At 40.9% G+C, this 72,089-nt stretch overlaps 1 protein-coding gene and 1 non-coding gene across 2 annotated transcripts; one reads left to right on the top strand and one right to left on the bottom strand.

Moving 5' to 3' along the window:
• Positions 1–44,407: 44,407 nt before the first annotated feature.
• LOC128560594 (small nucleolar RNA SNORA70) lies at positions 44,408–44,541 on the bottom strand. Its single transcript, XR_008373076.1, has one exon. It is a non-coding gene; the product is annotated as a small nucleolar RNA SNORA70 (small nucleolar RNA).
• A 13,025-nt stretch (positions 44,542–57,566) lies between these two features.
• IL6 (interleukin 6) lies at positions 57,567–62,073 on the top strand. The gene is made up of 5 exons (XM_053553722.1): positions 57,567–57,619; positions 57,768–57,958; positions 59,011–59,124; positions 60,257–60,403; positions 61,611–62,073. The coding sequence occupies exons 1-5, from the start codon at positions 57,601–57,603 to the stop codon at positions 61,782–61,784; spliced, it is 645 nt and encodes a 214-aa protein (XP_053409697.1). The 5' UTR covers positions 57,567–57,600; the 3' UTR covers positions 61,785–62,073.
• Positions 62,074–72,089: the final 10,016 nt, after the last annotated feature.

Genomic DNA, 72,089 nt, shown 5'->3' with positions numbered 1-72,089 from the left:
TATTTTGAAAATACACAGTTGATGGTCTATTGAATAAAACATCTGAGTTAAACAGAACAAGTGACAACTGTCCAGAACTTTCTTTTTTTTTTTTTTTTTGAGACAGAGCCTCAAGCTGTCGCCCTGGGTAGAGTGCCATGGCATCACAGCTCACAGCAACCTCCAACTCCTGGGCTCAAGCGATTCTCCTGCCTCAGCCTCCCAAGTAGCTGGGACTACAGGCGCCCGCCACAACGCCCGGCTTTTTTTTTTTTTTTTTTTTTGGTTGCAGCCATCATTGTTGTTTGGTGGGCCTGGGCTGGATTTGAACCTGCCAGCTCAGGTGTATGTGGCTGTTGCCTTAGCCACTTGAGCCACAGGCGCCAAGCGGAGAACTTTCAATAGTGCTGTGAGAAAAGTTTGCCTTTTCAGTAAAACTCAGCAGTCATTAAATCATCTGCTGAGGGAAGAGCCACCTCCCACAATACCCTCTGGATAGAGTTGCTGGCACCCCCTCTGCTAGCACTGACCGATGGTGGAAGCTCAATGACTCTGAGGGGTTCCCTTTCTCTTCCAGATGTTTCTTCTGAGATCTGCACTCTGGGTAGTTTTACTTCTCTGGAAATAATTTGTCCTCTTCAAATCCAAAACACGAAAGCACTCCAGATTCCTATAGTTCACCCTCAGTTCAAAGAAATCTCAGGGACCCAATATACCAGGGACTTTAAGATAAGTCACTTAATCTCTCTTCCCTGCAGCTTCCTTACCAGGAGCATAACACTTTAAATTCTGAGAGTCACATGAGTTTGGCACAAGTGTAGTCATAGTTTCCACTGTTTTCTGTCTTTCTGTCTTTTCTGCTTAGCTCCATGAAGCAACCTCCTAGACCCTGGCTGAAATCCAGTACCTCACTCTCAGCTCCTTAGGTTTTGGAGAAGGTGCATCCTGACTTGGTTTGCGTTCTCAGGTGCAAAAGCTTGCTCTCTTCCCAGCTTTGGCCTACCTGTCTATAGGTATTGTTTAGTAAATTCTTTCTTAGTAAAGAGACAAAACCTAAATCGCAGGGATGAATGGATTAGCTTGTTCATTCATTCAACAAACATTTCCTGAGTGTGTGATATACCGCAGCTTGTGATTCAATAAGAAGTGTGATGTGGAGAAGGGGGGCCCTGGAGTGGCTTCCCTGATGAAATGAAGCTTGGCTGAGTTCTGAAGGAAAAGGAGGAGGTAACTTGACAGAAGGGGAGCAGTCAAGAGAGCTGGCCCCCGGCTCTGAGTTGGGGAAAAAGAAAAAAATGAATGGATGAATGAATGATAGATCAATAAACGGGCAGATGGCCTCATCCTTGGTTACTGGTGCTCCCTCTCTCACTGGATTTCTTTCTCAACTAGACTCATCTCCTTGCCAGACACATGATCACATTGCATCAGTCTATGAAGTGTCCACGTGTCCTAGACAGCCATGACACCCACCACTGCAGGTACAAAAAGAATTTTGCAGTATTTATAGCAGCATTTCCTCAGTTCCTACTGCAAGGAAAGCACTTTCTATCAAATGAAGGGCTGAGAAAACTCAGATTTTTATTACTTCAGAGGAGCCATTCCTTTCAGCTTTTCACTAATTCACCCCCACTTTTTCTAATTAATAGCCTCCATTTCAGCTCTCTGCACTGTCAACATAATGAACCACTTTCTCAAAAGGGCTGTAACAATTCAGTTTGGTGGTTTTGTTTAGGGTTTGGGGGTTTTTTGGCAACAAAAGACAGTAAGTACAGTATAGGATTTAACCATGTCTTTCTTTCAGGGTAAAAATCCTCAAGGGAGATAAGTTTACTAAGTAGAAAGAAAAAAAGTTTTGCCATTCCTCAGAAGGGGGACGGGAGGGGGTAAAAAAAAACCCTGTAAAAGTCACTACTGACTAATTCCATCTATTTTGGAAGGCCCTGGGGGGTTTTAGGGTTTTCCTTGTTATTAAATATTGACATTCCTCTGAAAAAAAGTATGTGCAGCCTTTGTTCCCTGAGGTGCTCACCTGCCACAGGGCCTGCAAGGTGAGCAGAAATTCCCAGGCCCAGAGAACAAAGTTTCCAGGGGCAGCTCCACCTGCTCTGAGTAACAGGTCACAGGCAACATTTAAATTCTCTATCAAGTATGCCCCTTATCTGATAGCTGCCCCCAGGCCACTCTGGACTTGAGACCATGCCTTTTTAGCACCTGACTCTTCTGTGGTTACTATTATCTCCCTTTATACCTGACTTAGGACAGTAGATGTCACAGATCAGATGCCTAGCCTCATTTCTAGGAGTTTTCCGTGAACCCTATCACATCAGTGTGCCTGTCAAAATTTAGAAAGCATTTTATTGCTTTAAAAAAAATGGCCATGTGTGGTAGCGCACACCTATAATCCTAGCACTCTGAGAGGCCTACGTGGGTGGATCCCCTGAGCTAAGGAATTCAAGACCAGCCTGAGCAAGAGTGAGAGTCCAATCTTTACTGAAAATATAAAACCCAGCTGGGGAGAGGGGGCACCTATAGTCCCAGCTACTCAGGAGGCTAAGGCAAGAGGATTGCTTGAGCCCAGGAGTTTGAGGCTGCTGTGAGTGATGATGGTATAGCACTCTACCCAGGGTAACAGAGTGAGACTCTGTCTCAAAACAGAAAAAATAGAATAAAAATAAAAACAAATGTTTACAATGGTGTTTCATTATAGGTACGAGTCTCTACTTTTATGTATGCTTGAAATGGTAAATGATTATAAAAAGAAAGCTATATAAGCACAGCTTTTTTACAAGCCATAGGATTCCTGCTGCTCCCCTCCTCACTCTTCAGCCCCACCGAAGACTCCACAATTAGGGACCTCTGAAAGTTGAGCTTCCAGCTGTGCTAAATCTTCCCTGAATCCCAACTGTTTTCAGCTCAGTTGCTTAAAAGCTCAATTTTCTATAACTCACATCCCACCAATACTTTTAGAAAGTAACTCTGTTCTCATCAGGATAGAAATTAAAGGTTCATATCTTCTGAGAAGGAAAGTATACATTAACAGGCATTCTGATGTTATTCTTACCCTTTCTTTAAAAGTAAAGGTTCTAAGGACATTTAAAAAATTGCAATAGCAGGCTCCGTGCCTATAGCTCAGCAACTAGGGAGCCAGCCACATACACTGAAGGTGACGGGTTCGAGCCCAGGCCGGGCCTGCCAAACAACGACAACTACAACCAAAAAATAGCCAGGCATTGTGGCGGGCGCCTGTAGTCCCAACTACTTGGGAGGCTGAGGCAAGAGAATCACTTAAGCACAAGAGTTAGAGGTTGCTGTGAGCTGTGACGCCACAGCACTCTACCAAGGGTGACATAGCGAGACTCTCAAAAAAAAAAAAAATTGCAATAGCAGCTGGCGTGGTGGCTCACACTTGTAATCTTAGCACTTTGGAGGGCTGAGGTGGGTGGATTGCTTGAGCTCATGAGTAGTCTGAGCAAGAGTGAGACCCTGTCCCTACTAAAAATGAAAAAAAACTGAGACAAGAAGATTGCTTGAGTCCAAGAGTTTGAGGTTGCTGTGAGCTATGATGCCATGGCATTCTACCAAGGGTGACAAAATAAGACTCTCAAAAATAAAAACATTGCAATAGTATTATTGGGAATAAATTAGAAAACATAATTAGCAAATGATGATTTCATAGTTGAATTTTGCAACACAAAAATTGAGGATTTTACATCTGCCTTAAGTTTAAATCACAACACAGATTAATTGAACACTGAAAATGAATTCTATAAATGTCATTGCCACAAATTTTAAAAATCTATTGAACATTTATAACTCACAGCAGGCTTATGGGTAATTATTTAGGTGAAGTACAGTAGCTCGTTAGGAACTATTACAAAAACTCCATATTCCATGTATTCTACTTCTGGGTCAGGAGGAGTATTCAACTCCCAAGGAAAAGCTGTTCTCTCAGCAAAAGTTTTGTCAGGAAAAATTGACTTTCCCTTCCCTTCTGCCCTATAGGTGGAGACTGGCAGACGCGTGGTGAAGACAGGACACAGAGCTGAGGTGTCCACGCCAGCAGCTCGGCTCTGATGTCAAACCAGCTTCCTGGGCTCTGGAAGAGAACAGGAAGCAAATTCTTTATTCTCCACTACAGCATCAAGGGATTTTAAAAAGAAAACTGTAGAACCTGCTTGAAAGTGTGGGTTGTTTTGAAGTAACAGGGTGACAGCCAGTCTGAATTTGTGAAAAACCCCTTATTCTTTAATGTGATTTATAGAAGAGTTTTAAGAAGTAGTTTACACTGAAAGTTCAAATACAGATTGGAAATTACTTGTTCTTTTAGCTTTTTGTTTGTTTTTAAGTGTTTGATAAAATTCTATTCCCACTTAAACATAATAGCAATGACTTTGGCCTAGTTTGAAATGCCACATTTATCATTGGCCACTTGATCTTAATTGAGTGAAGACCTCTTATTAGAATGGGAATTGCATGCAAGCCTTCAAGAAGGACATACTATACCACCTGGGCATCTCAAGAAACCCTGCCCCAGCAGAAGGGGACACCTAGCCATCTGCAAAAGCAAGTGGATAGCAAAGCACAGGTCAAAGGCACCAGTATAACTCACCAGGCATGCACAGCCATGCCGGGGCCCAAGTCAAGGATGAGCTCGTGCCGTGTTAGTTCACATACACATCAGTTCAGGTCCAGCACATCCACTGGCCTTTCTTCCTTCCCATGCAGAGTGTGTGTGTTCACTCCTATGTCAATCTTCTTCCTCTTGTCCACAGATATCCTATAGAAGTTGGTATATTGTCTCACAATCCTGAATCCTGAAGAAGCTTAGCCCAGCTTTGTAACAGCCAAAACAAAAATACAGTACTTTCACTTTATATTAAATGATGGAATAAAAATTCCAGTATGTTTTTCCTATTAAACAAGATGAAAGGTAGTGAGTTCCACATAAGCAATTATACAAATTCAGGGAGAAGACTTGGCTTGGCCAGAGGTGGGACTACGAGTTTTCTTTGAACAGTAAAGATTTGTGTTTACTTTCCCTGAATCCATTTAAATAACATTACAATAAGAAAAATTTTTAAATGATAAGCAGACAAGAGAGGCTACCTATAGGACTGTAGCCACAAGAGTGGGCAGAGTTGGCTCAGCACCTGTAGCTCAAGCGATTAAGGCACCAGCCACATAAACCAGAGCTGGCGGATTCGAATCCAACCTGGGCCTGCCAAGGAACAATGACAACTGCAACCAAAAAATAACCGGGCGTAGTGGTGGGCACCTGTAGTCCCAGCTACTTGGGAGGCTGAGATAAGAGAATCGCTTAAGCCCAGGAGTTGGAGGTTGCTGTGAGCTGTGACACCACAGCACTCTACCCAGGGCGACAGCTTAAGGCTCTGTCTCAATAAAAAAAGAATGAAAAAAGAATGGGCATAGTGAAATACCAACAAAAACAGAGTTAGGGGAAAGAGGGGAACGCATAGGCGCGCACACCAATGTTGCCCATATTGCCCATATTGCCAGTCCCTGCCAGGGCCCAGCTTGGAAGGCAGATTGAAGTCCTCCAGGCAAAGAGATTGGACAACTTTCCCTGTGGAGACTGAACATCACTAGCGAAACTCCTGTCCCTGCACATACTGAAGTTTAAAATTCTTCTGATGGGAAAAACAGAAGCCTTCCTAGATCACCTTTCAAAGAACCCCACCAGCAAGTAAGCACCTCCTACATAAAACTTCCTAATCAGCATTTCAGTTCCTTCCGCTTTAAAAATAAGTGACCAGTGCTGGGTGAGGTGGTGCACATCTGTAATCCCAGCCACTAGAGAAGCTGAGGCAGGAGGATCACTTGAGCCCAGAGTTTGAGTCCAGTCTGGGCAACAGAGCAAGATCCTGTCTATGAAACATAAATAAATAAGTATGTAAAGAAATAGGGGAGTAAGATGTTTGATGAAAGCCACGCCTTTGAAAGAAACAGACCAAAAGAAACTAAAATAAAGAAGAAATTTAAAAGAAATAAACAAATAAAAAGCAGAAAAAATTTTGTAAGCTAATTTTCTTAGATAAAAGAAAACACATTCATGAAACAAGAGGCTATTGTGAGAGCTTTTGGGAATTCTAAATGTGACAGCAGGGATTAAAAGCTCAATAGAGGGTTAAATAATAAACTTGAAGAAATCACCCAGAAAGTGTAAGAAAAAGACAAAGAGATTGAAAAGAGAAAGAAAACTTTAAAAAAATAGAGAGAATTGATCCAAGAAGGCCAATATCCAAAAAGAGAGAATGAAGAAAACAGAATGAGAGCAAGCAACAGAGAGAAAAATGTAATCCTGTATATACAATTCAGCTCAAATACAGTTAAAACTGATGGACCTTAGCACATCATAGAATGTTGAGTTCTAAGCCAATGGTGGCAAAACCAGAAAACCAACAAGAGTTTTCAAAACACTCAAGAACTGGCAGGCCTACATAGTACCTAAGGAGGGCTGGGTGAAGGCTGTTTGAAAAGTAATCAGAGTCTTCAGTTCCCTGTCTGTGCCATACCACTGAGCATTTCCTCCTCCTTATTTATTTATTTATTTTTTTATTGTTGGGGATTCATTGAGAGTACAATAAACCAGGCGATTCATTGAGGGTACAATAAACCAGGCATTTCCTCCTCCTTAGAAAAAGCACTTTTTTTTTTGCATTTTTCGGCCCTGGGCTGGGTTTGAACCTGCCACCTCTGACATATGAGGCTGGTGCTCTACTCCTTTGAGCCACAGGCGCCACCCTAGAAGAGGCACTTTTATTCTTTGAAGAAACTCTTTCTGGACTGAAGGTCAATTGGCACAGTGGTTGCTTTGAGAATAGTAACACAAACGAGAGCTTTTCATGACCAACAAATGCTAAGGCCCTATCCCTGTTTCCCTAATTAGCCACCAAAAGACTGACAGCATACATGTAATCTTGGAAGGAAATAAGAAATGTTTGTTTCTTGGGAATATGACCAGCCTTAGGAAAAGAACTAGAAAAGACTGACTCAGAAGTTTTCCAAAACAAATAGTGCCTCCAACTTAGTGTACAGTGAAGCTCAAAGTCAACAAGCCCTGTGTGCAAGCTGAGTTCATCCAGCAAGCTTTTTTGTCCTCTAATCTTGAACTGACATCCCGGGGTTACAAAATATCTAAACAAAGAACCAAATAAAACAAATAAAGAACCAAATAAAATACAGAGATTAAAACTCAAAAGGTTTCATGAATGCCCTCAGGGAAGTAAGAGATAATTATCAAGAGACAATTACCTTTGAGACAAGTATAGGAAACTATGAAAAGGAACATTCAGGTTACAAAAAAAAGAGGTATTAGAAATCAATAAACATGTTGGTAATAATAAAAATTCAAAAGAAGGATCATAAAATAAAGTTGAAGTATTCTCCTAGGAATAAGAGTAAAATGACTGAGGAGAAAACAGGAAAGAAAAAAATGAAGAAATTAGAGAACCAGTCCAGGAGTTTCAATATCTGATTAACCAGTTTCAGAGAGAATGAACAGAAACCCAGGGTAAGAAATCATCAGCACGACAATTCAAGCTGCTTTCTCACTCCCCAGTCAACTATGGCAGGAAGTCGGTGGCCACCAAAAAGACCAGAAAGCTGCTGGAGTTGATCAACTCCAGGCACCAATTCATTATGAAAAGGGGAATACAAGCAGACTCTGAAGATGATCAGACAAGGCAAAACAAAATTGGTCATCCTCACCAACAACTACTCAGCTTGGGGGAAAACTGAAAGAAAGTGCTATGCCATGTTGGCCAAAATTGGTGTCCATCACTACAGTGGCAATAATATTGAATTGGGCACAATGTAAGTAAAATATTACTGAGTAGACACACAGGCTGTCATTGATCTTAGTGATTCTGGTATCATTAGCAGCATGCCAAGATAGACTGGTAAAAATAAATCTTGCATAATTTTTCTTCATTAAAGCTTGCCAGAGGTAGCTTTAACTACAAAGATATAATCCAACCTCAAACTCCTAGACTCAGGTGATCCTCCTGCCTCAGCTTTCCAAGTAGCTGGAACTTTAGGTATGCATTGGCTAACTTTAGGTATGACGTGGCTAACTGTTTTAGAAAAAAATTATTTGTAGAGACAGGGTCTTGATATGTTGCTCAGGCTGGTCTTGAACTCCTGGTCTCAAGCAATCTTCCCACCTTGGCCTCCCAAAACATTGGGATTATGGGTGTGAAGCACCACCTCTGGCTGGGAAGATCCTTTTTAACCTGACCACAGGAGGATATTCTCTGCCAAAACAACTCTTGTTTTGTAAACCAGAAAAGAAGAGGAATCTAACTTGGGAAAAAAAAATATAGGGAATTCCAAGTTGATTTCAGGTCTGAAGATGACAGCTCTGCAGCAGCCTCGAGGGTCCCCAGTCTGGAAAGGAAGAAAAGGAGAGAGAAGTGAGGAGCCTCTACTGAAGGGAAAAAAAGGGACTGAGGGACCACATAATGTTGTCTGTCTGTTAGAGGGTAGGTTTGAAGAATATTTAGCAAATGGCAGAGGCAAAAGTTGCAGGAAAAAAAGAAGAAATAACCACAGTCAACAATGCTCGACTGGAAATTGTATTTGCATAAACAAGTTATGTAAACACAGACATTTATTTAATCAAAAGCTGGATTATCTTGGGAGGATGTACACAGGATAAAGGGGAGGATGGCATAAGGTTTGGATGCTTGTCTATCATAATAGGTAAGTATGTCTAAAGGTAACAGTTCCAAACAGTATCATGTAGACATACGACTCAAAGTGCTGAGATGTACACACAATGAGAAAAGGCCACAAGAATCAAAGGTGGTTTCCTCTATGAAGGGGCAGTGTTTAAGAGTGTGAGGAGGGAGGCAGGGAATCACTGAGTTTTGTTATAAGCTTTTAATACTATTGAACTTTTTAAATGATGTGCATGTATACCATCGATAAATAATTGATTTTTCTTAAAGTATGTTATATTTTTTCAAAATGAAAAAATGAAACAAATGCAAAGGATTTTGGGTTTTACAATGAGTCAGCAAGACGAAGGATCAGCTCCTTCCGTTTGGGGGGTAGTTTTATTCTCCTCTTTCCCAGAATCTGGAACAGAGTGGGCACCCAAAAGATGTTTGTCATCTGATTGATTGCTTCATTGATTAATTGAAACAAGCTCTCAAAAATATTAATGGTTTTCTTGAGCTACCTTGGTGGAAAACTCTAGGAAAAAAAATTAGTGGCTAACATTCATTAAACACCTACTGTGTGTCATTCTCTTTAAGTGCTGGGCACATTTCATATTGCTTAATCCTCACAACAGTCAATGAAGGAAATACTGACATTGTCTTCATTTTATAAACAAAGAATCTGATGGACAGTGAGTTTATCTAACTCACCCCAAGTCCCACAGCTAGGAAGTGTCAAAGCTGGTTGCCTGTGGTGTCTCTGCTCTTAACCGATGAGCTTTAACACAAAGCAGGAGATGTCCTGGGGTCCCAGCAGAGATAGTCTGTTTTGGGCACGTGCATGTGTGCACACGCACACACACACATACACTCTTCAGAAGTGGGGTGTAATCATAGGAAGTTGAGCAGAATATCAGGAGACTAAAAATCATGCAAGTGGGCATGAGATATAGGAACGGTGTTTTGTTGATGACAGTCTGATCATGCTTACAGGGGAATGATAGCTAAGAAAGATGGATTGGACTTGTTTTTCATGTCCTAAGGAGTAAAACCAGGACCAACAGCATAGGTTATTTGAAGCTGTATTTTAATTTAAGGAAGGACTTTTTCAGAGTTCCCTGAGAAATCAACTACTTTGGAAATAGTCCCATTACTGAAAATCATAAGCTCACCAAGCTCCAGGATTAGAATAAACTCTAAAGGAATTCCATCCCATCACCCCTGGAATATTTGAATCAGCTTGACAGGACCCTCCTACAGGGCCTTCTCAAACATTCCAGGGACAGCACACCAGAGGTGTGTATTTTTTGTTTGTTTGTTTTAGTCAGAATCACACATGCACACAGTTGAAGGAGTTCGAATAGCTCTATAAAGATTCGTCAAGAAAAACAAAAGTCGTTCTCCAGAGGCATCTACTTTTAATTTTTTTAGTAATTCTTTTAGAGATGTTTACATCTATATTTCAAAATACATGTATTATGCTCATGTTGGTATTTCAGTATTAAGCATTTTCCATTAACTACACACAATGTTGGGTGAAGATTGTGTTCTTTCTTTCCCCACCTGCAGTGAGTGTACATACACACCCTCCCCATCTCCTTACTATTCCAATACAGTTTATGTAGTAATTTTGGTTAGATCAGTATTTGTGTTCACATTATTATACTCCATAAATACTATTTAAGGCTGATCCATGATGTAAACCATGATTATTTTTCCCATTCCCATACAATTCTGTGTTTCCCCTGAAATGAATAAATAAAAAATCTTATGTTTTGCTTTTGCTTGGCTTTCTATGTACTTATCATTAGTTCAAACCCCTGAGTTCTGCCAAAGGTCTGAATTTCCTCTCGAGACATTCAGACCTGTCAAATATTCTAGCCTTTGCACCTCTTTGAAACAAGTGTCTCTCAGCGCTTCCTGCCTTATTCTAATGTGTGCAGAATTATCATCTGGGAACTTCCCTTTACCATCACCTAGAGATTTCCTTCACCTTTCTTCCATTTTCTGTATCTCCAGTCCTCTTTTCGATTTGCTCCATTGTTTTAGTGGTACTACAGAGTAGCTTCTTGAGAAAGATTGTGTGGGTGGTAAACTTTTCAAATCATTTTAAGTCTAAATTTTTCTTTATTCTCCCTCACACTTGATTCAAAACTTTGTTCTAGCATCTAAAGTTGCTGTTGGGAAGGTGACAGCCATTCTGATAGCTGGTTCTTTGTATGTGACCTGTTTTGTCTTCCTTAAAGCTTCTCTTAAAGGTTCTGAAATTTCATAAGGCTTGTCTTGGGTCTACGTAGGTCTGTTTTCTTGCATTGTGGTAGGTGTTCAATAGGAAATTTCAGTCATGAAATTTATGTCTTCCAGTTCTGGGAAATAGGCTTGAATTACTTTGTTAATAATTTCTTCCCTTTGGTTTTCTCTATTTCCTCTTTCAAATTCAAATACTGTACTTCCTAGACTGAACCTCTAATTATTTTATTGTGCTTACTTTTTCTCTCCTGTTTTCTATCTCTTTTCTTTTTATTCTAATTTCTGAGATGTTTCTTCAATATTATCTTCCAATCCTTCTATTCAAATATTCATTTTTAAGTTTATTAATTTCTAAGTTTCTTTGTGTTTTATTAGTTGTATTTTCTAGTTTTTCATTTTGCAGTTACCATTTTATTTTAAAATGTTAAGAAATTTTTTTCTTAAAATTTTTTTTATGAAAACATAACTGTATACACTTGTGGGGTACAATGTAATGATTTGATATACAGTATGGAATACTTAAATCAAACTGATTAATATAACCATCACCTCACTTGCTTATTTTTTTGTGGTATAACATTTACAGTTTACTCTTAGTTGTTTACATTGTGTACATTAGTTGAAATCCCATCAAATGCCTTCCCTCCTCCCACCAAACACCTTCTCCCTTCCCGCCTCTCTCCCCTCTTCCCCCTTGTTAGGCTATAGTTGTGTTTCATCATTCATAAGAGACTGTAAGCATTTTTATATTGGTTTCATAATAATACTGATACATTGGATACTTTTTCCCCCATTCTTGAGTTGCACTGCAACAAAAGCAAACAGACAGCCTTCTGAATGGGAGAATATTTTTATGTTATGATTCTGACAAAGGTCTGATAACTAGAATCTATGTAGAACTCAAACTAATCAATAAGAAAAGAACAAACAACCCTATCTCTTTGTGGCAAGAGACTTGAACAGAAACTTCTCTGAAGATGACAGTTGAATGGTCAACAAACACATAAAAAAATGCTCATTGTCTTTAATCGTCAGAGAAATGCAAATCAAAACCACTTTGAGATATCAACTAACTCCAGTAAGGTTAGCCCACATCACAAAGTCCCAAAACTGCAGATGTTGGCCTGGATGCAGAGAGAAGGGAACACTTCTACACTGCTGGTGGGACTGCAACTGATACAGCCTTTTTGGAAAGGAATATGGGGAATTCTCAAGGAATTAAAAGTTGACTTTTCATTTGCTCCTGCAATTCCATTACTATATATCAACCTAGAAGAACAAAATCATTTTGCAACAAAGACATTTGCAAACTAGAATGTTTATTGCAACCCAATTCATAATTGCCAAGTTGTGGAAGCAGCCCAAATGCTCATCAACCCATGAAGGATTGATACTGTGGTACGAGTAAACCATGGAATATTTTTCAGCCATAAAAGAAGATGGAGACTTTACATCATTTATGTTTACCTAGATGGAGTTGAAAGGCATCCTTCTCAGTAAAAATTTTTTTCTTGAAGGGTTCTTCTCCTTACATAATCTTCCTCCCCCACCTCTCCACCCCCTTGGCTTTCTCCAGGTATTTATTTGACTGTTTTGATCTCAGTCTTTCCCTTGAGGCTGTTCACAGTGGTTGTCTGCTCTTTAATAAAGAGATTTAAGAACTGATTGGAAGCTCTGGTCTTTGAATGTGGCTTGTCCAATTTGGGTTACACTATGAAGTAATCCAGCTGGGCTGTTTGTTGGGAAACTTCCAACATTAGAAACATCAGGTGTTTATTCAGTTATCTCAGAGCACATGCTTATCTTCTTTTTGGAAGTCAGAGTCCTGGTCAGCAGAAGTCTGAGAGCCCAGGGGTGTTTTTAGATAATACCTCTGCCACTGCCCTCACATATGCTTGAATCCTTGTCCAAAGACTGTGTTTTATCATCTCCAGATGGAGAAAGCTCTAGACTTCTGCTAAGATTGCAGTAAGGGTGTAGCAATGATCTAGCATTGCTGAAATGTTGGAGGATGGGTTCAAGGCTCCAACTACTTCTCAATTTTTCTATCAGCCACCTAATTTTAGGCCTCCCCCTTCACTCTGTTTCCATAGGTAGCTGGTGCTGCCCTTTACAATGACTTTGGGGGATTTGAAATTAAGGTCAAAGAATGTTCAACTTTTCCTACTACATGCTTAATGCTCACCTTTTCCAATTACCAAAATTTACATTGCCCAGCTGCTTCCCACCTTCATAATTGGCTTTGCTAATTCTCCTGGGTTTGTGCCCTTTAAAAACAATCTTTACTTTAGTTTTAGTGGTTTGGGGAGGGAGAGCAAACTAAAGAGTTGTTTTCGATTTGCCATCTTTACCCCCAGGATCTCTTCCTTTCCATTTTTGGACAGTTATGGTGTGACCTCTTTGGAGAAAAAAATCCAGCCATTCTATCAAAATTTTCAATGCAAAGAACTTTTAGTCCAGCAAGTCTATTGTTCAAAATTATTCCACATATATATTCATAAAAGTGGGGAAAGAGATGTTCATTATAACACAAATACCTAATATACAAAAATATACAATAAATGAAATACATAAATACATGATAAAACAAACTGGAAATAGTCTAAATGTCTACGAGTAGAAATATGAATAACTAAGTTAGAGTAAGGCATCCTTTGATATCCATGGGAACATGATTCCAGGACCCCAGATCCTAGGATGATCATGTTCCTCATATAAATTACAAAATGATGTAGCATTTGAGTGTAACCTATGCACATGCTCCCCTATACTTTAAATCAGGCATCCTCAAACTTTTTAAACAGGGGGCCAATTCACGGTCCCTCAGACCGTTGGAGTTCCGGACTATAGTTTAAAAAAAAAAAACTATGAACAAATTCCTATGCACACTGCACATATCTTATTTTGAAGTAAAAAACAAAACGGGAACAAATACAATTCACACCACTTCATGTGGCCCGCGGGCCGCAGTTTGAGGACGCCTGCTTTAAATCATCTCTAGATTCTTACATTACCTATTACAATTAAATGCTATATAATAGGCTCAGTGCCTATAGCTCAGTGGTTAGGACGCCAGCCACATTCACTGGGGCTGGAGGGTTTGAACCTGGCCCAGGCCTGCTAAACAATAATAACAACTACACCAAAAAGATAGCCGGTGTTATGGCAGGTGCCTGTAGTCCCAGCTACTTGGGAGGCTGAGGCAAGAGAATCACTTAAGCCCAAGAGTTTGAGGTTGCTATGAGCTGTGACGCTACAGCACTCTACCAAGGGTGAAATAGTGAGACTCTGTCTAAATAAATAAATAAATGCTATGTAAATAGTTGTTATATTGTATTGTTTAAGGAATAATAAGAAAAAAGAGTCCATGCATGTTCAGCACAGACATAACCATCAATTTTTTCCTGAATATTTTATATCTATGGTTGGCTGAATTTAAGGATGCAGAACCCACAGATATAAAGGGGCTGACTGTATATGCATATAGTGTGAGACCTTCCAGCTATTTATTTTTATTTACTTTTGAAACAGAGTCTCACTTTCTTGCTCCTGGTAGAATAGTTCACAGCAACCTCAAACTCTTGGGCTCAAGTGATCCTCCTGCCTCAGCCTCCTGAATAGCTGGGACTACAGGCACCTGCCACAACATCCAACTAGTTTTTATATTTTTAGTAGAGATGGGATCTCACTCCTGTTCAGACTAGTCTTGAACTCCTGAGCTCAAGTGATCCACTAGCCTCACCTCCAGAGTGCTGGGATTACAGGTGTGAGCCATTATGCCCAGCCTCTTCCACCTATTTAAAAGAATGAGGCAGGTCTGTGTAGAGGCAGTCAAGCAGAGAGACTAAGATTACAATCTCTGAAGCCAGGGTTTGTATGCCAGCTTTGCCACTGATGGCCTCTGTCTCTGTTTGCTCATCTGTAAAACAGGGTTAAATCAGTTCCTTATGCTGTATGACAAATTACCACAAATTTAGAGGCTTAAAGCAATACATATTTATCATCTCAGTGTTTCTGTGAGTTGGGAGTATAGATATGATTTAGCTTGGCCCGCTGCTTAGGGTTCCACATGACTGTAATCAAGGTGTCTGCTGAGTTGTGTCCTCTTCTGGAAGAAGACTACTTTCAAGCTGGAGAAGAATCTGTTTTCAAGCTCATCCAAGTTGTTTGCAGAATTTATCTCCTTGTGTGTATAGGACTGAGGGACTTAGCATTTTCCTGGTTGTCAGCTCAAGGCCATCCTCAGTCCCTAGAGGTTGTCCTCAGCTTCTGGAAGGCACCTTCAGTTCCAAGCAACGTAAGTCTTTAAAGCGAGTGGGCTAGCCTGAGAGAGACTCGGGTAATGACTTGTATCATCATGAGAACTACATGCATCACCTTCACCCATTCCATTGGTTAGAAGAAAGTCACAGATCCTACCCACACTCAAGAGGAAGAGATCATACAAGGATGTGAACCAAGCTTGTTAATTTAATCAAGCCCCATTTATTTGTTTTTGTTGTTGCAGTTTTTGCCTTTGGGGTCTTAGTCATAAACTCTTTGCTTAGGTTGATGTCTAGAAGTAGCAAACTGAATTCAACAGCATATCAAAATGAAAATTCACCATAATCAGCAGGTTTCATCCCAGGGATATAAGGATGGTTCAACATACCAACATAATATCAAAAAATGTGATTCACTACATAAATAGAAGCAAAAATAAAGACCATGTGATCATCTCAATAGATTCAGAAAAAGCATTTAATAAAATCCAGACTTTCATAATGATCACTTAACTCCCCTCTGGCTGTCCCAGAGAGGACTTCTCATGTGGCTCGGCAATTCCTGTACTTTACATACAGGAACTTTCAAGAAACTTTAAGAACAAAATTTGAAAAAACTATGAGCAATGGTGCTGAATACTTTCTTTTAAGCTACATTCCATTGTCTTAGTTAAAGCAGGATTAAGTGATTATTTTAAGTTCATTTTTTATTAGCATCTTTAACCATAACAACTTTGAAACTGGAATAAGTGTTTATTTTCTATTATTAATAAAAAGAATTGTGACAAAAAAAATCCAGAACCCTTTCGTGAAAACAACCCTCAACAAAGTAGGCATAGAGGAAATATAATTCAAAATAATAAAAGCCACATATAACAAACCCACAGCCAATATCACACTGAATGGGGAAAAGCTGAAAGCATGCCCCCTAAGAACTGGAACAAGACAAGGGTCCCTATTGTCACCACTTATATACAACATAGTACTGGGAGTCCTAGCCAGAGAAGTCACACAAGAGAAAGAAATAAGGAGCATCCAAGTCAGGAAAGAGGAGGTCAAACAATATGACCTTGTATCCAGAAAATCCTTCTACCAAAACACTCCTAGAATTGATAAATAAGTTCAGCAAAGTCTCAGGCTACAAAATCAGTGTAAACAAATCAGTAGTATTTCTATATGCTAATAACAGTCAAGTTGAGAGTCAAATCAATGACTTAATACCATTCAGAAATGCAATACCTGGAAATACATTTACCCAAAAAGAAGAAAGATATCTACAGGAGAACTACGTACACAACAGCAGTGAAATAAATCACAGTTAACACAAACAAATGGGAAACCTCTCATGCTCGTGACTTGGTAGATCAACATTGCTAAAATGTTTATATTGCCTAAAGTGACCTACAGATTCAACAAAATCTCTGTCAAGATATCAATGTCATATTTCACAAATCTAGAAAAAGTGATTCTACACTTCATTTGTAACCAAAAAAGAACCCAAATAGCCAAAGCAGTCTTAAAGCAAGAAGAATGCATCTGGGGACATCACCTTAGTAGACTCCAAATTAGGCTGTAGTAGCCCAAACAGCTTGGTGCTGGTATAAAAGCACAGACATAGACCAATGGAACAGAATAAAGAACCTGGATATAAAATTATCTACCTATAACCAACTGATCTTTGACAAAATAGACAACAACCTACATTGTGGAAAAGAAGTCCTACTTAATAAAATGGTATTGGGAAAATTGGATAGCCACATACAGAAGAATGAAACATGACCCCTATCTCTTGCCACATGCAAAAATTAATTCACGATGGATAAAAGACTTAAATGTAAGGCACGAAACTATAAAAATGCTTCTTCTATTGGGAAGTACCATCAGGAAGTTTGCAAATTTTGCAAGCTTTATGGAAGCTGAGCACACACATGTTCAAACATAACTTACACATTAACCTGTCTCCATCCCAGAAGAAAACAATGGAAACCTCAAAGATGTCACCAGATGACCTCTCCCCAAATTGTCTTAAGGGCTATAATCTACATTCCTTCCTAACTTAATTTCTGTCTGCAGTGGTCCTGGGGAAAGAACGGAAATCAGTTAGTTGGCAATTATAATAGGTTAGCCATTAAGATACACAGATGAGTTCCTCACAATCCCCAAGGGGAATATCTGAGCGCCCTTGAAAGGAGCCTGACCCCAGCAATGTGTTCTCTGTCTCCCAGTCTGGGAGCCCTCAATTATATCATCATCTCACTCTCCTCATGATCTTGCCACTGTTTAGGCAAATCTGCTGTAATTGACTACTCACACATAGGAGCCTCTTCCAAAAACACACCCAAATTCCTGGAAAACTTTTCCTTGCCCTATGAACAGGCTTTCTCATTACCTCTTCGGCCCCAGTTCCTAAGCCCCAGTTTGATGGTCATGGCTTCACTGATCAATTGGAAAGAAAAGGTAGTTTCCAGAAGTCTTACCCCAACACACACTCACTGAAGGCAAATGTTTCCCAAACTATTGCTGTTTATTGCTTTGTCTTTTACTTTCTAGCCTTTGTCATTCTTTCCAAAGATAAGCCTAAAGAGGGAAGAGATGGTGTCCCACTTTTGTCCCCAGCACAATGCTACATTCTTTCTTCTTATATTTGTTCATCCATTTAACAAATGGGTCCTGGGCACCTCATCTGTGCAAAGCTGTTTCCATGAATTTATAAATGAGTCAAAGATAGAGAGCCCAGGCGACAATTATAATACAGAAGACCCTTGCCTCCCTGGAGTTGCTTTCAGGATCACTCGTGTTTGCAGAATTCATTCCTATGTCTGTAGGACAGGATCACTCGTGTTTGCAGAATTCATTCCTATGTCTGTAGGACTGAGGGCTTTCTGTTTAAGGGAGAAAGAGTTCAGGGAAGACTTCACAAAGAAAGCACTGAAGCTGCCCCACTCTTCCCAACCGAACCAGGAAGAGTTAGGAAGAGGGCATTTCAGTAAAAGTAAACAATGCACAAAGGCAGAGCACACAGTATATTCATACCAGACACACAAACGTCTCATAGTTTAGCATTTCTGATGCTCAAAGTTTGAAGAGACAGTGGCAAGGTGATAAGTCCAGTCAAGTAGGCGGGGGCCAGACTATGAAAGGTTGGCACGCCAGAAGTGGAAATGATGAGTGCCACCAAAGTAATTTAGAATTTGGAGTTTTTTAAGTAATTAAAAATTAATGAATTTTAATTAACAAATATTGTATTATATATGTTATATATAACATGCTGTTTTAAAATATATATACATGTGGAATGACTACACTGAGGTAATTAAAATATGCATCACCTCGCATACTTATTATTTTTTGTGGTGAGAACACAAAATCTACTATCTTTGCAATTTTCAAGAAAGTAATATGTTGTTATTGTTGTAACAATGTTATATATTATTGTTATAGTATGACATATATTATGTTAGAGCATAATATAATATACCATATTAACATATAATATGTTAATGTTAATATAGTCACCACGTTGTACCAGAGATTTCTTGAACTTAGTGCCTCTATGTAATTGGAGTTTTGTATCCTTTGACTAACTTCTCCCCTTTCCCTGACCCCAGTGAAGTGTTTTTCATCAGAGAATGACACCATCAGATCTTTTGTCAGAAAGATCACACTTCCCACCCCACAGTAGGAACAGAGACGATGAAGGGGAACGCATGGAGGATTTGAGGCAGGCTGTGATGGGTCTGAACTAGGGAAGCACCCATACAAGTCAAGAGAAAGGAACAAACAGATCAAGTAGAATCGGGTGAGGCCGAAGTTACTGGTGAGGGCAAGGGGATTTGTCTCATCAATACCTGGAATACAGGAGAGTGAGCACATTGGAGGACAAGAGGGTCTGGGTCCAGTTTGGGACCTGTCGACTTGCAGATACATGCAAGTGGAGGTATCCAGGAAGAGTTCTCTCCAAGTTGAGCTGGGATGAACATATGAAGTAGTCACACCCATAGAGATGTGATGGCTACAGTCACAGCAGACATTGATGGAATTCCCCAGGGAGAGTGAGTGGAGGGAGGAGAAAAGAGAGCCCAGGATGGGACAACAAAGACATTGAGAAAAACAATAAGTGCAGTCGACTCCTCCCTTGGATCTGGCATTGTTTCTTCTCTTTCACACAACATAGGTGTGGAGAAATTAGACCAAGCATACCTTATATACTGTCATATTGGAAGGCTTAAAGAAGTATGCACACTAAAAATTATAGTGAATCATTGTTCCTTCTCCGTTCACATCAAGGTATAGCATGCTTGCCCTACAGCTCTGCGGCACTTTGCATGGGCCCAGTTGCATTACTCTGTGAGTAAGGATAGAATGGAGAAAGATACACAAGGACTACTTCCCTTTTCTGGAGTTGTGTTTTGGGGGGTAGGGACAGAAGAAGAAGGTGTTAGCATCAAGACAAGCTACATGACACATGATATCAAGACTGGTGGAGGTGTATCTCCAGGGACAGACAACAGAAGAGAGGATAAAGATCTCAGTGACACGCGGGAAAAAGGACTTTTCCCCTTCATTGTAATAGCCATGTACGTGTAGCTAATGGAACACATTTAAAATCCCAGTTGCTATCATATGATGACCATAACATTTATTTAAACCTTGATTTCTATGAAGTAGAGACTTCATTCATCTGAAGCTCAAGAAGTGGCAATATCTGATCTCTGCTGTTAGAAATTATGATGATGTTTAAATCTGGAGGGAAGTGATTGACTCGGAAGAAGCTGGACAGAGTTGTATGGGGGTAATAGAAATAAGTGTTCTATATCTTGATCTGGATGTTGGTTACATAGCTGATACATGTTTAAAAATTCTTCAGTCTGTACATCTAAGACTTGTGCATTTTATTGTATGTAAATTCCCTATCAATAAAAATAAGTAATCTGAAACAAATTAAATATAGCATGCATTTCACACACTCCCCCCCCCCCCACACACAGACATACACACAATGGACAGATAGACAATAAGATCTGTGTGGCCCAGGAAAGAAAATGAAATCAAAAGATGACTAATTCACTGGAAAACCAGGGAAGTGGAAGGAATGGGAGACCCCAGTGAGATCCAAGAGCTGATCAATGAGAAAGGGAATGACAAAGCTGAGATCAGGGTGGGTGTGCCACAGCCTGCCAGGTGGCAAAGTCCAGGGTAGGGCTGTTGGTGTAAGAGGCTGCAGTGGAAGGGAGGCGAAGATTGTCAGAACTGAAGAGGCCCCCAAGATACCTGTAGAAGCATCTGCTACATGGTCACTGAGGTTCCCCAAGAAGAGAGCAGAAGTTCTAGAGGTCCAAGACCTTAAAGCATCTGGGGACCCGGCCAAGGAGATGAGATGGCAGCTTGAGAGGAGAGCAAACAATTCAAGTGATTTATGAATGTTTTTTGATGATAGAGAAGGAGAAATTGAAATAACTGATATAGTGTATAAAGAAAGAAAAGAAGTGAAGGATGATAGCAGGGTAGGGTCTAAATTCTAAGGAAAACATAAGGTCACAATTTTTTATATTATATTAAATTATGCCACAAGAGAATAAGTTGGTCAAAAATTTTAATGCTGGAAAGTGCAGAATTATGACACTGAAAGGTTATTGGAAAATGGTATTTTAAGATTTAAAAATATTTGTATTCATTAGATGTTTAAGCAATTGACATAAATGAACTGACCAAGTATCTAATGATCAGAAGGAAGTTACTTCCTAGCTCCTCCCAAAAGGATAAGCACTATAATGAGCCCACCCCGCTAAGAATAGGGGGGAGATGATTGGCAATTGCATTACATTCGATGTGATGTTATCACCGGTGGAGTGTCCCAAATTTTTCTTCATTGAAGAGAATGTGATTCAAGAAGCATCATCACCACCACCATCACCACCAGTACCAGTATCATCATGATCACACCTGCTCCTTGTAAAGAATGTTCTCAATTTCCAAGTGACCCATACGGATCACTTGGATCACCCGCCAAAATCAACACTTTCTAGCCACATAGGAATCAGAAGCTTCATCAACCTGTAAAAATTTATTCTAGGAATGCAGATAAACTCTCATAAATGACCATCTATTTCAGAGGACAGAGAATAACAGAGTCAAGGAAGTCCAGAATTACTAAGAATATGGCTGGAAGAAACTTGTCAGACCTAGCCCGTCTTTTCATCTGTTCTTGGGGCTTTTCCCCCTCTTCAGATCTTCACCTTTCTCCTGGTGGTTTCATCAGGGCAGACATCATTCTGATAAGTCAAGGAAGCAGAGACTAAACCATCTCCCCAGGGAACTGTGAAATGAGAACAAAGTAATGAAGAAGAGTCGTGCCTAAGGGTGAACTTTAGGCACCTGGGTGTGAGACCTGAGAGCTATTTGGGAAGCTGGAATTGCACCATCTAGTCACCTGCCTGTTACAGCATCTGATTTAACTCATCAGTGTCCAAGGTTCTCCTAACAAGCCCCGTCTCAATTAGCTGTTCCTACTCCTCCACAACTGGACACAATGCCAGGGGTGGATTTCACAGCCTCCTTTACAGCCCGATTCCTAACTTGTACAAATTGAGGTACACTATATTTGGGGATTCTTTTTAAATTTTTTTTTTTTGTGGTTTTTGGCCAGGGCTGGGTTTGAACCCGCCACCTCTGGCATATGGGACTGGCGCCCTACTCCTTGAGCCACAGGCGCCACCCCTTTTTAAATTTTTTAAAGATAGCCTTTGAAGTAAATGAAAATATGCTTCCACGAGGCCCTACCAGCGTAAAAAAACTTCTGCTGTCAGAATCTCCTTAGGGTTACTTTACAAAAACTATAATAAAAATCTGTATCCACCTATAATCTTAGAAATTGTGAACACTTTTATTTAGTGTTTGAAAATGTGGGATTTGTATAGGGAAGATAAACTGGACCTGTATGTAAAAATCAGTTCTCTAGTAGGAAAATCATAGCCCAAAGTAGCACAGGTAAGACCAAGTAATTAATTAAAACCAAGTGGTCAATCATCCTCACATGTTCTCGGTCCATGTCTGCTTAATGTCACTATCATAAATGTGTTCCAGATGTAAATGCAAAGCATTTCTTCCTGATTAAACTGAAGATGTAGTGGTTTATATACTTTGTAATATAATCTGATAATAAAAAACAATTGCTTTAAAAAAGCACCCAAATTTATTCGCTCACACCATGTGAATAAGGGAGAATTCTAGAGAGGGACTTAGTTGAAGTAGCAATAGACAAAGAACAAAATCTTGGAGAAACTCCTTAATTATTCTTGAATAAAATGCAGGGTCTTACAAAAGCTTAAAAAATTTACTCCCCCAATATCACAGATGCTATCACAGATTCAATAAAAGGTTTACTTTTCCAACTTATCCAGGGTTTCTTCTTCCTCAATTTATTTATTTATTTATTTTTGTTGGCCTATGGGGCCAGTGCCCTACCCACTGAGCCACAGGCACTGCCCTTCTTCCATGCTTTAAACAAACTAAACAGACCTGGCGATTTATGTAGAAGAATTATCCTGTATGAGAATAGTACCTTAGAACAACTATCAGGAGTGCCTAGTTATATTAGCTCTGGGCAGAATTTCTATATCCCAGGTAGTTATGACATGATGGTTGACTAGCATAATAGCCCTACTTATACAGTTAGACTGTTGTTTGTTAAAGGGTGATTTGTGGACCACTTCTATCAAAACTCCAAATCTCCAGGCCCCATCCCAACCCCTATGAATTAGAATTTCTGAAAGTAGGGCTCAAGAACTTACATTTTATGTGTTTTATCTTAGTATACCAGGCCGCCATGACTGGCCAATCTGTATTTTTAAAGGCACTCCAAGTGATTCTTATGAACATTAAAATGTAACAGCTACTAAGTTAAAGCTACATGTTTCTTTACGTTCCTTTTGGATTTCACAGAGTAATGAAATTCGCAACTTCCACTATTTCTATCAGTATACAAAACATCAGGGAGAAAATAAAGTAAAATTAGCTCAGATGTCACGGCTGTTGTATAGCACCTGTGTTACAGGGGATTAAGCAATTTGTATGTTCTCCTGAATTTTGGTTTCTTCCTCTGAAAATAAGGAGAGCAATATCTACTTTGCAGGGTTATTTGAAGAATTACATCAGATTGCACAGATTAAGTCAGACTGGACACAAAACAGTAAACAGTTCCACCCTTGACCAATTATATCCACAAGGGATGTGGAATAATTTTAAATGGGAAGTGACAAAGCCTTCCTGATTTTGTTCAGTGAAAAATCTGCTCTGAATTATAACACCAAACATGCTATACTTACCTCTAATCAATAGCCACTATTCCCGGTAAAAAATGAAGTGAGGCAAATACTGCAACATTCTAGACATTTGAGAATTCATTACTTCTCAAGTAAAAAAGATAAGAAAAAGAAAAGTATAAATGTCACAAAAGAGGCCACAGAAATATATGAATGATATGATTACTAATAAGACTAGTGATCACTAGTAAAACTCATATCAATAACATCCATTGTTACAAATAAGACAGTTTAGTAAGACAGTTACAAAACATGCAAAAGCCTTTCTTTCATTACACAGTAATTCAAATTTTAATAACAGTGAATTTTACATATGCTGGAAAAATACTTTATTCCCAAAGCACAACAAAAGACAAAATACATAGGAATTAATCTAAAAGGAAAAATACAAGACCTGCATATGTTTTTGAAAATCAGGCTCTGGGTGCCTATAGCTCAGCAGCTAGGGTGCCAGCCACGTACACCAGAGCTGGCGGATTCGAATCCAGCCCGGATCTGCCAAACAACAATGACAACTACAACCAAAAAATAGCTGGGCTTTGTGGTGGGCACTTGTAGTCCCAGCTACTTGCGAAGCTGAGGCAAGAGAATCCCTTAAGTCAGTATCATAAAATGTCAATTCATTCTATAATAGTTCACATATTGAATGCAAATTTGAACTGAAATCTTAAAAATGTTTTTGGGGGCGGCGCCTGTGGCTCAGTCTGTAGGGCGCCGGCCCCATATGCCGAGGGTGGCGGGTTCAAACCCAGCCCCAGCCAAACTGCAACAAAAAAATAGCCGGGCGTTGTGGCAGGCGCCTGTAGTCACAGTTGCTCGGGAGGCTGAGGCAAGAGAATCGCTTAAGCCCAGGAGTTGGAGGTTGCTGTGAGCTGTGTGAGGCCACGGCACTCTACCCGAGGGCCATAAAGTGAGACTCTGTCTCTACAAAAAAAAATGTTTTTGGAAATTTGAAAATATTATTCCAAAGCTAATAAGATACGATATCTGAGATAATAATGAAAAGTAATAACAAAGAAAGCACCCTTGCTGCCAGACAGTAAAATATATTTTAAAGCTATAATGATTTAAATGATGTGGTGCTGGTATTAGGAATTAGAGTGAACTGAGTGAAATGGACTAGAAAGCCCAGAAACTGACAAATATGCATAAATACTTGCCACATAACAAAAGTGGCATTTTAAATAAATAGAATGAGGATTATCTAATATATAGGGTTGAGACTTTTAAAAATAATATGGACTTTTAATATTGATCTCTTACTTCACTCTATTTATCAAAATTAATTCCATGTCAATTGAATAGTTAAATTTTTTTAGGCATGGTGCAGTGGCTCACACCTATAATCCTAGTACTCTGGGAGGCCAAGGCAGGAGGATTGCTTTAAGTCAGGAATTTGAGACTGGCCAGAGCAAAAATGGGACCCCATCTCTACTGAAAATAGAAAAAAATTAACGGGATGATGGTACAAGCCTGTAGTCCCAGCTACTCAGGAGATTGAGGTGGGAGGATCACTTGAGTTCAAGAGTTTGAGGTTGCTGTGAGCTATGACGACACCACTGCACTCTAGCCCAGGCAACAGAACAAGACTCTGTCTCAGACCTTGCAAGGATGAATGTCAATTTTTTTTTAAAGGAAAAAGCAAAAAAAAAAAACACCTTGAATGAAAACAGGATATTTACATAATACTAGAATACTACATACATTACACCATGTCAGACACTATAAAGAAAAAAATGATAAACTTGATTTTATAGGTCAAAAAATAAAGAAAAATAGGGGAAGATTTTTGCAGTATGTATGACATAGGGTCAATATCCTCACTATATAGAGGGCATCTTAGGTATATATAATAACTCATACTTACTTAGAAATTACACATATATACTGTTTAAAGTGCTTTGCACTGTTAACTTATTTAATCTTCACAACAACCCTCAGGGGTAGGCATGATTCTTCGTTTTACAGACGAGAAAACTGAGGCATAGAAAGGCTAAGTCACTTACCTGGGCCATAGAGCTGTAAGAGTTAGACTCATATGCAAAGAAACAGCATTATTAAACACTGAGATGGCATTTTATACCTATGAAATTAGCAAAGATAAGTGTCTGACGTTGGCCACAATACTGAGAAACGGCCCCTTTCATACACTGCTGGTGGGAAAAGCAATCTGGTACCACCTTCGTGAAGGGTGCTGTGGCCATGTTTATCCAGTCTTAAAATAGGCATGCCCTTTGACCCTAAATTTCACTTCTAGGAAAATGTCAAATGAGTGCAAAGGTATCTTTGTAATTCATTGCAATATTACATATGACAGAAAAATGAAAATAATCTACTTTTATAAAACCAAGCTAATAAAGTCTATCAAGCTAATAAAAACTATATATATATATTTATATATACACACATACATATACATACATACATATATTTTGAGACAAGGACTTGCTCTGACACCCAGGCTAGAGTGCAGTGGCCCATCATAGCTCACTACAACTTCTAACTGCTGGGTAGAATATATTCTTGGTAGGAAAATATGGAAAAATAAATATACTGCCAAATTTTAAAATGTATAAAAAAGGAAGTAAGTATGATGGCTCTTTTGTAACATAAATTAAAATGCCTAGAAAGATTAGGTAGATAGAAATAGATTGAGATACAGATATAAAAAAATAGTCATTAGTGGTGATTCTGGGTAATTGAATTATGAGTAGTTTTTCCCTTGTGCTTTTCGGTGTTTTCCAAATTTTCTTTATTGCGCATGTTCTGTAAATGGAGGGGACAACACTCATTCTTAAGAAAAAGGAAAAAAAAAATCAGGAAGCATTTTTCCAGCCAAGGAATGGACAAAACAATGTCAGACTGCTGGAGGAAAAGAGAGCAGAGCAGAACAAAGGTGGAAATAATGATAGGAGAAGTCATTTTTCAGTGAAAAATGACAAAGGACAGCAGACTCCTTTGATGGGACACTAAGGCTCCTAGCAATGAAGAAGGACAATCTTCACTCGAGAACTTGGCGCCCCCTCACTGTGCCTAGCAGGGCACAAGAACAGGGCAGCGTAAACACAACAATGTGAGAGGTGAGATTTGAGCAAAAAGGAAAGGAAGGCCAGTCCCATGATCATGTTTGGCCAGGAGGAACAGGAAGCTGGTATCATTCCCTTACTGAAAATCATTAATAATGTATTATACATCATTATGTGGGAGTTAAGTAATATATGATTCTTCGATCTCAAGTGATCTTTTGTGTTGTCAGAGGTTACAGCTAGAGGTTCTGCCTCCTGTCTGGAGGAGCCCTGTCTGACTTCACATCAACACTCTGGTGGCTGGATTGGATGATCTTCACAAAACACGGTTATAACAAATGGATTATATGATCTGGGAGGGTTCTATAAGAGAGAAGCTTCTGATGCAGTGCCAGCACTATAAATGTTGTTGTCCTGCAGACAGGTTGTAGTTATTAGAACTGGAGGTTGGAGATTGGAAGCGAGAGAGAAAAAAATGAAATGAAGTCTTTTCAGCGGCAACAAAATGCCACCATCACTTTCTTTCTTTCTTTTTTTTTTTTTTTTGTAGTTTTTCTTTTGGCTGGGGCTGAACCCACTACTCTGGTATATGGGACTGGCGCCCTACTCACTGAGCCACAGGCACCACCCGACACCATCACTTTCAATTTCTACCAGCAGTTATCTTAGAATAATGGAATGTTCAGCCACAAATTTCAACACTAAAGGTGAATAATTTTGGTGTCAGAAAGGAGCTTTGAAATTATTCAAGGAAGCAGAGGGGGGAAATGCATCACGGAAGAGTATTTTAGTCTGAAAAATGAGGATAGGAATGACAGGAAGCCTGGGGAGATGACTGGGTTATGGGTGGTGATGGAATCGCTTTCCATATTCATAGAAGCAAAGAAGAAGAAATAATCTCAGCTAAACTTTTTGACTTGCAGGAGGGTTTGACACTCAGGTGGTTTTCTGAAGATGGTCATGGAGCCTTCCCTCCCCCTGGAGATATTTAAGAGCAGGAGGTTGCCTACCATCTGGAATGGCTAAGGGGAAACCTCCCTAATGGTAAAGATGGGGTTTCTGCTCCTGTGTTTCTAAACAATGTCCCTCCAGCCTGTTTTTCCCTCTGTATTTTTATGATAATATCTTAATACTAACTTATAAAGAGGATAGTAGCCAATAAAATATACAGAAGATGCTCACCATCCATGAATAATAACAAAAGAGTGAAGCTAAAAAAACCAATGGTATTGATGATATTCAACACTGATCCATGTTTGGAGAAATAGGTACCTTTGTGGGAGTATGCATATAAGCTAGTGTAATTTCTCAGAAGAGAAATTTGATAGCTTTATTCAATCTTTAAATGCACATACCCTTTACCCCAGACTTCTGGATATTTTTCTTGCAAAAATATCTGTCTATGTTCACAGGTATTAATTAAAGCAGTATTTGAAACAGCAAAAGAAAAATCTGGAAACAGCTTAAATATCCATCAAAAAGAGGAACTACTTATAGCAATTATAGTAACTTTGTATCATGAATACTATATAGTTCCTTAAAAAAGATTAGAAAACTGTCCATAAATGTAGTTTAATTAAATTGTATATAATACCCATATATGAATTTATTTTAAAAGTTAAATTATATTAAAAGCCTTAAAACAAAATTCCATAATTCCCCATCTCACCCTTCCCTAGTCCTCTAATTCCTTCCCCAGAAATACTCAAATTTCACTACTGAAACTATGCTATCGTTTGGCATTTACACATCACCCCATTCTAAACCCGAACCTCTAAACCAGTTCTATTTTTTTAAATTATTTTTTTTTGGGGGGGACAAATACAAAATATAGAAGTACAGGATGGCCATAAAGTTCATGTGCAATTTAAAATAGTTGTCCATTTGCATACAAACTTTGTGGCCACCCTGTATAATGCAAGCCACATATATAATTTTAAATTTTCTAATAGCCACATTTTTAAAAATCAAAAGAAATAAGTAATATGAACGTTAATAATATCTTTTATTTATTCCAATATATTCAAAATACATCATTGCAACATGTAATCAATACAAAAATGTTTAATGAGGTGCTGTACATGTTTTTAAAACTAAGTCTTCAAAATTCAGTGAGTACTTCACACTAACAGTGTATCTCAATTTGGACAGGCCACATTTCTAGTGCTCATGTGCAGCTAGTGACTATCATATTGAATAGCATGCATGGTTCTAAAAAAAGAATACTGCCCTCTTTTGATTCATTATTGGCTTCCTATTATGGGTAAATGAGGATCTGGCTCTCCTAAGACTTGAGTTTCTCATGACTTTGTAATATATTATACTTTTTAAAATTTATGCTTTTATCTTTTCTTTTTCTTTTTTAAGATAGAGTCTCATTCTGTCGCTTTGGATAGAGTGCTGTGACATCATAGCTCACAGCAACCTCAAACTCTTGAGCTCAAGTGATTCTCTTTCCTCACCCTCCCAAGTAGCTGGGACTATAGGGAGCCGCCACAACGCCCTGCTACTTTTGGAAAAACTAGATGTCTTAGTAGAGATGGGATCTTGCTCTTGCTCAGGCTGGTCTCAAACTCCTGAGCTCAAGCAATCTACCCACTTAAGCTTCTCAAAGTGCTAGGATTACAGGCATGAGCCACCATGCCTGGCTATTATACTTTTTTGATTAAATATTCAATATTTACATGACATGCCCATGCAAATATTAATCACAGCCAAGCACTGTAGTGTGCTATGATAATGCTCCCTTTGTTGTTTTTCTGGTTTTGTTTTTCCCGAGTTTAATAATTGGGTTTTTTTTTTTTTTCCGAAGCTTGAAAGTCTTTATACCTATTATACTAATTCTTCCACTCCACTCAATGGCCTTTTAAGACAGTATTCCACTAGTCAGTCCCATCAGGTAATCTATCAATTCCCAGTGGTCTCCAATTTTCTACTTGTTTGCTTGATAACCTCATTCTGATCAAATTCATCCACTAGTAGTTTTATATAGTTATAAAGACTAGTATAATTCTGTACTGCCCAAAGCAACCTACAGATTCAATGCGTCCTATCAAAATCCTAATGGCATTGTTTGCAGAAATAGAAAAACACATCCTAAAATTCATATGGAACCTCAAGGGACTACAAATAACCAAAACAATTTTGAAAAAAGAACACATTTGCATGCTTCACAGTTCCTGATTATAAAACATATTATAAATATACATTAATCAAAATAGTATGATACTGACATAAAGACAGATGAATAGGCTAATGGAATGCAATAGAGAGCCCAGAAATAAACCTTTACATGAATGGTCCAATGATCTTTCACAAGGGTGCCAAGACCACCCAATAGGGAAAAGATAGTCTTTTCAGCAAAAGTGCTGCAAATGCAGAATATCCATATGCAGAAGAATGACACTGAACCCTTTTCTTACATTATCTATATAAATTAACTCAAGATAGATTAAAGACGGAACACAGACCCAAAACAATAAAACTCCTGGCAGAAAATATGGGAGAAAGCTTCATAAGATTGCATTAGGCAGTGATTTCTTGAATGTAACACCAAAAGCACAAGTAACAAAAGCAAAAATAGGCAAATGGGAATGTGTCATTCTTTAAAACTTTATACATCAAAGGACACAATCAACAGAGTGAAAGACAACTACAGAATGGGAGAAAATACTTGCAAATCACATGACCAATAATCAATTAATATCTAGAACTCACAAAGAACTCCTACAATGCAAATAATAATAATAATAATAACAACCCAATTTAAAATCGGCCACAGCACTTGAATAGATACTTTCCAAAGATGACATACAAAGGGCCAAGAGTGCTCAACATCACTAATGAGCAGAGGCGTGCAAATGAAAACCACACAGTCACATCACTTTACACTCATTAGGATGGCTACTATTTAAAAAAACTCTCAGAAAATACGTGCTGGAAAAAATGTGGAGAAATTAGAACCCTTCTACACTGTGGGACTGTAAATGGTCAACCACTATGGAAAAGAGTATGGTGGTTTCTCACACAATTAAAAAAGGATTACCATATGATCCAGAATTCCACTTCAGGGCATAGATTTGAAATAACTGAAAGCAGGGCCTGACATTTGCATACAACATATTTATAGTAAGAGTATTCACAATAGCTAAGAAGTAGAAGCAATCTAAATGTCCATTTATGGATGAATGTATAAACAAAATGTGGTGTAAACATACAATGGAATATTTTTCAGCCATTGGATGAAGATGGAAGAAAATCTGTCACATGCTCCAAAATGGTTAAACCCCAAAAGTAAGTCAGTCGCCAAAAGGCAAATACTATCTGAATTCACTGATGTGAGGCATCTAATGTAGTCAAACTCACAGTAACAGAAAGTAGAATTGAATTGTGGTCACCAAGCTAAGAAGAAGGGGAACAGGGAATTTGTCATTTCATGGGTATCGACTTTCAGTTTTGCATGACGAAAGAGTTCTGGAGGTCTGTTTCACAACAATGTGAACATATTTAGCACTGCTGAACAGCACAATTGCTTAGGATATTTAATTTTATGTTGTATGTTTTTTAACCACAATTTGTTTTAAAGTCTGGTACAACAGCAAAAGGCTTGGCAGTGACAGCACTCACCCAATCACCTGATGTTCCCATGTGCGCAGAAGGCTCTTGGCATTTGATGCACAATTGTCATCCTGGGATCTCCCTTCTCCGCTCTCCAGGAGATTCCCTTCCCTTCTCCACACTGAAGGATCTTCTGGTTTTTGTATTTCATGTCTTCCCCTTTCTTAGCTTATTCACTCATGTATATGGAATGTATCCTCTAGGAGCTTCCTGAAAAAGAAGACTTAAATCTTGGGTTTTTTAGACTTGCCTGCCTGAGAATATCTTTTTTCCACCTTCTCATTTCTCAGAGAAATCTAGGTTGGGGCTGGACACAGTGGCTCATGCCTGTAATTCCTAGCACTCTAGGAGGCCAAGGCAGGAGGATTGCTTGAAGCCAGGAGTTTGAGGTTACTGTGAGCTAGACTGAAGACGTGGCATCTGGGGCAGCAGAGAGAGACTCTGTCTCAAAAAAAAGAGAAAGAAAGAAAAGAAGAAAGAAATCTAGGTTGGAAATTAACCTAGATGTGTCTGTCACATTTTTAAAAGCATTATCCATTGTCTTCTAGCTTGTGGTGCTGCCATTGAGAAGCTGCTGAGCACCTGTCTGTGACCTGTTTTTTCTCTCTGGGAAAAACAGAGAGCCCAGTTTATAGAGTCTCTCTTATTCCTAATTGTGAAAATTCAAAAATACATTGAAGGCATTTTTCATCCATCCACTATACAATCAACAGGACCATTTAATCTCAAAATCTTTGTCCATCAGTTATGAAAGATGTTCTCTCCTTCGTGTTCTCTGGTCTCATGTTCTTTCTGGGATTTTATTGTTGTATTTTTTGACACTCTGGATTCAGCCTCTTTTTCCTTCTGTTTGCTTCTCTGTGTTCAACTCTTCCCTTTTGCTCTACCTTCAAGGGACTTCCTTATCAATTCCTCTTTGGAATTTTTGACTTCTGATATATTTCTAATATATAGGGATTCTTTTTGTTTCAAAACTTACTTTTTTTTTTTATCTTCCCTGGTAATCCTTTACAGACATTACATTTTTTCAGAGCATCCTGTTTTTCTTTCATGGAAGAAATATTTTCCCTAAGGATATTAATGTCAGGTTTATTCTCACCTGTACAAGTTGCTTTTCTGTTTATTTCAGACTTTCCTGTGTGAAAATTATTTCAGACCACATAGATGGTTGTCTGCTCATGTTTAGTAGAAGGCAGGGAAGGGTTGATTGGAACCCTTATGCTTGAGGCTGGGGCCACTGACTTTGACCTTCTCTGTAGACTAATCCAGGTGCCATGGGGTCTGTCTCTTTATGTCTTTTCTGCTTGCACAGGCCAGATTATCTGGGGTATATTCTTCCAATGCCTACCTCGAGGGGAAAGGCCTGACCTGACTACTGAACTTGGGGAGCAAAGTTTGTAAGTCTTCAGGATGCATATGTTCATCTAGTCCCACCATTTTCAGTACACCTTCACCCGTGCTTGCATTCACAGCCCAGAAACCTTGGGACCCACATCTCCGCTCTTCTTATTGCCCATATACACATACTTACAGCAACCCATTGATGAGATTTTGAGCATAATTGAAGATGTAGTTCTTGACTATCTCCCTGGACAGTTTAGGGTTCAACTTTCCTTTCTGCTTCTAATTTTTTTTTTTTTTGAGACAGAGCCTCAAGCTGTTGCCCTGGGTAGAGTGCTGTGGCCTCGCAGCTCACAGCAACCTCCAACTCCTGGGCTTAAGTGATTCTCTTGCCTCAGCCTCCCAAGTACCTGGGACTACAGGCACCCACCACAACGCCCGGCTATTTTTTTGGTTGTAGTTGTCATTGTTGTTTGGCAGGCCCGGGCTGGATTCAAACCCACTAGCTCAGGTGTATGTGGCTGACACCTTAGCTGCTTGAGCAATAGGCGCTGAGGCGCGCTTCCAAAATATTTTAAGACCTTTTGCTTCCTCTTCTATTTGCTCCTTCCTTATGAATTTTGGTCTTAAAAATAAATCCCTTCCAGTAGTTTCAGTGAAGTTTTTGGATTACAGCAAAATTGTAAGTTCAATCTACCATAACCCAGAAGTCCCCCCAAATAAATCTATAATTTTTAAAAGAAAAAAATGGCTGGGGGCAGTGGCTCACACCTGTAATCCCAGCACCCTGGGAGGCCGAGGTGGGTGGATTGCCTGAGCTCATAGGTTCGAGACTAGCCTAAGTTAGAGTGAGACCTCGTCTCTAAAAATATCCGGGTGTTGTGCTGGGAACCTGTAGTCCCACTTACTTGGGAGGCTGAGGCAAGAGAATTGCTTGAGCCCAGAAGTTTGAGGTTGCTGTGAGCTATGACACTACAGCATTCTACTGAGGGGGACAAAGTGAGACTCTGTCTCAAAAAAAAAAAGTTTTTTTAAAGACCTAGTTAAAAACTAAAATCTAAAATCATATTTAAGAAAAAGAGGATGTCACACCCCAGCATGCACCTCCCTGAAGACATCACCTGCTCTAGGTCGTCAAAGGCATCAGAGAAGATTAAAAGCAACTGCACAGTTGGAAAGAACATGAGCTCTAAGTTTGACTTCGGGAAACTTTAAAAACATGTACTCTTCCCACTTAGGCCATTCTGCCTTGGGAAATAGAAACAACTTATTAGTATGAAATAGACCAGGTCAGACGACCTCAGCTCCTCTGACCAGACTTGTCTTCTCTGCTCTGCTTCTCACATCTTCCTCCCCTGTCCCCCAGCTCCCTCCACTTCTCCCCCCACCCCCAGCTCAGGCACACTCTGTAGTTTGGAATTTCCAGCCCACTGAAACCCCAAATATGTCTTCCTGGGTGATTCATACGTCACATAGCCAAAGCTAGTCCAAATCTGGCCCCTGCAGCCATCATTCTTTTACCAGATGTCATTTGTGGCAGAAGAGTGTGATGATTAATCCATCCAAACTGATAAATTTCAAATACTGGCTCCATCAGTGACTAGCAAATTACTTAACCTCTCTCTGCTCAGCTTCTTCATTTATAAAATGGAGATGGTTATGATGACTGCCTTCTAGGCTGTGGTACTGAGTGAGTTGACATTTGTGAATGTTTACTGAGCACCTACCCTATACTAGCGATTGTTTGAGGGCCAAGAGATACAGAAGTCATCCAATTAAGATTCTTGCTCTCATGGAGCTTAAGGTTTAATAGGAAAGACAAGCTTCAGTTTTCTAAAAACAAACTAACCAAAAAGACCACAAATAACAAATAAGTATACACTGTAATGAGCTCCATATAGGAAGCATGGAAGTGTGGGAAAGGTTATATCCAACAGGGAAGATGTTTCTGGACAAATTCTTGTCGTTCAGGCAGGAATTCAGTGGTTTTGCAACAAAAGGTACTTAGAAAATTCCTCCCCTCCCACCTCTTTTTGCCAACACTGGGACATATTATACATTTTTCTACTAAGAATTGCATTTTAGAAGAAATGTGCCCTTTTCTAAAGTTGTGACAGATCATTGAATTATCTCCATAAACATATAGGCAAAGTCCAAAATGCCCATGCTCTGGAGAAAAGGAGAGCTGGGCAGGTTATTATTTCACCATTTCCCTCTACAGTAGTAAGAGAATTACAGCATTTACTAACTCTAAGTGCGAAAGTGCTCTAGACTTTATCTCAACCAGTCCGCAGTTTTACCCTGCCAACAATCCAGTTCTTGAGAACACTCCTAGCTGCCCCAGGGAAGATCTCAGAGCCTCCCCACCCCAACTCTGCCTCAGGCCAAAAGTTTGGCCTATTAAACACACACCTGGTCGTCTGCCCTATGCTAGGAACCCAACCATCTACCGATCTTAAACCTTATCTAGGTATAGGTTACAGCAACTTAAAGCAATTTGCCGTAATGATTTCAAAAGAAATGTGTCTTTTTCTAAAGTTGTGGCAGATCGTTGAATTATCTTCACAAACTTGTGAGAATATTAGTCCAGAGGTCTCAGAGAATACCCTACTCCTATGATCTTCACAGGTAAAGGAATGTAATGGACTATGAACAGCTACAGATTTCCATCCCCTTTTCCTAGTTATTTAGGGTTGAGGCTTTGATGCAAAGCTCCAGCTCCTGACACTGTCTTTAGTTTTCACAATTAAAGGGATTTCCCCCAGCAGTTCAATAAAAGAGAGAAAGGAAGGGTAATTTACTAAGTACTTCCCTTTCTTATATTCACAAGGCCCCTGCTATTTCCTATCTGAGACTCTCAGATTAGAAATTATCAATAAAGATGTCCAAGAGGGAATATAGAAATTACCTTTATGATAAAGAGAACATACAAGATACACACGTATTAAAATGCATTCAACTAAATGTAAATGTATGCAAGATGGGCCTCGGGTGATTGGAGCCAGATAAGATCAAGAAAGATTTAAAGAAGAGTTAGGAATAAGCTTCATTCATTCATCAAACAAATTTTTATGACTGAAGACTCACTATGTGCCAGGCACTGTTCTAGATGCTGGGGGAATAGTAGTGAGCAAAACCCGTCCTGTTATCTGCTCTTGTAGATATAATATGAGGGGAAAAACCAAAATTAATCAAGTGGTTACACAAATGAGTGTATTAATCACAGACTGTGATAAACATATGTACAGGGGGAAAAGGGGGGTTCTAGGAGTGTCTGTAACAGGAACCTGACAAACTAGAAGCGGTTAAAAAAAGGTTTTCTTAAGAAAGTGAACTTTGAGCTAAGAACCGAAGGGTGAGTAGGAGTTGTCTGGGTAAAGGAGGAGGAAGAGAGAAAAGAGTGTTCCAGGCAAATGGGTGTTATATGCAAAGGCCCTGTGGCAGGGAGGAGCTGACACCCAGTCTAGAGGATTCCCAAAGCTGTGAACCTCTCCCTCACCTTGCACTGATCCTCGCCAAATGACTCATCGCCTTCCTTTCTAATTCTTCCAAAATGTATTGATCTGTTAATCACTAGCATAATTTTTTTTCTTTTAGAGACAGAGTCTCACTTTATCATCCTCGGTAGAGTGATATGGCGTCACAGCTCACAGCAACTTCCAACTCTTGGGCTTAGGTGATTCTCTTGCCTCAGCCTCCCAAGTAGCTGGGACTACAGGCACCCGCCAGAATGCCCGGCTATTTTTTTGTTGCAGTTCGGCCGGGGCTGGGTTCAAACCCACCATCCTTGGTATATGAGGCCGGCGCCCTACCCACTGAGCCACAGGCGCTGCCCAATCACTAGCATAATTATAAAAACCACTACCTTGAGAGAAAACAGTGACTTCATATTGATAGACGAGACTCATAAAATGCTAAAATCTTTTTAGCCAATCTTAAATGTCAATCCAGCGATCTCATTGCTAGAGATATAAAGAATATACTCACATAAATACACTAAAAAAAAAACCCAAACTGAATATAGTAATGTTTGTTACAGCATTATTTGTATATGAAACAATTAGAAATGACTTCAATGTCCATTAGTGGGAGGCTGACTAAATAAATTCTATTATTTTGGGTGGAGAATACTATTCTACTTTTAAAAAAGACTAAGGTAGATATATGTGTGAATATGGAAAGATAGTGAAGAAATACTGAATGGCATCAGAAGGAATAGAGCATTTTTCATGGTAGACCCCTGTCACAGAATGTCATTTGTGAAGTATTTCCCAATTTATGTTCCTGTATCTGCAAACACATTTCTCTCCCTGAACTTACACCTAGTTTTTAGACCAAGATAGAACTGAGTTCTGACAGAGGAAGATACGCCCTAGGAGAAGTCGCCCTAGGAGAAGTCGCCCTAGGAGAAGTCCCTAGTAGAAAGGAAGAAGTAAAATAAAAGCCTAACCTTCAGGCTCAAAGGGCTGTGGGAAGAAGAGAAACCTAGCGGGCTGGCAGAGGGTCAGACAAGTGGGTTGTGGAAATCCTGCCTCTCAAGTCAAAATCCCAGAGGGGAAGGGTGAGGTTAAGGGGAAAGTCAAAAGCACAGGGCTCTTTCTCCTCTTCCAATTCATTGCCTGGAAAGATACAACACCCAGCACTTCTGTTTTTTTGAGACAGAGTCTCACTATGTCGCCCTGGGTAGAGTGCCGTAGCGTCACAGCTCACAGCAACCTCCAACTCTTGAGCTTAAGCAATTTTCTTGCCTCAGCCTCCCAAGTAACTGGGACTACAGGCACCTGCCACAATGCCCAGCTATTTTTTGTTGCAATTGTCATTGCTGTTTAGCTGACCTGGGCCAGGTTTGAACCTGCTAGCCTTGGTGGATGTGGTTGACACGGTAACCACTGTGCTACAGGCGCCGAGCAGTGCACAGCACTTCTGTGAGGTGTGATGAGGTGGGAAAAGGCTTGGATTTAGTAGCCAAGGAATCCTTGCCTGCCAGGTGGCATGGGAGTATACACAAGCTCCTCTCAACCCTGGGAAGGGGCACAGAAGATGTCTGGCAGTGTTGGTCGACCAGCTCACTAAGAAGGCCTCCAGGGAAAGGGTGTGGGGGAACAAGAGGGAGGGACCACCTTGCCCAGAGCTCCCGGGCCTGCCCCAGGGAACTGCACGCGGAAGCAGAGCAAGCAGAGGAAGCAGGGCCTCGTGTCCACTAGCTGCAGGTTTTAATAGTGGATACCCCCAGGGATAAGGGGTGACCCAAAGTTCCCAACACAGGTACCAGTAAGTGTCCAGATAACTCCCCAAAGCGCCATCTTGGGGAGGCAGGGAGCAGAGCGCTGAAAGACCCAGCATTTCCTCGAAAGGAGCTGTGTCAAAGTGAAAGGAGACTGTCTACCTCAGAAGAGACTGGGCTGGGGCAGTGGCTCATGCCTGTGATACAAGCACTCTGGGAGGCTGGGGCAGGAAGATCCCCTAAACCTTAAGGTTGCTGTGAGCGAGGCTGAAGCCATGGCACTCTAGTCTAGGTGGCAGAGGGAGACTCTGTCTCAAAACAACAACATAAACAGAAGAGACTGGGCTTGCATTAACCTGCAAAAGAATTTCAGGAGGCTTCACTGCTGCCCGGTGAGGAACAACTTGGAAGAAAAAAGATGACCTACCAGTTAGAGCAAAACCAAGGTGATGCCCTTTTTATCTCCAAGAGCAGGGAGTGAGTTAATCTGTGACCTACTACACAAAAATATATTGTATAAAACTCCAGAACTCTTGGAGAGGTTACCTCTGGAGAGTGGGACTGAGCGGCCATGGGTGTGCAGGGGAAAAACTTTACTATTTTTGTAGTAGAAAATGTTAAAATGTTTTAAATAGTCAGGCATCACCAGAAGCACTGATAATGCAGAATTAAATAGTCTCACTTCCCATTTATACCCTATTTCCGCATTAAAAAGTCAAATGCTACTTTGTTAGAAACCAATGATTTCTTCTATTTTCTTGCTCATTGTGGAACTCTTTAGTCCCATATCCAAACCAAAATGTCACAAGAGTCCATCACATTTAAATTTCACTGAAACAGCTATATTAGATTAACTCTTGCCTCACACATATCAGAAGCGATTCCCTAAGTGAGTGGCAGGTAGTTAGTAAAGATTCATCTGTCTATTCGTTCCATAAATATTTTTGGAGGATATACTATGTACCAGGCACTTTTACAGGGACTGGGATACAGAGGTGAACAAAGCAAAGTCTCTCTCCCCAAGAAGCTTCTATACCAGTGAGAGAGAGATAATAAACATGCAAATCAACAAATAATATAATCTCAGCTACTGTTAGAGAAATCAGGGTAATGGAAAACAGTTAATAGATACGAGATTTATTTTGAACTGAATTGCTATTGGACTCTCAGCAAATATTTTCATTTTAAAATGTCTTTAGATAGTAAAATGACTCCACTTCCAGTACTCTTGTCTTTTAAGGTTTTTTAAAAACACAGAATGAAACGCAGAAGCAGCATGCATGTAAGAGGCTGTGGAGAAGGGGTTCTCAACCTGCGGGTTGTGACCCACAGAAACTCTATTAAAGGGTTGCAGCATTAGGGAGGTTGAGAACCACTGCTGTAGAAGATAAGCAGACAGCACAGACTGTGGGAGCATGGGGAAGGCAGAGGACTTACCTGAAGATCTATTGGAATTTTGAGCTCAGTAAGAATTTATAGACCATAAGATTAGCACTTTGTGGCGACCCGAATTGTAGGGAAGTGGGTGTTCTTACAGTCAGTGTTATTTTATAAGACAAAGGGAGGCTCAGAGAGGTCGGGAATGTGGCAGCTGGGGTCCAAACTTGATTTCAAACCTTTCACATTCTACAGCAGTCTATAGACATGCAAATTGTATGAAAAGTAGGGGTTTTATTTAAATTCAAATATATGAAGCAAGAACAGAGATATCCTCTGACAGTGACTCCAGTGCCCTTCAGTTTGGCTGTGACTGTTTTTTTCTTTCTTCATTTTGCTTGATGTTAAAGCCCATACCTACAGGTGTTGGGTCATAACATCTTCAACACTGGTTCCCAGAACACAAAGAGGAGGCCCTTGGCAGATGCACCCTGGACACTGCAGACTTGGTGTGCTAAAGAGACTGGTAGGATTCCAGTGTCTCTAAGTTTGAATTCATTCCCCAGGAGCAAACTATTTACATCCCAGATATGTCTAGAAACTTGTCTAAAAGTGTGGGTCTTGGAACTCAGGTGTGAATTGGCTTTGCTACCTCCTTAGATATGGGAACACAGGTGAGTTAACTGACCTCTCTGAAAGTTAGTGTCTCCATCTACAGATGTAGATTATTGACTTGTGTGAATGGATTTGTTCAGAGCTTTTGATCAAAGACTGAATGTTCATCTGTGCTTAGGTAGGGGAGAGACTGGGGCAGGACACAGACAAGAGACCAAGATGAAACTAAACAACTTATGGAAAGTGCCTACTATGGTGCCTAGCAGACAGAAGTATATTACGTCCCTTTTCCCTTCCTCTGCTCATAGATTAATTTAGTTTTAGAAACTAGTCAACCCTGGAGCTCAGCATTCTTACTTTTAGGACTCTTTAGAAATAAATGAACTGGCAGAGTGGTTCATGCCTATAATCCCACTGACTTAGGAGGCTGTGGCAGGATACTTGAGGCCAGCAGTTTGAACCAGCCTGGGCAATATAATGAGACCTTCATCTCTAAAACTAATAATGAGGCTTGGTGCCTATAGGTCAGTGGCTAGGGCCCTGGGGCTGGAGGGTTTGAATCCAGCCCAGGCCTGCCAAACAACAATGACAACTACAACAAAAAAATCGCCGGGCATTGTGGCGGATGCCTATAGTCCCAGCTACTCAGGAGGCTGAGGCAAGAGAATCTCTTAAGCCCAAGAGTTTGAGGTTGCTGTGAACAGTGACACCACAGCATTCTACTGAGGGTGACATAGTGAGACTCTGTCTCAAAAAAAAAAAAATTAAAAATAAAATTAATAATGAATAAAAAAAGAAATAACAAAGAAATAAATGTTACATTCTATACAAATGTTCATACAAGGCTGTTAACAGTGGCCATCTCAAGGGGCTGGCAACCTTGCCATAGTTGTAATTAGTATCTGTTACTTTTACATTTTTTTAATTAGTAGTAAAATTAAAAGAAAAACAACCTGGGTCAGCACCCATAGCACAGTGGTTAGGGCGCTGGCCACGTACACAGAGGCTGGTGGGTTCAAACCTGGCTTGGGCCTGCTAAACAACCATGACAACTGTGACAAAAATATAGCTGGTGTTGTGGCGGACGCCTGTAGTCCCAGCTACTTGGGAGGCTGAGGCAAGAGAATCACTTAAGCCTAAGAGTTTGAGGTTGCTGTGAGCTGTGACGCCACAGCACTCTACCGAGGGTGACATAGTAAAACTCTGTCTCAAAAAAAAAAAGAAGGAAAGAAAAAGAAAAACATCCTGGATAATCGGAATTGATAAAGTTCTTCCTACAGAGTTTCTATTAATTGCAAATGTATAAAAACCAATCTTTCAACCAGAAGAATATCTCCCAGTTGAAATTTCTTCTTCTTACTGGAATGTAATTGTTTTTAAATCTAATGTCCTGTCTTGAGGTCTCTGTGACTATTAAATCCAAAGGACTAACCACAGAATCTCAGGGAATTTAAACAGATCCAGACTTTCAATGCTAATTACTCCCTCAGAGGAAGCCCCGTTCACTTTTAGGAAATGAATGGGCCTGCCCATCAGGATAAGTGAATTACTCTGGGCTGTGGGAAAAAGGTAACCAATTTTCCAGAAGGATTTAGGGGCCTTAAAAGAATAAGAACATGCAAATAAAGCTGAATCATTAAAAATTCCGTGAGGTCAGGGGTCAAGGCCTGTAGCAGGCTGATGAATTGAATCTAACTTAATTAAAGCAAAGCACCAACCTCCAGAATGTCTGAGTTAAAGTCCCCATGCTCTCATTTTCCAGCCTTTTCTACTAGGCACTATGAGAAATAACAGAGCTGTCTTTCCAGACAATCTCAGGACCTATAGGCACGCTAAATTTAAGGAGTCTGTGGCACATCCAAGTGGCAATGTTCATTAGCCTGTCTAGGATGCAAGGCCTTGAGGGGTCAGAGCTAGGAACATAAACTTGGCCATCATCTGTATAAAAAAGAAAAGGGTGAGTACAGCCATGCAAAGATGAGCTGGCCCACGGAAGGCAGAGAGAGAAGTGTGACTAGGTTAGTGTGGTAATTAAGATCAGAGTCCCTGCTCCACACTTCTCTAGTTTGCTCTCAGGCATGTTATTTAACTCTTCTAGTACTTTGTTCGCTCACCTGAAAAATCTAGTTGATCATCATGGCTCCCTTAGAAAACTGTGGCTTTATGAGCCAATATACACAGATTCCTCTAATCTGCTCAGAGCGCACTCTCCTAAATGTTACGCATTACTGTACAGGGATAGGGCAATGGCCTGAGGCACGTCCACAGGGAGGAAGGAGGAGCAGCAGAGAGAGAAGAGGGACCAAGGCCAAGCAGGAAGGAGCAGTCAGAGAAGCTAGAGGTGAGGCAAGCCTGGGACTAAAATGATTCCTTGATAAAGGGGTCATTCTGACTGGGCCACAACTGTTTAGCGGGGAAGCCAGACAGACCATTTCCAAAGCAAAACAGCAATGCCAGCATTAGATGAAATCCAGGAACCAAAGGATACCTTAAAAAAGGTGAAAAAAAGTCAAAATAAACTTTTATTTAATTAATATTATTATGAATACCAAGCAATACATAACCAATGGAGAAAACCTAGAAAACAAAGATAAATAAAAAGAAGAAAAGATGTATTGCTTATTCCACCTTCCAGAGAGATCTATGTTTTTTCTGTGAATTTATAAGAGGTTATGGCATAGTCTATATTTGCCCAATATTTTGGAATCTAATATTTAAAGATACTTGAAGAAAATTTTGAAGACTATCCTTATGATATCAAGCTATACTAAGTAAGACTTTTTTGGCTGAGCATGGCGGTTCATGCCCCAAATCCCAGCACTTTGGGAGCCTGAGGCAGACGCTTGCTTGAGGCCAGGAGTTCAAGATTATCCTAGGCAACATAGTGAGGCTCCATCTCTACAAAATTATAAAATAGGCCAGTTGCAGTGGCTCATGCCTATAATGCTAGCATTCTGTGATGCCGAGGTAGGAGTATCACTTGAGCTCAGGAGTTCAAGACCAGCCTGAACAAGAGCAAGGCCCTATCTCTACCAAATATAGAAAAATTAGCCAGGCATCATAGTAGGTGCCTATAGTTCCTGTTACCTGGGAGGCTGAGGCAGGAAGATCACTTGAACCCAGGAGTTTGAGGTTGCTGTGAACTAGGCTAATACCATGATGCTGTAGCTTGGGCAAAAGAGTAAGACTCTGTGTAAAAAAAAACAAAATATATATATATAATATATATAATATCTATATATAAAATATATATAAGTATATTATATACATACACATATGAAATAGCTGATGTGGTGATACACACCTATAGTCCTAGCTACTCAGGAGGCTGAGGCAAGAGGATTGTTCAACCTCTGAAGTTCAAGGTTGCAGTGAGCTATGATCATGCTACTGCACCAAAGCCCTAAGTGATAGAATGGGTGAAACTCTATCTCTAAAAAAAGAAAAAGAAAGAAAAAAAAACTTGGTCATGAAATTGAGAGAAAATAGAATAAGCCTTTCTAATTTAAGTATATCAGAAAATCTAGAAGCTATAGAAGAAAGTTTATAAAGTTTGCTTCATATAAATCTAAACTTTCTTTGTGGCAAGAAACACTATGAACTAAGCAGAAAGTTTGAATGAAAAAAAAATTAGCCTTTTGGAGTATATCAAGAATCACTTCAAATCAATAGAAAGGATCAATAGCCAACAGAAAAATAAAGTGTATGAACTTAGAGTTCACGAAAATGAAATAAAAATGGTTCTCAAATATCTGGCCAGATGCTCCCTCTTACTTATAAGGGAGAGGAAAATTAAAACTACCCTGAAATATGTGTTTTCCTCATCAGTCTGGCAAAGATTAGGAAGACTGGTAGTACCATGTGCTGAAAAAAGTTTGAGGAACAGATGTTCTGACACTTGGAGGAAGGAGTGTTAAATCGGTATAACCTCTGTCTCTGTTGATATCTCCCGTATCCTTTGAGCCAGCTATTTGATTTCTAGGAAATTATTCATATCTGGCCAATACCTTATTCACTGGTGTGAAGCCACACATGGACGAGATTATTCACTGTAGCTTTAGATGTAACAACAAAAGATTGGAAACAACCTAAAATTCCATCAGTGCAGGACAGGTTAAGGAAGCAGAATGCCAGGACTAAAAAGGAAGAGGCAGCCCTGTATCTCCCACTAAGAAACAATTGCTAAAGTACGTTCAGTAAAAAAACCAGAGTGCAGAACAGTGTAATTAGTGTACCACCACTTATGTAGAAGAATAAACGTAGTATTCATAGGAAATACGAATTTTTTGACAGGAAGTAGGATTTATTATTGGTAGGCACAAATTATAGGAAACACAGTGTAAGTCCTCATGAGTGCAGGGCCCGCCACTTGTCCAGGGGACCACAATTAGGAATGTATTTGACCCCACAGCCATCTCGGATGAGTGCTTCTCAGCCACCATGTCTTCAAATTCATGTGCATTAAACTTGGTAAAACCCCACTTCTTGGAGATGTGAATCTTCTGGCGGCCAGGGAAATTGAACTTGGCCCTGCAAAGGGCCTCAATTACATGCTCCTTGTTCTGTAGCTTGGTGAGGATGGACATGATGACTTGACCAATGTGAATGCTGGCCACAGTACCCTGGGGCTTTCCAAAGGCACCCCGCATTCCTGTCTGGAACCTAGACTGGGGACAGCACAAGGTCTAACACATGAACATGTACTGGAAAGGAATGTCTCCAAGGTTCCTTAGAGCAATCCAAACAAGCAACAGGCTGCACACACTACCAAGGTGGCTGCTGTTTGCAGCCATTGCACACCAGGCCCCCATGAGATAAATGCAAATATTTCATTTATAAATGCTTGGAGTATTTCTAGAAGGAATCACAAGAAACTAGTGACAGTAGTTGCCCCCAATGTCTTGGGCAAGGTAGAAGTGACTTGTTTTTCACTGAGTACCCTCTGCTTACCTTTTGAATTTTGTGCCATGGGTATATGTGACCTAAGCAAAAACTAGAAAATTAAAATAAAACATTTTAAAACAAAATAATGTCTACGAGCCACTTTATATGCCTTTATTTTTTGGTGGCCATTTCTGACTTTTTAAACTGTCTACCCATTCTTGCTTTGCCAACCTCAATCCTTGTCTCTCTTTTTTTCTCTTACCTCCACCTCCATCTAATACAGTGAGTCTCAACTTTCCTAATGCTGCGAACTTTTAATACAGTCCGAAGGGGTCGTGACCCATAGGTTAAGAACCACTGATCTAATATATCAAAACTAACCACCAGCAATTAGCATCTACTGACAATTTAGTATATACCAATAATTGTGCTTCATGGATAATGATTTCACTTAATTCTCACAACTACCCCCAGATGCTTTTTATTTGCCGAAGTTTACAAATGAAGAAACTCAGCCACAGGGAATTGAAGCACTTCACCCCAAACCACACAAGTAATAAATGATGGAGCTGGGATTTAAACCAAGGCTATCTCTGCGATCCACACTTTTTCTAGTAAACCATACTGCCTATGATATGGAATAAGTACATATATATGTGTATATATATATATGTAATTTTGGAATAAAGTATTGTAGTCTTTGTTTCTAATTTGCAAATCAAATGAGCTTAATACTTTATAACACTTTTAAAAAGCACCCATACAAGACAAATTAAGCTGCTCCTTACTTCCAAAACCTTTGGTGATTATTTTCAACACATAAATTGCAAGGACACCCCACCTTTCATTCATTCCTCAGCCTTGTGCACTACTGAAGTGCTCAAAACTGTGCTATTCCTTGGCATAAGAAAGATGAAGTCCTTGAGAACTTTTCTTTTCTTACAGTCCCCCCCAAATAATAATAATAATAATAGCTCATTTTTATTGGCAGGTGCTAAGCACCAGGTTCCAACAGGCAGGTGCTAAGCACCAGGTTCCAACAACGATATGATATAGGTACAATTATTACCCCCTTACGAAATGAAGCTTGTAAATTACAGAACAAGCATTGGAACCCAGGCAGTTTGGCGCTAGAGCCAGGCAGTTTGGCCATTGTGCCACTGCCTGGAAACAGATTAGTACAGTACATGACTATGTGCCCCCAGAAAAACCTTCACTGTTCTTGGAAATGCATCAGCAGAGCCTTCCGGGAGGATGGAGGCATGCTCTGCATCTCGACAGTAGTTCAGAACATAGAGACGTCACAGCATCCGCAAGATGTCATTCTACCCTGCACCGAATCTGTTGGGAAAAAACTTACATGCTTTGGGGAAAAAAAAAAAAAATTGTAACACGGAGTCCCATGTGACCTGCCTGGGAGCTGTGCCATGTAATAGAACCAAATTGCTCTCAGGGAGTTTTATATTTTGCTCAATATTCTGAAGTTTGGCTATAATCTAGACAAGTATCAACCAAGTTCCTGTCATTAGTGAGTACTGTTAAGAAGAGGACAGGAGATTGGATTTAATGACAATGTTTGTTTTTCTAATGCAACATCCTAGAAATACGTAACAGAACTGTAGCAGAGATGAATCAGAAGGAGGATGCAGCTCCAGAGGCCATGCCAAGAATAATAGTAGAAGTGATTCGCTGTCATTCTGGTACAGTTCAGAGCAGACTTAGGATCTAAGAACCAGCAATCCCTTAGAGACCCTAAGAACCCTTCAGGGTTTTCCTCATCCTGTCCACTCAGGGCTCAAAGTCAGCCTCTTTATTCATCAGCTCTGGTTGGGATGGAATAGTGACAAAGCAGAAATCTTAGGCCCCCGGCTGCTGCTTTTCGGCCTCAGATCCCCTCCCTGTCACTGATCTTCAGTTCTTCCTGACTTGGCCTGTGAATCTAAAGAGCTAGGCTTGGCCTCTGGCCTGATTCACCAAGGCACAATCCAGTACATGGCTAGGGAAAACCCAAGGGTATCTAATTCTTTCTTGTGCATACCCTAATCCCCCCTAACTCAGTTATAGCCTGGGCCTATCTGTTTATAAAAATAGCAGCCTTCTGTAGTCCCAGCTACTTGGGAGGCTGAGGCAGGAGGATTGCTGGAGCCCAGGAGTTTGAGGCTGCTGTGAGCTAGGCTGACACACTGCACTCTCACCCTGGCGACAGAGCAAGACTCTGTCTTTAAACGAAAAAAACAAAAGTAGCAGCCTTCATTTGGGGGCATAGAAGTAGCGTACTTTGACCAGAACAATCTCTTTCATTAAAAAGCTTTATGGTTAATTGCCTCTGAAATGAGACAAGATCAAATGGTCTTTACTGCCTTTGATACATTCTTTCCTCATACTCCCCAAATAGTACTTACATGATAACTCATGTCTGGATTGAATTGATTTTGCCTTCAAAATATCCCTCGGTTTCCTTGGGCCCCTGGATCTGCTGTATGATATTAACAACTGGCTGGGGAGCAGAGGGAAGAGAGTGCTCTGATTTGTAGTATTGGCCAGTTTTCGTGGTGTCTAATTTCAAGCTATCACGGGGAGTCATCGAATGCAGAGTTGGGAAGAGTTAGGTGCATCTGGATCTCTTGAGCCTAAGCCCACCAGCTCCTGCACACTCCTGTCTGGCTTCCATCCACTCTTATGCTGAGACAGAAGTGATTCCCTGTCATTCTGGTACAGTTCAGAGCAGAATCCAAGGCCTCCAAGGCCACCTCCCTGACTCCAGTTACCAGTGGGGGTCTTCTTCCTGTCCACTCAGATTAAATACTATCATCATATCAGTGACCTGTTTAACCCACGTTCCTTGGCTCCCTATTCCCTCCACTTCCACCTAGCTTTCAGTAGTTCTCCATCCTCATAATCTGGTCTTACCAAAGGTTGCTAATTTTAGCAAATAAAAATACAAGATGCTCAATTCAATTTGAACTGCAGATGAATAAGCATATGCTTTTTTAGCATAAGTATGCAATATTTGGAATATACTTACACTAAAAAATTATTTGTTGTGCATCTGAAGTTTGTATCTTGGCAACTTGTATTTTATCTGGCCACCCTACCCCTAATCCACCCAGCACAGTTCACCTCTTCTCCCAAACACCAACAAGCTTTTTTGTGATTCTAGGATCCTGGATGATCGTAGATAAGTCATTTAACCTCTCTGAACTTCAGTTCTTCATCCATAAAGTGAGGATAAAATAGCCACCTCCATAGAGTGAAGTTTAGATGAATTAGCATGTATAAAGTATCCAGCCCAGGCCCTGGCATTCTATAAATACTTGATTGATCCTACATGGAAGGAAAATAATACTGTGGTTATAGAATTCAAAGGCCATGAGTCCTCCCAGGACTTAACCTAGTACATCCAAACTATCCCAAACCAGTGTTTACAATTATATTTGTAAAGAGATTGACTCCGGGGTAGGGAGTGGTTGTGGAGGGAGTACTGAAAAATCCAGTAGTAGCCCACTATAGAATCTCAGAGTTCTCAAGAGGAACCATGGGGCAATATGAAAACATCTTCCCTGACTATCATTGGAGGATGCTATCCTCTTCTGTTCCCATAGGAGATACAGTTTCCCTTGTACAAGCAACACGACCACAACAGGTAAGAGAGAGGTCACCTGAAGGACGCAGCCAGAACTAAAGGTGGAAGGAAACAGGGAAGCGTGGCAAGGGTGCAAAAGCCTTATGGAGATGTATAGTGATTTTTGTGCTTTGTAAAACAGGCTCCAATAGGAAATTTCAAGGTACTAGAGGTAATGAACCACACGATGAGGACAGATGATGGCACCATCATCCATGACGATTCTCCATACCTACTGCCACCAAGAGCAACAAGCTACCGACGCCCATGGTGAAGCCTCCCCAGAGCACGGCTGTTTCCCAGAACCAGGTGGAAGCAAGCGTCAGCTGAACTGAACACTCATATTCATGATGCTGGGCAACCAGCAATCAATCAATCCCCAAATTGATTTAGGAATTATACTACTCCATGAATAACTGCCAAGTTAACCTCCCAGGAAACCCAGTGATTATTTTAAATGCATCTCACCCTCATTAAGACATGAACCCTTTCCCTGTGCCTGATGAAATGGGTGCCATGCATAGGCAAGTCATCTATAAACCTCATTTGCTGTTTCCCTTCTGAACTCTGTTACTCTATAGACATTACTTACCCACCTCCACCCGGAGAGTTACCCAGAATGTTATGCATACAAAGAACTACAAAAAAGAAAAGCTGCTTATCAAACACCATATATGGCATTTTCCTGTTTTGTGTATGTACACACACACACATACATATCTACATACACACACATAGGCATGTATATGAAATATGTATCTCTCTCTACATGGAAAAATGTCTAGAATAATCATACCATAATGATAACAATGATTACTGCTGGATGATAAAACATGTATTTTCTAAACTTTTTTCCTTTTTGCCTATCTTCTACATTGAATATGTATTACTTGTATAATTTTTTTTTTCTAAGACAGAATCTCATTTTGTTGCCCTCAGTAGAGTGCCATGGCATCATAGATCACAGCAACCTTAAACACCAGGGCTCAGGTGACTCTCTTGCCTCAGCCTCCTGAGTACCTGGGACTGCAGGTGCTCGCAATGACGCCCAGCTAATTTTTCTATTTTCAGTAGAGACAAGATCTCGCTCTTGCTCAGGCTGGTCTCAAACTCCTGATCTCAGGGCATCCACCAGACTCGGCCTCCCAGGGTGCTAGGATTATAAGCATGAGCCACTGTGTCTTTTTATTTTTTTTAATTCCCTTTTTAAAAAAAATTTTTTTTAATTTATTTATTATTAATGTAATAGCTGTGTACATTAATGTAATCATGGGGCACCATACACGGGTTTTATATACCATTTGACATATTTTCATCACACTGGTTAACATAGCCTTCCTGGCTTTTTCTTAGTTATTGTGTTAAGATATGTATATTCTACATTTAGTAAGTTTCACATGTACCCTTGTAAGATGCACCGTAGGTGTGGTCCCACCAATCACCCTCCCTCCACCCATTCTCCCCCCTCCCCTCCCCTCCCTTTCTCCTTTCCCCATCTTCTTAGGTTATAACTGGGTTATAGCTTTCATATGAAAGCTATAAATTAGTTTCATAGTAGGGCTGAGTACATTGGCTACTTTTTCTTCCATTCTTGAGATATTTTACTAAGAAGAATATGTTCCAGCTCCATCCATGTAAACATAAAAGAGGTGAAGTCTCCATCTTTCTTTAAGGCTGCATAATATTCCATGATGGACATACACCACAATTTATTAATCCATTCGTGGATCAATGGGTGTATAATTCTTTTTAAGTTAGAAACACTTAATTTTGAATATTGATTGTTCCTGCTTATATAATAAATAAGAAATCTGCTGCCTCCTTGCCTTGATATGCTGAGCTCTGACATCTCCTGAATCAGTTTAGCCCTGCCCGAGGCCACCAAGATCCTGCACAGGTCAAAATTGGCAGCACCATGACCAGTCAGAACAGGTCTACTAACCAGTACATGGGTGAGAACTAGAAGACAGCATCAGACTTTGGAGCTTTCAAGAACTATTTCTCAATTTAGAAACTCTATTCCTATAGTTCTGTCAAGAGTAGACTCTGTATTAAGTATGGCTACTGAAGATCACAGAATCACAGAGCCACAGAATGCATCAACCCTGAGATGGGAGAGTCCTTGCCCACAATCCTTCAGTTAGTCGTCAGCTCAACATGCATATCTGCCAAGGGCTACACTTGCCAAACACAAGAAATCAAGGTTTTTGCAATACAGTAAAAAGATAAGCCTGATTCAGGGAAACCCTACATTCAGCCAGAAGTTTTGCCGGCCATATAAAACCCCAGCTTCCTTCTGAATCCTGTAATCCAAGTCATGTCCAGAAGACCAAAAGAGAGTGCCCATATGACATCCAACAGAAACAGCCCAGGACCAAATTTCTTTCTGACTCCTGCCCTGACCCCCAGACTATACACCTGCTACCTGCAGTAGTTTTATTGGGTCCACAGTGAACAAATATAACACAGAGAAGGAGTATTATGCCAGCCTTTCTGTTGGTTGTCTTAGGACAGGAAGGATCTGGGGCACTTAATGCCAATCACTTAGGCACCAAGCCCCCAAACAAATTTTTTGAAATAGGAAGCCATTTCCACACATCCTGATCACTTGCCAAGCCAACTTTTAAATTAGGTTATGCCTTCCCTCTCTACTCCCCCACCCCCAACATCTCAGATACTCACAGGAAAGTAGCACAAAGGAAATGTGGCCTCCAGTCTAAGGATATAGGGAAGTCATCCCACAGAACCCTTGAGGGACACAGCACTGCACCCTGGAGACCCAGAAGCACAGAAGGGGCTATAGGCCTGGCAGAAATGGAGCGGGCAGCACCCACTGGCGCCATGTCTATGGTAGGTCTGTGGGTCAGGGACTCTGCTCTGTGCCACACACACCCATACATGTGCATAGCTACTTATAAAATAGAATTTAATAGCTTGAAAAATTTCCTATGATTATTTGACCTGCTGACCTGAATCTTAATTCTTCAACAACATTTTAAATCAATCCAGATAGGTCCTTCTTCAGGAATAATAGAACACAATGCCTAGAAACCATAGAGTGTTTAACATGTCCAAAGAATTTCATAGACACTGTTCCACCATGAACACAAGAGATGACTTCCTACTTTCATGGATTCATCTTACTAACCACTAACCACTTACTTACACACCACGAGGCTTTGTTCAAAGGGACTAAGACACTGTCTTTTTGGCAAATAACTAGCCAGAGAGGCAGGGAAGGGAGGTGAAAGACGTCATAGCCAGGTCAGCAGAATCCCCTGATCTTGTTATTAGATGTGATGATCTCAAATGAGTTCTTAGTAGCTTAATTTTGAGAGAAAAGAGGTGAGGAAACCAACCAATGCTTTGCATATTTAGTTTCTGCCTATAATATTGAACTCAGAGAACTGAGATCTTTGCAGAAACCAAAGATGGTGACTTGTGAGAATAAGTTATTGCTGGTAGTTGACAAATTGAAGTTTCCTAGTTATAAAGCAGAACCAGCAGTCACCACCATAAAAAGCCTTCCCCACAGATGGAGAAGAGACAAAGCATTGAAACTCGGTCAAGGAACCTCACCAGCCCTGAAGAGCTGGGTCAACAGGCTCCTTCCCGATCAGCAAAGCAACTTCTCATCACAAAACCAGTGTCAGAGCAACTTGCTTAACAACATCTTCAGATCAGGACACACTCTTCCAGGCCTAGAGACCAGGAGGAAGGGGATTCAGGAATGTTGTAGGACAAGGGGAGTCTATATTATTGCCCCCAACAAGGCCACTTCCCTTTTAAGATTCCTGGGATTTTCCACTTCAGGAGGGGGGAGGTAACTGATCACATATCAAAACGATGAGAACATGGAACAGATGACCTCCTCCCTACCCAGTTTTTAATCAGAAACACAGCAGGGCACATGTGCCCCTTCCCTGGCCTCGGGGGAATAAGGTCCAGCCAGAGCATACCCTCTTCTCAGGGTCCTCCAATAAGACATCAGAGCTGAGGCTGTAAGTGCTGGAGATTGAGACTGGACCAGTGCTGGAAATTGTCAAGAGCTTTAGTCACCAGGCTTGGCTACCCTCTATCTGGGCTCTTTGCAAATAGACAAACCACGTGTCCCTAATGTTATCTCTCCAAGCAGTAACACCACTCTTCTCAAAGCAGACACTTTCCAGAGCCTTCAGGCTTGTCATCTCCTCAGTGGGACTGAAGAAGCTGTTACATCACTGATTGCAAACTTTTTATGACTCGGTAACAAGTGAAACTGCATTCTGACAGCAACTGTAAGTCCCCTAGTACCCAGTGACTTCCCTTTTGTTTTTAGCATACTCCCTCCTGTTAAATCACAAACCCGTTCATCTTCAACCCCCAGATTATAGCCAGAGAGTGCAACACCACCTAACTCCTGAAATGTAGAGAACACTTCTCCGGAGAGCCTAAGTAGCAAACAGAAGTTACTTTTTCCCCTTCATCTTGGATGTCGTAGTAGACTCCAAACTGGACTCTTCCAACATGTAGGAGAGCAGTCATGGGAAGTAGTTCTGCAGGGCACCGAAAGGACCTGCTCCCCTGCATAAGGTGGACAAGGAACCAGAACTGCTCTGGTTTCCCTTCTCCTGCCGCACACACTCTCTTTTGCCCTGCCTCTCTTGATCTCAGCTCTCCTCAAATCAGCAATGGTGCAATCCAGCAAATAAGAGGTTATTAGTTAATAAATGCTGAGAGTACAGCCTTTCCTGGTCATTCATACACATTAAAACGTGGGGATGATTTGGGGCCAGGGGTACATGGCAAATCTCTGTATCTTCCTCTTGATCTTGCTATGAACCTAAAACTGCCCTTAAAATAAGTCTGTAAAAAATATAAGGGATTGGCTCAGCGCTCATTGCTCAGTGGTCAGGGCACCAGCCACATACACTGGGGTTGCCGGGTTCAAACCCGGCCTGGGTCTACTAAACAACAGTGACAACTACAACAAAAACATAGCCAGGTGTTGTGGCAGGCACCAATAGTTCCAGCTACTTGGGAGGCTGACACAAGAGAACTGCTTAAGCCCAAGAGTTTGAGGTTGCTGTGAGCTGTGACACCACGGTACTCTACTGAGAGTGACATAGTGAGACTGTCTCAAAAATAAAAAAGTATAAGAGAGGCGCTTTCCAAGTGGAAAACCCATTGAGATGCAAATGAATGACACTATCATGGTGAAATTGTGTAGCACTTTGGAGCAAGGAAGAGTCCATTTCTCCGCAAGTAAATGCCAGCCCAAGGCATTGACACCAATGAAGATTCATACTAGCAAGACACGGGGTGGGGGTAGGGGGCAGACAGTGTCACCAACCTCTCTTTACACATGCATTCCTACTCCTACACACTTGCCCTTTTTTGACTGCCAGAGCATAAATTCTGTGATTAAGTCGTGACCCCCTCAAGGGCCACTCTCAGGAGTTTGAATAATGACAATGACCATGTATAGGAAGGCTGTGGACACAAAAACACTTAGCAGAGGCTTTCGAAAAGCGCTAGTAGCCAGACACAGCTGGGCTAATTGTCTAAATCAAGGGACCTGGTTTGGGGATTTTAATGCTTTCAAAATGACATAAGGCATTTTCAACAAAACACATACCCTTATTTCTTCAGGGCGAAAATGACTGGGACACCACGTCTCTGGCACAGTGGCCTGGATCATTCATAGACCTTTCATATGCAAGACACCAGGTGAAATGAGAGAGCAGAGCTGGAAGAGTTCTTGACAGCTAAGGCTCTAAGCCAGTGGTTCTCAATCTTCCTAATGCCGTACGCAAAGAATTTTATGGTTGGGGAAATACATGTTCCACAACATGAGGAACTGTATTAAAGGGTTGCGGCACCGCTCTAAGCTAAGGAATGTTGGGAAGAGCTAGCACTGATGGTGGAATTACTACATGCTACAGATTTTGCACATTCCATCTCACTCAGTCTTCACAACAGTGCTGTCAGGGAAGAGCTATTATTATCCCAGTTTTAGAGGTAAACAAACAAGGGCACTGATCAGATCCTTGGTTTAACAAATAGATCCTTGGTGTAATAACCAGGGTCAAACAGCTAACAAGTCGTAGAGGTCAGCTTCAAGCCCAAGCTGCAAGACCCCAAGGTTTGTGTTCCACCACATGCCTTCCCGTAGAGAGCTACACTGGTGGTCAAGATCAAAAGTTATAGTGTGTGTACGTTTATGTGTGCATGTTGGGTACACAAACATAAGCCAACAATGTAAGTACAGAGCTTGCTACAGCTCAACAAAATTCACTGCCTGCTGCTCAAGAGGAAGCCTATGCACTGAGATAGCAGGATTTCACTAAACAAAGAGATTTTTTTTGGCTGGCTGGCTGGCTGGCAGGCAGGCCCAGTGTCCAACCTCACTTCCATTCCCAGGGCCACTGGCTTGCTGACTGGCTGGCTGGCAGGCTGGACAAAGAGTTTAATATCATAGGCATCATGTGGGGAGATGGGAGGAATTTCTCAAATCCATCTCTTTGAAAATTTGGGAGAAAGGATGTATGGCAGGCAAAAAGCTAGGCCATTGGGTTTCCTCATTGGCTGCATTCAGGGCAGAACCATGGAGTGTAGGACTTGTTCTCTTTGCTGACCTGGTTCACGGGTGGGAGTCACAAGACCAGTTGAGTCCTTTCCTCATTCTAGGCCACTGGTCTGGGTGGGTCAGCTATTTCACCAGAATGCAGGACCTGGAAGATATCGCAAAAACTAGCCTTAGGTTTTACAAGGGTGATGTTATCTTTGGGGAAAGTTAAGAATCTTTCTGACCATTAGCTATGTGACCCATGAGTAGAAATTATAGGAAAGCAAATTAAGGGATAGGGCCTGGTCATTATCATTATTTTTAGCTATGCCTTGGGGTAACCTGCAGTCTCGATGTCCCATGTAACCCCCCAGATTCCCAAGTGTGGCCCCTCAACCAAATCCAAATTTCACAGAACAAACCCCTTTATTAAAATGACTTACTCTGTAAAATTCGGATTTAGTCAAAAGCTAAAGCCACAGGTTCACCACCCCTACCATAGCTCTCACTTTGCACCCCTTTATTAATTTGTAAAGGGCAATTCAAGGTGAGTACTAGGGTAGCTGAGAAAACCTCTCCCAGACTAGAATAACAGAGTATTTAGTTGAAAATACCGGGGATTAGGCATTACCTCTGGAAAAAGGAACCAGAAAAGACAGACTTACCTTTCCCTGCTTGCTCTAAGACTCTGGTACAACATTTTATATGAACACGTACTGCCATTTAAAAAAGACTTTTTTCTTGAAAAGTTAAATCTGCCTTAGAAACAAAAACAATCTAACCTAAACATTTGCACCCTCATATTAATCTAAAAATAAATATATAAATAAATCTGTATATTGTGTTGTGTCACGAAGTTCAAGTATTTGAAATTAACCAAGTGATATGTTCTTAAAAAACGAGATATTTGAGAAAAAGCAAAAAGCTCACACTATGGAGGCTTCTCACACCACAGGGGAGGCAGGGCAGGGGGCTTCATTCAGACCAGGAGACAGAAGTCAGTTCCCTAGTGTCTAAGTTGCTTAAAACCCAAGAGCAGTAAAAGTGAAACCATCCAACCATACTCCCTCATTTTCATTTTCTTTTCTTTTCTTGTCCTTTCAAAAGCATAATTATTTCTAGAGGAAATTTTAAAACATGGTCAGGTGCCTGCAGTGTGTGTGTTTGTTTGGGGGAAGGCTAAAACCTTCTGACTTTACAAGGGTAAAATAAGATATTTTCTTTCATCCATCTGACTGTAGAAAATGAAAACCCTTACAATGGCTAGAAGCAGCCCCATTTTCATTTTCAAACCAAAAATCCCCAGTTCTGCTGGAGGACCACTGCTTCTCCAAGCTTAGACAATCAGTGAAAGAATGGATAACTTCACTTTCCACAACAGGCAGGTCCAAAAAATGTTATGCAGAAAACAAAACTTGAGTAAATCATCCATATTTGAAATGCCCTAGCAGAGGTCATTGTTTTAGTAATCTTGAAGAGATCCTCTATGCAAAGCAAAGAAGTTGATTGTGATGTTAACGCTATGTTTTGTAAATAACTGCTTTGCTGTAGTTGCAAGGGTCCTACTTTATTCTGGAGCCATCCTCAGAGGCCTCTGAGTTTTTGGAGACTAGTGGGGCTGCCAGATCTAGAGGCCGTTTATGTAGAACCAAGGATCTTCTTGCCAGAGATGACATCCTCAGAGAAGAGGGCTTCTGCACAAGCTTGACCCAAAAGGAAAGCCTCTAAACCCTTGCCTGGGTTAGTAGTTCCTTTCCAGCCACCTCTGAATTCAAATCATGTCACCTGAGAAAAGGGAGCAAGGAACACAAGTTCTAGAAGATGCTTCATTGTCTTCCTTCAACACCTTCATCGGAGAGGTGAGTAGTGTTCCTCCCCATGTCTGCCCTGAACCAAGTGTGCTCCAGTAACTTCAGGGCTCCAGCAGGCGCAGGGCCCATCCATGCACCCCAGGATGCCCCCCACCCCTGTTGCCAGTGGTGGCGAAGAGACTTAGATGGCAGTGGGGCCACCACTAGCCCTCTCGCACAAAGATGGGTCCTTACTCTGAGGACCCCCAAAGAGTGGCTAGGGAGTGACCAGGGCAGTGGTACCTCCCCTAAGTGAGCTGGAGCAGGGGAGAGGAAACCCACAGATGCCTGGTGCTGTGGCAAAAAAGAGTCACAAGAGAGACTACTAGAAATAACTGCAGGAGATTTTGGGGTGGCCAGGCAGCTCTGCAACAGGTGGTCACAGTAAGAGCCAGGAAATAAAAGTACTTGGATGACTGGTAGTATTACTTTCTCTGTAAACCCAGACTCAGGTGCTGGGGTCTGAGGAAACTCAGGTCAGAACATTTTAGGTTTTTTACAAATACAAATTTACTGGCATGCTCAATCCTAGTCTGTTAATCTGATAATTAAAGTTTTTTTATTTATTTATTTTTTTTAACACAGCTTTAATTCCCCCCAACCCTTGTAAAACTTGGCGCAAGACTTCGGCTTTACTTTCTTTGTCAAGACATGCCAAAGTGCTGAGTCACTTAAAAGAAAAAAAAAGTAAAGAGTGATACTACTACTTAGAGATGGCCTCAGTGATGACCTAAACTGCACTTTTTTCCCCAGTTGTGATTCTTGTGATGCTAAAGGACGTCACATTGCACAATCTTAATAAGGTTTCCAATCAGCCCCACCCGCCTTGGCCCCACCCCCACCCTCCAACAAAGATTTATCAAATGTGGGATTTTCCCATGAGTCTCAAAATTAGAGTCTCAAGCCCCCATAAATACAAGGCTGGAGGTGGCCGAGGCACATTCAGCACTCTAGCCGTCCAAGAAGGAAAGAGAGCTCCATCCGCCTTCCAGGAACCAGCTATGAACTTTCTCTCCACAAGTAAGTGAAGGGAATCCCTGGCCCTGGGAGCTTGGCGGGGCGGCCGCGGCCAGCGCCGCTGCGAGAGGGGTGTGTGGCCGGCTGGCGGGCGGCCAGCGGAGGCAGCTCCAGCCGCCGCGCTCACTCTGCGCTCCCTCCCTCCGCACAGGCGCCTTCAGCGCGGTTGCCTTCTCACTGGGGCTGCTCCTGGTGACGGCTACTGCGTTCCCCACGTCTGGACCCCTGGAAAATTTGGAAGAAGATGCCACCTCCCCAAAGCCATTATCACTCAGTACTCCAGAACAAACCGAAGGACTCATCAATCACATCATCATGGAAATCGATGACCTGAATGGGAAGGTGGGTAGCTTGGCGATGGGGACAGAGGCCCGTGTGGGATGCCTTCTCCTGGCCCCTGCATGTGTGTGGACAGGGGCCCCGGCATGGGGAAGTCTTTGCTGGTCCTAGGGTACTTTAGACTTGAGACCAAAGGGACAGGCTACACTGTCTTCTGGAAGTCTCCTCTACTTTCTGGTCTCCAGTCCCACTCTGTATTTTTCTTCTGGAAAAGAAGAAAAATGGGACTGAACCCCCTTTCCCTGGCCCATTCTCAGCTCCACACTTGGCATGAGCTCTTTTTTCCCTAACCAAATAACAAGGTCTGTGAACCTTCTTTTTGTTCTTTGGACTGTAGGAGAATTAGAAAAATGTCACCTGAAATGAATGTTCAGCTCAGGGCAGGTGCATTACTTTTTGGTGACATAAGCTCAGTAGTTAGGAGTCCCGAAGTCATTCCAGCTAGGATGTGTACTTTAGCGGCCACCAAAGTGGCTAAAGGATCTCCCAACTTTACATGCAAGATATTTTGGCTCTGTTTGGTAAAAAGAAAAGAAAAGAAAAAAAGAAGGAGGTCGGGAGCTATACTACAGTTCTGGTTCTGCCAAATTAGGTTTGTGATCTTGGGGGAATTCCCTACCTGCCACCGCTGGTTCCATCTTTAAAGCTGTGGGGCTGCACTAACTATCTCACAGGTCCTTCCAGCTGGAACATTCAATGGCTTGAATGGTATTCACTCAATTCTCATCAAAGCGGCTGTCTATTATTAGGTACCTACTATGTGCTAGATATTTTATATGAATAGTATCTCTCATCCTTACAACAAACTTGCAAACTTTAATGATCCCAAATTTGGAGATTAGGAAAGTGAGACTTGGAGGAGTAACACACGTGAAGTCACAGTTACAGTAGACTTGAAGCCATGTGTGCCCAAATTCACTTGATTTTGCTTGCCAGGATTTGTGGCTTCAGTTTTCTTAGAGACTTTCCCAGCTGTAGTAGAACAGGGATCAGCCCTCTAGTGGTGTTTGTTTTAGGGGCACTAATGTGATCACAATTCTGGTATTCTTTCCTAGATGTGCAATAAGGGTATCAAGTGTGAAGATGACAGCCATGTCCTGGAAGATAGCAAACTTCCCCTGCCCAGGCTGAAAGATGACGATGGATGCTTTGAAACTGGATTCAACAGGGTATGAACTCGCTGCCTTCATGTTTAGCTATCACTTAGGTGAAAGTTCTCCCTCTTGCCTACAGTACCTGTATACACAGAGATCCAGTCAACAAGGAAGGGGACAGATAGTAAAGAACATTATATCATTTCATGAGGATGCCAACTTAAAGCTTTTTTGAAGGCAGTTTATTTTTAAACAGCCTTGGCCTGAGATGGCCCTTCTGTGTTAGGATTTTCACAACTGCCAGATGTTAGAAACCTCAGCTAGTTCATCCTGAGTAAAGTGGTCTGCTTGTCAGGGTGGGGAGGGGAGTCTTTCCCCTCTTTAGTGTTCCCTGGCAAGATCCAGGCCTGTCCTCCTTGGGAGGTCATTCTCTACACCCTGCTCCTTCCACACAGTGAGATGATAACCTGCAGCAACAGAGTATTCCATCCACACAGTGAGATGATAACCTGCACCAGCAGAGTATTCCATCCACACAGTGAGATGATAACCTGCACCAGCAGAGTATTCCATCCACACAGTGAGATGATAACCTGCACCAGCAGAGTATTCCATCCACACAGTGAGATGATAAACTGCACCAGCAGAGTATTCCATCCACACAGTGAGATGATAACCTGCACCAGCAGAGTATTCCATCCACACAGTGAGATGATAACCTGCACCAGCAGAGTATTCCATCCACACAGTGAGATGATAACCTGCACCAGCAGAGTATTCCATCCACACAGTGAGATGATAAACTGCACCACCAGAGTATTCCATCCACACAGTGAGATGATAACCTGCACCAGCAGGTTATCCATAAATGTGCAACATTGATAAGGGCAGGGTGCAGAAACAGCATCAAAGGGAGAATCCAGGAAGGATCTCCATTGCCACATTCTAGCATCTGTTGGGCTTTAGGTCAAATTAATAAAGTGGTGTCTCTCATTGTCCAGATATTTACAATGATGCTTCTCCATGTCTCAAAATATGATGAGTAAGGGTACATAAAGTTCCCTGGAGGGGCAAGGGAAGAGGATCCTGAATTATAGCAATTTTAACTTTCAAAATTGATTCTCTTTTTTCCTGGGTCTTTGACTAAGGATTAAAATTGGTTCTAGCTGCTGGTGGTAACTAATTTTCCTACTATCTTTCCCCTTAGGACGAGTGCCTGACAAGAATCACCTATGGTCTTATGAGCTATGAGAAATACCTGGCATATATCGAGGGCAAGTTTGAGGGCGATATGAATGAAGCCATAGCTTTGGATCTGGGCACAAAACACCTGATTGATGTCCTGAAGGAGAAAGTGAGTGTTTCCTCATTCCCTCACTTGGTGTGGGGAAGAGCAGCTCAAAGGAAGTGGCTGAACAAGTCAGGGTTGCAAGGCTATGTGACAATGGAAGGCTCTGAGAAATAGTTCCCTGTAGTTTAGGCTTTTGCTTTTATCTTTGTCTCTGTTCTGCAGAAGATATCAATAACTGTATTTACAACTCTATTAAAGGAAGTGGACTTTAACATCAATTTCTAATAGTTTAAGAGATAAGAAAGGTGAGCAGAGTCAGGGGGAAGGATATCAAGTCCACCCAAGGGATCCTTAGTAACAAAGAACAGAGAGCACAAAAATAACCTTAACATTTTAGTTAGTGCTAAGTGGCATTCTTTTCATTATGGCTGTTTCAACTCTTTTTCTCTACTTTTTACCAGAGAGTTAATTCAGAGAAGTTTCCAAAGGCTAAAGGCTGAGCCATGGCGGTTCAGTGTGTGGGAAAGCCAGGCAGAGTGCAAGAGAAGGGCCCCAGGATGATACCCTGGTGCTAATCCCATCAAACCAGGGTTTCTCCTACTTTAACATTAACAGGAACACCCTGGGGATCTGGTGATACAGTGTGATTGGGCAAGTCTAGGGTAGGGCCTTAGATCTGTATTGCCTATATCCCTGGTGATGCTGAGCTGTGGCATTCTGGGATGCACCCCAGGGTGCAAGGCCTTCCACAGTTATTTACACCCATTTGGGTGGGTCTATGGAAAGATGCTTCCCAGTCCTTTTCACACCAGCAGATCTGTGTACTCTCTCCAGATGCTGGAGGGATGGTGAGAGGGAAAATGGAGGAAAGTATTAGCTTTAAAGATCACTAAAAAACCCATTTAAATGCCTTTAAGTACAGGTTTTTCATTCATCTATTAATTTCCAACTCTGTGCCAGGGCACTGTTTCAGATAACAGGACGGAAGACAGATGAGATAGTGGTGTTGCCCTCAGGGTGCGTATAGTCTAATGGGAGGCAGAGCAGCAAAGGAATGATTAGAATTCAGTTGCCATGAAAGGGTCCTGGTCAGGGTGGGCTAGGAGCAGTAGTGCCTCCCCCCACCCTGCCCTCGACCTGGCGAGTCAGGGCAGGCAGCCCCAGCTAATCTCATTTACCCCAATTCAAACACTTTCCCACAGCTCAGAGCATCCTTCCACTGAAACGGATTTGTTCAATATTTAAAAAATTCTTTTTATTTTCTCTTCAGTTGACAAATCCAACTGTCGAAGTCACCCCTGACCCGACCACAGATGCCGATCTGGTAGGGCAGCTGGACTCCCAGGAGGACTGGCAGCAGTACACAGCCATTCACTTTATCCTGGTCAATCTGAAGGCGTATCTGCAGAACACCTTCAGGGCCCTGCGCCATATGGGCATCTAAGATTGCTGTTGTTCTCGGGTATTCCTTCCCCTGGGTCTCAATCAGTCCACTGTGCACATAACTTATGCTGTTCTCTGCGAAGAACTAAAGGCATAAGTGTTAGGACACTATTTTAATTACTGTTAATTTATTGATAATTTAAATATGTGAAGTCAAGTTAATTTATATGAGTGATATTTATATTTTATGAAGTGCCACTTGAGATACTTTATGTATTAGTTTTGAGATAATATAATGTGGCTATGTAGTTTGAATATCTTGTGTTTCAGAACCAGATCATTTCTTGGAATATGCAGGCTTACCTCAGATAAATTGCTAACTTATACATATTTTTTAAAGAAATATTTATATTATATTTATCTAATGTTTAAATTAAATCACAATAAAAAATCAGCAATTAAACCTTCGTGAATTGTGTTTCTTGTCACCCCAACCCCCCAATCAATCACTTGCAGAAATTGAGCACCTATTGCATGGCAGGCACCATTCTGTGTGTTCCATCCATCACATCATCTACTCCCAGCACTTGTACCCTCCTTTCTAGATGTAGGTGTGCCCAACTGGACGGGAGGGCAGGGGCCCAGATTTGAAACTCACATCCACCTACTTCCAGGTCCCCTATTCCTAATGTTTAGGTCCCGTTGCTTTCCAGGAAATTGAGAGAGATGTAGAAAATCCCAAAACATGCTAATGCAGGGAATACATTTAGGGGTGCAATTGAAGACTAAGAGATCATACAACCACTTTTGTAAGACATCAGCAAATATAACCAGAAGTTCTGCCTCCTTCCTCTGGGTTCCTCAAACATTGTATATATCTATCCACCTTATATTACACCTTAAAACTGATGGATTTTTCTTAAAGCCAGCCAGCATGTGGGTTCCTCAGGAAAGCAGACACCAGGATATTCATCTTTGTATCCTGGGACCATGGCCCGGAACCTGAACAAAGGAGCCCCCAGTAAAAACTGTTGAATGAAGAAAGCAAGCACAGATGACCAGATATAAGAAGGCACCTCAACTGTTAGGGGCACGTAGTGTTCAGGAAAATTGCTAATTCTGTGTACTTATGTATCTTTATTTCAAGAAAAAATAGCAAAAATTAGCAAAGACATTCAAAAAAACATCTAGAGAAGGCACTGAATAGTCGGCCATGAACACCTCCACTTCCTTTCCATCTGCTCTCTCAACTCCCCCATCAACAATGGTGCCGAGAAGAAATCTTGACAACTTAACATGGTTTCTTTATCCCATCTCAACACAGCACCAGAAATTTGATACAGATTTCCCCTTTCCAACCCCAGCAATATGAAAGTTCTGTCTTCTAATAAAGCTTTTCCCCACCCTAACCACCATAGACTTCTTCCTCCAGGGAAGGAGTTCTGCTGGGCAAGGGAAAGTCCAGAGAGGCCAAGAACTGAGAGAAACTAAGAAAGTGTCATATATGTTGATTTCTCAAAACCATTCATCACAAGTGGGCTTCCAAAAATTAGGATAAAATCAAAGAATAAATAGAAATAGCAGTCAAGAATTCTTCCATTCTTCAAATAAAAATGTGTTGGATACCATATAAAAGTCAGGAAATTCTCTCCTTGATGAAGAGCTGAACAGATAGACATGGCCCCTACCCTCATGTAGTTTACACGGTGGAGGGAAAATAGACATTGAACAAAGAATGTAAGTATGATGAGGTTTACAAAAAAGAAATATGAAGTGTGCTGAGATCCCATGCTGGAGTTACTGATAGCAGGAGAACCCATCTAAGCCTGGAGAGGGCAGCCATGTAGGCTTCCTTGAGGAACAGAGAGGTCTTAGCTGAGATAAGAAAGAAATGTAGGAGTCAGCCAGGCCAAGATGGGTAGAGAGAGCATTCCAGACAGAGGGAACAGCATGCACACAAAAAGCACACCATGTTTGAGACATTGAAAACCATATTATGTCCAATGCATATAGAATAAGAGGAAGTGTGGTTGCAATGGGGTGAGGAGGGAGGCTGGGACCAGATCATCAACAGTATTAGAAGCAATATTCAAAATTTTGGAATTGATCCCCCATGTGGTGAGAAGGCACTGACAATTTTTAAGCAGCAGGAAGTACAAGTGACTTACTTTTTTTTTCCCATTTGAGACAGAGTGTCAATTTGTTGTCCAGGCTAGAGTGCTATGGCATCAACCTAACTCACAACAACCTTAAACTCCTGAGCTCAAGCAATCCTTCAAGTCGTCCACCACAACACCCAGCTAATTTTTCTATTATTAGTAGAAACAGAGTCTCGCTCTTGCTTAGGCTGGTCTTGAACTCCTGAGCTTATGAGATCCTTCTGTCTCAGTCTCCTAGAGTGCTAGGGTAACAGGCCCACCGATTTACATTTTAATGTGATCACTCAAACTGCAGTGTAGAGAATGGTTGGGAAAGGGGCTGCAAGAGGATATTGGAGTAACTTCATCCCAATCCTCACTGAATGCGACCTCACTGAATGGAAATTGAATGGTAGATGTAATCAAGAAAAGATCAGGTCATAAGGGTGGACACATGGGAAGAAGTTTGAGTGAAGACAGGCAGATATTGGGGAGATGCATCTATTAGCCAGGGAAAACCAAGGGACTCCAAAAACTATGAGAAGGGAGGAAGAGGCAAAGAAGGAGCCTCCCCTACAGGTTTCAGAGGGAGCACGGCTTTGCTGATGCCTTGACTTCAGACTTGTAGCCTCCAGAGCTGTAAGAGAATAAACTCCTGTTGTTTTAAGGCACTCAACTTACCTACAGCAAGCCCTGGGAAACTAGTAAGGCTGCTATCACAGCTCCCAGTAGGTGGGCCTAATCTAAAATAGAGGGCCGGGAAAGGATTCCCTGCACAAATGACAGCTAAGCTTATTTCAAAAGAATATGTAGAATTGGGCCATCTGGGGAGGCAGGAGAGTTTTTCCGCCTAGTGAGCAGAGAAGGTGCAAAGGCTCAGAGGCAAGGGAGAAAATGCCAGAGGAACTGAAGAAGTCTGAATGACTGATTCACAAAGTAGCAGGGCCCACATTGTGACAGAGCATGGAGGACAGATGAAATAAAAATGCTAATATAACCAAAAATAAAGAGCACCTTTCTTGGAGGAGTTTTTGATTTTTTTTTTTTCAATTTGCTTGCTTTTGTTCTTTAAATGTACAGGAATTTTTTAGTTTTTTTTTCTGATGGCCTGCAGTCAGGAGGTTGGGCTCCAGAAGCAGGCAGGAGAGCCAGAAGAGATCTAGTTTCCTGCAGCAGGTCCCACCACTGGGGCAGACAGTACCAGGGAGGGAAGAGGGGGGGAAAGAGAGGGACAGAGAAGACAAGGAGGAACTTCATGGAGCAGAGGGGCCCTAGAAACTTGAGAGACTTGAATAATAACCTATTTTATTTTATTATTATTATTATTATTTTTTTTTTTTAGAGACAGTCTCACATTGTCACCCCTGGTAGAGTACTGTAGCGTCACAGCTCACAGCAACCTCGAGCTCTTGGGCTTAGGCGATTCTCTTGCCTTAGCCTCCTGAGGAGCTGGGACTACAGGCGCCCGCCACAACGCCCGGCTATTTCTTTGTTGCAGTTTGGCCGGGGTCAGGTTTGAACCTGCCACCCTCGGTATGTGGGGCCAGCACCCTACCCACTGAGCCACAAGTACGGCCCGAATAGCCAATTTTAATATATCTTCTCCCTTACCCGTAAAACGTTTGTAAGTTTTGTTCACCAGTCAAAGCAAATATTGTCAACTAAATGCTAACCCAACTCTGAAAAATGAAAGGAGATTCATGTCCACCCTTTGGGGAAAAATGGACAAAGGATGGTTGAAAACACAGTGAGATTCAAAAACAAGACTTCAAAAAATGATCAAGGAGATGCAGAGGTAAGAATTCAGTGTGAGAAGTGGCAGGGCAACAACCAGAACATGTAAGACCCCACCAAGAAAAGCAATAATACTCAGAGGGATTTGGGAGAGATTTGAAATTCCTGCAGTCAGCTTTGGATGAAGACACTATTATGTTGGCTGTCATATCTGGATGCTAAAGGGAAGTGTTATCCCCACATACTAAAGGTATTGAGGACACTTAGGTTACACACGCATGTGAACCAAATATTTGTAAGCAAGAAAGCGAAGGGAGGCAGCAGGACAGATTTCACTTCAGAGTTTCTGGTGAGTTAAGAGTGGGAAAGAAGAGAGAAGCCAATCTCCAAATATGCTCATATGCTGTAAGAAAACATCAAAGATGATGATGATGATGATATCGCTATCACGGAGCACTGACAGGGCTCAGTGTATTCTATTTCAAAGGCACATGTATTAACCAAAAGAGCAGAAAGGCTAACAATGTGGGCAAAGTCACAAAGTTTGAAATTCCATAGCAGACTGCCAGTTATCCTTTCAGATTTATTCTCCACGTCTACATTTCCTATCCTCTTTTGCAGGTAGGTGTGGCCATGCTAAAGGAGAACATGGCAGGCCTGAGACACCATCCTTAGGAAGGCCTGTTGGCAAGCTCGGCCCTTATCTGGGATTTGGGAATTTGAATGGTAAACAATTCTCTGACATCAAAATAAAACTTGTCCCAAATGATAAGAGTCTAAATGGTTTGTGCAAACAATATGGCTTTTACTAACCACCTCATTTTGCTTCTGGTAATCTGAAATTTTAATACTTGCACAGAAGGGATCCCCCCGCCCAAAAAAAAAAAAAAAAAAAAACCTGGGGCACTGAGTTGCTATGACTTCTCTGGAGGACATGCGTTGTCACAACTCACCAATGGAGGAATTAAGTATATCCTGGGTCATTCCAGTGGAAGAGGACTCCTGGATGCCTGTGCCTGTTTCCTCCAGAATTCACCCATGTGTCTTTTCCCTTTATTGAGTTTGTTTTGTATCCTTTTGCTGTAATAAATCATAGCCATGAACATAACTATATGCTGAGTACTATGAGCTCTTCTGGTAAATCACCAGTTCTAAGGGTCATCTTAGGAGTCCCTCACACAGTGGTTAGGTTTTCACCAATGGCACAGAAATAGAAGTGATGCCATTTTACTTTCACTTGCCTAAAAAGAAATTGCTTGCTGGGCAGCGCCTGTGGCTCAGTGGGGAGGGCACCAGCCCCATATACTGAGAGTGGCGGGTTCGAACCCAGCCCCTCCCGAACTACAACAAAAAAAAAGGAAAGAAAAGAAAAGAAAGAAAGAAATTGCTTGCTTGCACCCCATTTCTAGTATTTTATCTTTCTGTGAATGAAAACAACAAGGTGGTGGTGAACCAGCATCCATCCAACAGAAGAAAGCAATACCCACAGTCCACATGGTACACAGCAGCTTCATGTGTCTACTGAATTTAAAATTTAAACTATTTAAAGATAAAATTAAAAACTAAGGACCCCAATTTCACATATGGCTAATAGCTATCATATCAAACAGTGCAGATACAATTCATTTCCATCATCACAGAAATTTCCTGGAGAGGAAATTTGGGAGAGGAAAGAGCTAAACTGAACCTAAACGATCGCCTGGAGCTGAAAAGACTCACTGGCCTGGACCACTAAGAATTACCGTACTGCTAGATGGTAATCTACTTGATTAAACAAAAGGATATCTTTGTTTATAGCAGCTTAGCGTGTACTCTAACTAACATAGCTCCCAGTCTATTCTTCATTAATGATTCGAAACACACAGAAAGCAGTCAGGTGGGACAGGAAGGGACAAGGTGTCTGAGGACAGTTGCCTCAATGCCCAAGTCTTTAATCAGGGCACATTGGTAACATTGTCTATGTGATGTGAGTCTTCCAAGGTCTGCATCTACAAAGTTCACTTCTTACTCTAACATGGGTAGAGTTTATAGTCAGAGCTCGCATTGTTATTCAGGAAGAATTTAAACAATGTGCTTCTATTTAGCGCTGCAGATTTCCCTCTTAGCACTGCTTTAGTTTTGTCCCATAAATTTTTATCATTTAATTTATTTATTTTTATTATTATTATTTTTTAGAGACAGAGTCTCATTTGTCACCCTCGGTAGACACGGCATCACAGCTCACAGCAACCTCCAGCTCTTGGGCTTAGGTGATTCTCTTGCCTCAGCCTCCCGAGTAGCTGGGACTACAGGCACCTGCCACAACGCCTGGCTATTTTTTTGTTGCAGTTTGGCTGGGCCAGGCTCGCCACCCTCCGTATATGGGGCCAGCGCCCTACTCACTGAGCCACAGGCATCACCCTTGTCCCATAAATTTTTATATGCTGCATTTTCATTTTAATTTAGTTCTATTTTTTTTTATTCTCTTGAGACTTCCTCTTTGACATATGTATTAGACACATGCCATTTCATTTCCTAGTGTATGAAGATTTTTTCTATTATCTTTCAGATATTTCTAATTTGATACCATTGTTGTCAGACAGCATACTCTATATGATTTCAATTTCTTTTAACTTTGTTGAGATTTGTTGTATGGCCCAGGATGTGGTCTATCTTGGCATATGTTCCAAGTGCTTGAAAAGAACACATATTCTACTGTTGTGAGATGAAGTGTTTTATTATGCCAATTAGATCCTGTTGATTGATGGTGCTACTGAGTTCTCTGTACCCTTGATGCTCTAATCTCTAGTTGCTCTATTGTTGAGAGAGGAATATTGAAGTCTCTAGCTAGAATTGTGGATTTAGCTATTGCTCATAGTTCTATCAGTTTTTGCTTCACATTGCAGTTTTGTTGTTTGGTGAACACACTCTGGGGGGATCCCTTTGTTTTCTTGGTGGATTGAACCTATTATCATTCTGCAATGTCCCTCTCTGTCCTTGCTGTTTTTCTTTCATCTAAAGCCTACTTTATCTGATTTTAAAACAGCTACTTCTGTTTTCTTTTGATTAAGGTTTGCATATATATTTTGTGTTCTTCATTTTAAACCTAAATATATCATTTGAACTATTTGAAGTGAATTTCTTCTACAACATATAGTTGGGTCATTTTATCTGTCTTTTAATTGGTATTCTTAAACCATTTACCTTTAGTATAAGTGTCAATATGTTAAGGCTTATAGATATGTCATTTTTTTACTTCATGTTTGATCTCTGTAGTTTTCCTTCTCAAATTTCACTTCCCTGCCTTCTAATAGGTTACTTGAACATTTTCTAAAATTTCATTATCATTCGCCTATAGTACTTTTGAGTGTTTTTCTTTGTAGACTTTCTTTAGTGGCTTCTTTGGGCATTACATTGTAGATATATAAATTGTCAGAGTCCACTGGTATGAGTTGTTTACCAGTTCATAAGAAGTACAAAAATCTTATCTCTCTTCATTTCCCTTTAATTTTCTTAGATTGATAATAAAATTGTCTTCATTATTACCTCTCCATGAGTTGAGAATCACATTAGACAGTTACACATTTTGCTTCAATAATCAAACGTGGTCTAGAAAACTCAAGAAAAGAAAAGTCTATTTTTTTCCCCCATTTTTTCCTCTCTTTCCATGTTCTTCCTGGTATCCCAAGATTATTTCTTTTTTGTTTAGAGAATGTCCTTTAGCCATTCTTTTAGAAAGGTCTTCTGACAACAAGGTTTTTTAGTTTCCATAATCTGAAGATGTCTTGATTTCCCCTTCATTCCTGTATTATTTTTTGCATGGGTTATAGGATTCTTAATGCACAGTTATTTTCTTTCAACACTTGAAAAATGTTGTCCCACCTCTCTGACCTCTATAGTTTCTGATAAGAAATCTACTTCTCGTTCAAATTTTTTTTCTCTATAGGTAATAAGTAATGTGTCATTTCTCTCTAGCTGCTTTAAAAATATGCTGTCTTTAATTTTCAGGTGGAGAAGAAAATCCAGATTTTCCATTTGTCCTTGGTCAATACCCAAGATGGGAGGGGTCCCTAGTTACTGCTCGGGAGGGATGGGAGATCAGGCTCCTTTCCAGGCCTCCACAGATACCAGCATCTGGACTTCACCAACATCAATATGAAGGGGAAGGGCTGCCTCCTTACCAACAGGGAGAATGGAAGTCTAGGATTTCTGCACAGTCTCAATAGCACCAGGGGATGCAGAGAGAGGGGACTCATTTCCACCTGGCAGGGATGAAAGTGCTAGTTCCCTGCTGGGCCTTCTCTGACATCACCCCAGTGGGATGTCGAGGTCCCTCCTTACAGCCTCACAAGTCTAGGTTTCTCATTGGCCTCCACTGTAGGCCAATGAGAAGGGGAAGTAGAGGGATTGTAGTTCTGGGGGGAAATATTTGGCTAGAGTCTAGTAGTTATTCTCTGTAAGTTTTATTTTGCTAGTCCTAAAGAGATCAGGCTTTTCTTAGGATATTTTTTCTTTTGTGTCCAGATTCTCCAGAAACTGTCTAGACATTTTCTCCTCCAGCATCAAGTCTGAAAAAGATTAGGCAAAAATAAAATCCAGGGAATTCACTATCATGTCATTCCTCTGGTCCCGAGGTCTCTAGCTGGTCTGCCACTTCCTTTCACATTTCAGAGTCTTCTTAGATTTATTTTATGTCCAGGGTTGCAGTTGTACCTAGTAGGAGGAATAGGGGTGTATTCCATCTTCCTGGAAGAATATGTGGCTCCTTTTAAGACATTGTATCTTAAATCAGGTATTTCCAATTCATAACCCACAATCAGATATGCAAGGCCACATCCTCATAACGCAGAGTCCATGCCAGTGAGCCATTTCACTGCCACCAGCTTTCCATCTCCTACAAAACATATGGAAATAATATTCAGAAAGGAAAAATAGAATCCCAAACTAAAATTAAGAATCTAGAATACACAATATATGCTAATCATGTATTTCAATTTCCATTATAATTTTTTGTGGGTAATACTTTCATATATGAAACCGATTTTCTTTTCACTTCTACTCATTCCTTTTTGACCATGATCCACCACCACTCAAACTGAATTTTAAGGCACCTGCTCCCTCCAGGGAGGGGTGTTTCTGTAGAAAAGCAGATTATTTTTCAGTTGTAACACCCTGATGTTTTGAGTATTTGACAAACAATATATATTATCAAATGGATTAGAGAGAGTACATGATTAGATAAGATATGATTTTTCCTATCCTAAAGGATATACAGATTTTCTTGGCTGTGGGAGATAGATGGAAAAACAAAAGAGTGACTTGTTGATAAATATCTGACAGAAAAATGTTTTGTATGTGTTCAAAGGATCCAAGTAAAAACAGCCTGGAGAGACCTCAGGAAAGAACAAGGCAGGCACCACTGTGCTGTGCCTGATAAAAGGAAGCCTTACTTAGCTGACAACCACTGGGAACAGGTGGCTTATTCGCACTCCCATATCAACCCCCAGGAAGTCTTAGCACTCGTGGAACCAGCGCTCAGTCCTGAAGGTGTGAAGGCCATGGCAGGGTGAGCAATTGCCTGAATTGAATTTAGCTGAGGTAAACTTCAATAAATTGGGAGCTTAATAGAGAAATTATATTGTATTTTAAAAATATATACATGTCTTATATACTGCCCTAAAATTTGTGTCTTCTACAGAAATAAAATAACCAAGAAATGTTGGAAAATAACCACAAATATTCAAATAAGAGACCTTGATTTTTAAGATCTATACCCCACCCTAGATGGTATAATTATTACAGTGAACCTACAATGATACATCATTATCACCCAAAGTCCATAATTTTCATCAGGGCTCACACTTTGTATTGTATATTCTATGGGTTTGGACAGCACATAATGACATATATCCATCCTTATAGTATCAGAGTGCTTTCACTGCCCTAGAAATCCTCCATAGTCTGCCTAGCCCATCTTTCCCCCCAGCACCCTGGCAACTACTGATCTTTTTATTATCTCCATAGTTTTGCCTGTTCCAGGATATTATATAATTGAAATCATACAGTATGATTACAGATTGGCCTGTTTTACTTAATAATATACATCTAAGTTTCTTTCACGTCTTTCCATGGCTTGATAGCTCATTTCTTTCCTTTTTTTCCTCCTTTTTTCTCTTTTTTCCTTACTGCTAGCATGTAGATAAATCTTAGCTCATCTCTTTCTTTTTTTTTTTTTTTTGTAGCATAGTCTTATTTGTCTACCTCGGTAGAGTGCGGTGGCGTCTTCTCATTTTCTTTCTTTTTTTTTTTGTAGAGACAGAGTCTCACTTTATGGCCCTCGGTAGAGTGCCGTGACCTCACACAGCTCACAGCAACCTCCAACTCCTGGGCTTAAGCGATTCTCTTGCCTCAGCCTCCCGAGCAGCTGGGACTACAGGCACCCGCCACAACACCCGGCTATTTTTTGGTTGCAGTTTGGCCAGGGCCGGGTTTGAACCCGCCACCCTCGGTATATG

The sequence above is a fragment of the Nycticebus coucang genome, chromosome 11, assembly GCF_027406575.1.
Source record: "Nycticebus coucang isolate mNycCou1 chromosome 11, mNycCou1.pri, whole genome shotgun sequence".
NCBI lineage: Eukaryota > Metazoa > Chordata > Mammalia > Primates > Lorisidae > Nycticebus > Nycticebus coucang.
This window is presented reverse-complemented; position numbering and strand designations above follow the sequence as displayed.

What these genes read in the sequence shown, in the direction of transcription:
- IL6 (XM_053553722.1), top strand. An exon ending in TCGATGACCTGAATGGGAAG is followed by an intron (nt 57,959 to 59,010) that starts GTGGGTAGCTTG and finishes ATTCTTTCCTAG; the next exon opens with ATGTGCAATAAGGGTATCAA. An exon ending in TTGAAACTGGATTCAACAGG is followed by an intron (nt 59,125 to 60,256) that starts GTATGAACTCGC and finishes CTTTCCCCTTAG; the next exon opens with GACGAGTGCCTGACAAGAAT.